The sequence below is a fragment of the Malus domestica genome, chromosome 14 (genome assembly GCF_042453785.1).
Source record: "Malus domestica chromosome 14, GDT2T_hap1".
Taxonomy (NCBI): Eukaryota; Viridiplantae; Streptophyta; class Magnoliopsida; order Rosales; family Rosaceae; genus Malus; species Malus domestica.
The window spans coordinates 6,986,929-7,059,017 of NC_091674.1; the positions used below are offsets into that span (position 1 = coordinate 6,986,929).

General features: G+C 38.6%; 5 protein-coding genes and 1 pseudogene across 6 annotated transcripts; 1 reads left to right on the forward strand and 5 right to left on the reverse strand.

The window, feature by feature from the left end:
- The first annotated feature begins 725 nt into the window (after window positions 1–725).
- Window positions 726–1,718, forward strand: LOC103454279 (polygalacturonase inhibitor). Its single transcript, NM_001329031.1, is given in 1 exon segment — window positions 726–1,718. A coding segment is annotated over 1 exon segment (993 nt).
- A 55-nt stretch (window positions 1,719–1,773) lies between these two features.
- On the reverse strand, window positions 1,774–4,568 carry LOC103454278 (uncharacterized; annotated as a pseudogene).
- Window positions 4,569–6,398: 1,830 nt separating this feature from the next.
- LOC103454280 (cytochrome P450 93A3) lies at window positions 6,399–8,813 on the reverse strand. The gene is made up of 2 exons (XM_008393879.4): window positions 7,750–8,813; window positions 6,399–7,301 (listed from the first exon to the last, which is right to left on the reverse strand). The coding sequence occupies exons 1-2, from the start codon at window positions 8,662–8,664 to the stop codon at window positions 6,675–6,677; spliced, it is 1,542 nt and encodes a 513-aa protein (XP_008392101.3). The 5' UTR covers window positions 8,665–8,813; the 3' UTR covers window positions 6,399–6,674.
- A 24,697-nt stretch (window positions 8,814–33,510) lies between these two features.
- LOC103454281 (protein POLYCHOME-like) lies at window positions 33,511–36,041 on the reverse strand. Of its 2 annotated transcripts, XM_017337303.3 has the most exons (4): window positions 35,911–36,036; window positions 35,519–35,710; window positions 35,052–35,442; window positions 33,511–34,435 (listed from the first exon to the last, which is right to left on the reverse strand). In XM_017337303.3, the coding sequence occupies exons 3-4, from the start codon at window positions 35,427–35,429 to the stop codon at window positions 34,052–34,054; spliced, it is 762 nt and encodes a 253-aa protein (XP_017192792.3). In that variant the 5' UTR covers window positions 35,430–35,442; window positions 35,519–35,710; window positions 35,911–36,036; the 3' UTR covers window positions 33,511–34,051. The 2 variants fall into 2 exon arrangements, with proteins under 2 accessions (XP_017192792.3, XP_008392102.3); XM_008393880.4 differs by lacking the exon at window positions 35,519–35,710 and having other exon boundaries at window positions 35,911–36,041.
- Window positions 36,042–38,635: 2,594 nt separating this feature from the next.
- On the reverse strand, window positions 38,636–40,605 carry LOC103454282 (ras-related protein RABA4d-like). The gene is made up of 2 exons (XM_008393883.3): window positions 40,073–40,605; window positions 38,636–39,362 (listed from the first exon to the last, which is right to left on the reverse strand). Exons 1-2 carry the CDS (start codon window positions 40,405–40,407, stop codon window positions 38,918–38,920), a joined length of 780 nt encoding a protein of 259 aa, XP_008392105.3. The 5' UTR covers window positions 40,408–40,605; the 3' UTR covers window positions 38,636–38,917.
- A 975-nt stretch (window positions 40,606–41,580) lies between these two features.
- Window positions 41,581–44,611, reverse strand: LOC103454283 (transcription factor bHLH130-like). Its single transcript, XM_008393884.4, has 6 exons — window positions 43,601–44,611; window positions 42,731–42,834; window positions 42,480–42,647; window positions 42,298–42,363; window positions 42,137–42,205; window positions 41,581–42,053 (listed from the first exon to the last, which is right to left on the reverse strand). The coding sequence occupies exons 1-6, from the start codon at window positions 44,070–44,072 to the stop codon at window positions 41,982–41,984; spliced, it is 951 nt and encodes a 316-aa protein (XP_008392106.1). The 5' UTR covers window positions 44,073–44,611; the 3' UTR covers window positions 41,581–41,981.
- Window positions 44,612–72,089: the final 27,478 nt, after the last annotated feature.

The window sequence follows — 72,089 nt, forward strand, 5'->3', positions numbered from 1 at the left end:
TGAATAAAGTTGGATCTTTTAAGAGTGGCCAACAACTGTCCGTAAAAAATAAAATAACTTGCTACATAGCTAGTCGGCTATTTCTTTGTTTATGAGGTTATGTTTGGATGAGGAATTTGTGAATACCAATGAATTTTAATTAGTTAGAAATGCATTATAAGACAAAGTAACGGATGAATATGAAAATGACTGCTTGACATGAGTGATATGGAATTGTTTGTGTATTATTAATAATCATGTAGGGCATTTCAATGCCTCTATCACATCTTTGTCAATTATTTCTAATTATTTTATCCTAAATCTAGTAGTACTTGCAAATCGCTCCTCCAAACATAGCTTATTTCAGTCAAAAGAAGCCGAGTAATCTTGAGAAACTCTTAGGTCCTCATCTCTATCAATCCAGCTTTGGCTGACCATGGTTCCCAAACCATGCTCCATTTGTTCTCTTTAATTTTGTTTATTCCTACGCTTTTACTTTCCCAAACAACTCAGATAATCATGATTTTTGTATTTTTAATTAAAAATCTGACCGTTCAAAGATTAGGAATATCTCAAACTTTAGGAGATGTAAAAATTTCACAAAAGACACTACATGTTTGAATGAAATAAGGAGCAAAGCATGTTACTTTTTGATGTCGATTAAATGCGCACCAGATCTATGACCTGTCCACACTTCCTTCAACCACAAATTCACTATCTCAGGCTCCCAACCAAAACCCAAAACAATGGAGCTCAAGTTCTCCACCTTCCTCTCCCTAACCCTACTCTTCTCCTCCGTCCTAAACCCCGCTCTCTCCGATCTCTGCAACCCCGACGACAAAAAAGTCCTCCTGCAAATCAAGAAAGCCTTCGGCGACCCCTACGTCTTGACCTCATGGAAATCAGACACTGACTGTTGTGATTGGTACTGCGTCACCTGTGACTCCACCACAAACCGCATCAACTCCCTCACCATCTTCGCCGGCCAGGTATCCGGCCAAATCCCCGCCTTAGTCGGAGACTTGCCGTACCTTGAAACCCTTGAATTCCACAAGCAACCCAATCTCACTGGCCCAATCCAACCCGCCATTGCCAAGCTCAAAGGACTCAAGAGTCTCAGGCTCAGCTGGACCAACCTCTCAGGCTCTGTCCCTGACTTCCTCAGCCAACTCAAGAACCTCACATTCCTCGACCTCTCCTTCAACAACCTCACCGGCGCCATCCCCAGCTCGCTTTCTCAGCTCCCAAACCTCAACGCTCTTCATCTAGACCGCAATAAGCTCACAGGTCATATTCCGATATCGCTTGGGCAGTTCATTGGCAACGTTCCAGACCTGTATCTCTCCCACAACCAGCTCTCTGGCAACATTCCAACCTCATTCGCCCAGATGGACTTCGGCAGCATAGACTTATCACGGAACAAGCTCGAAGGTGACGCATCCGTGATATTTGGGCTGAACAAGACAACGCAGATTGTGGATCTGTCCAGGAACTTGCTGGAATTTAATCTGTCAAAGGTGGAGTTTCCGACAAGCTTGACCTCGCTGGATATCAACCACAATAAGATCTACGGGAGTATCCCAGTGGAGTTTACCCAACTGAATTTCCAGTTCCTGAACGTGAGCTACAACAGGCTGTGTGGTCAGATTCCGGTGGGTGGAAAGTTGCAGAGCTTCGACGAGTATTCTTATTTCCATAACCGATGCTTGTGCGGTGCTCCACTCCCAAGCTGCAAGTAATGGCCACAACTGCACATTTGGCCAGCAATTTTCGAATAGTTGCTGTTTAAACGGGTGTTTGGTCATACAAATAAGGAAATAATATTTCATGACTCGTTTTCCCATTATTTATGCTGGTGTTTCAGATATCAACTATATCCAGTTTTTTACAAGTTTGGCGTAAATTAGAGGCGAAGGTTACCACATCAGAATAAGTGTAGGGTCTTCTTCACTTGTGTTGCCAATGTTACAATGGAGACTCCTTCCATGGCAATCTGTCAAGTCCGTCAACAATCGCCCTGCGGAACTCACTGTCGTGGAGAAGGAACGATGAGACATGCCCACCAGTGACCCGTCTTACTTCTGAACCCGGCCAAGCTTTTTGAAGCTCCAGCACAGAGTGTTTCGGGATGTACCCATCATCCTGAAACTTAAGTGTAATTAAAGGAAAAAACTTGTAAAGCTAGCAAGTCACAAAAACCAAAAATCAAGACTTTACATTCCACAATGACTTATTCGGAGTAGCATGCAATGGTCAAGTTGTTATTAAGAGCAGGAAATGGGAAAACGTTGATAGAATCTTAAAGATGGGTTAATAACAAATAAGTAGAAAGGTAACCTCATAAAAGTTGAAAATCAGAGTACAACGGATTATAAAACTACGAATATTATAGAAAACGAAGAAGCACTACAAGATTGGCCAAGAACGCTACAACTCAGAGGACTACATTGTGACTGACTTGTCCATAATAAAATAATAAAATACAAGCACTCCTATACATGGTGAAGTAAACCTAGTCCTAATAGGCAAGAAATCCTAAATGGTCAAGGAATCCTAATCCTTATCCTCCAAGTAAACTAATAAAAACAGTAATAGACTAATTTTCCAACAATAAATACTTACAGTGGCAGAAACAAATATCACGGCATTGGGATTTTTTGGAATCGGAAAGCGTGTGACATCCGTGAGGGACAGGACATTGCGCATCCGCTCTCTCACCTCCTTGAGAGTCATTGCAGCCTTCTGCACGCAAGATCCTCTCTCAGGGCCTCCCACGCAGTTGCATGCTTTAATATTCCCTCACAGAATGCCACAACACCAGAGTGTGGAGAGAGAAAAGGTAGGGTTGCGATGGGTGTAGGGTGCAGTGATCTAACCATTGCAGCATGTACTCCTCCTAGGTTCCACAGAAGCATTATATTTTCGGCCAAAAGAAATGTGATTAAATGAAGGGTGCCAGTGTTCCACTTCTAGGAAAAGTTCATGATTTATTCCAAAGGTCAGAACTAATACTTTAGTTTTGACTTTCAACCATGTAGAAACAAAGTAAAACTAGTTCAAGTTTTAACCAAAAAAAAAGAAAAAAACTTCAAATTTTAAACCAAAGAAAGATGGCAACGACTTCTAATAACTTCAAACACTTAAAGCTATAGCAAGAGATGGATTTGGGTCTTTACCCATGCTAAGTCCACAGACACCCATCTTTCCAAACCCTGCCTCACAGTCTAGCCAATGCAAGAGACTGCAAGCTTCTTGAATGGTTGCCCTTCCTAATAAAAGTAAGTCACTGACACACAAGAGTTTTGCCCCACGCTGCATCACCGGACGTCTTTGTCCATAGAAAGGGCTGCATAACATATCCACCTCAATCAAAAAGCTGGAAGGTACGAATAGTAACCATTTAGAACTCTGATTTCAGTTACAAAAGGTGTCTGGCTGCGCAGAATAATTTACCTCTCAAGCACCATAGTAGCAATGTTTTCCTTCAGCAAGGGTCCACCAAGACGTAACGTTCATTCAAATGTATGGTCCCCAGTTCCTGCAAAATGGAAAATCAGCAAAGAAATTCCTCCCAGTGTTCCTCAACAAAGCCAACCAAAGAAGAACAAATTACTTCGCACACAATCATATACTTTGCAGCAATAATATAGTTGAGAGAACCAAACCAAGTACATTCGACGGCCATGTTCCTCAATCTTCCAAGGGAACAAGAACAGTTCCAAGTATAGTTTCCCAAAACTGGTTAACACTTTAAACTCAATATTAGACTCTTTGAGAGAAGTATACAAGTCGAAGACAAAGACCCAATTGAATTGTAAACATTTTAAAATAAATAAACAAAACGTATTTCTAGCATTTGATTTCTAATTCTAAAATTTCAATGCTCAACACAATGCATGGTGTACCAAGTTACCGCTATTTGCCAACCTTTGCTACTGTAATCAAAAGGCAGAAAACAGGTTGAAATTATATTTCAGAACATTTCATCAATAAGCAAGGCTCAAAGTTCATATTGCTAGAGATAAATCGAAGCGGTAAATGTAAATCCAACCTCCCAATAGTTTACTAATGATTTGCCATACTACATTGGTGTAAATAACCAAAACAAACACGAATAAAATAAGAAAACATTAATCCCAAAACTCCAATCCTAATTTATCACACGGTGAATAAATATGAACCGTAATTATACCTGCAAGATGAACGACACAGGCCATCCTCTGAGGAGGAACCGATTTTGGAACAAGAAACGCAACTCTTGCACTGTGACTCTCAGGAGGCAATGCACTGAGAAGCTGCTCATCACAAGGCGTCCGGAAAACCCCTTCTCTGAGAGAAGCCGTCTTGCTCTCCCAAACAGTTTTCCAAGTTGGTTGGATCACAGCAGGAGGCCAATTCTGGCCAGCTGCTTCTGGGAAAAGCTGATTTATCATCCTCTCAAGCAGCTCAAGCTTTGTGCCGCCCCACCCTCTCGAAAAAAATTGAGGGCTAATCTTTGTTCTGTGCATGAACGCACCGTACACATGGTCCAGAACATAATGAAGCATTCCCAGATTCACAGTCACCATTTTTGAGAGAAAAGCAGAAATTCAAACACCAAAATTTTCACAAAAGTTCGGTTTTTTTTATCAATTTGAACAAAACCCAGATGAAATTATATGCACACTTTCAGAAACAGAGAAGAATCCAGAATGTTGGGGAATAAGTATTTGTGGATTTCATCATCTGAAAAACATGATTTGGGGATGAACAGATTAGGGATTACTTAACAATTGAAATAAATACTCAAGAACTATGGCGACTGTGAATCGAGAGGCACGGATGGTGAAAAATCAATGGGAAACTGGAAGGAATTGGTGAGACCAAAGGAGATGGGAGAAGAAGGGGGTGGTGAGAGAGTGGAGGGAATCCAAAATCCGAAAGCGAAAGGGGAGAGGGGGAAGCAAGAGAGGGAGGCCTATCAAACCAAAACCAAAAACAAAAACAAAAAATGTGGGCTGAGAGTAAACATGGGATTGAGACGGTGGGTTGGGGGCAGTGCTTTTTGTGATGGCAAGAGCTTCAAGGAGAAGGATTTACTGTTTTACATGCAACGCCAACGGCTTCATCACATTATTGTGTAAAAATTTACAAAACAAAATTAGACAAAATTAAGCTGGGAGTGTTTTTTGTCATGGGAGTATTCCTTGGTTCGGCATTAGTTTTTAGTTTTTTTTTTCTTTCTTTGCACAAACGTGCCTTAAAATGAGTTAGCAATAATATAATTCAAACTCGTCTTTGATGAGAATCGAATTTAAGATCTCTTACTTATAAATAAATGATTATCAATAATTTTCAGTTACCAAAAAATTAGGGAAATTCACATGCAATTTTTTTTCAATTTAATTTCAAGTTTTCTCATTTAAAGGTTACAACCACTTAGTTATACAGTATATTAGGATATCAGCTTGTAAATAAAAAAATTTACGCTCGAAAAACTAGTCATTTTTCTCGTGAGCTTACTAATTGATAAGATAGTTTCAGGTTAAAAATAGTCATTTGTCAAATAAACTAAAATAAGACGAACTCCATAAACACATGTCGAGTTCAAAATACAGTCAGTGGAGGGAAAACCCAACGAGCAAATTCTTATGGGTGAAGCACCAAGATAATTTATAGATAAGAAATTAAAGCAGTTTCCATCCAAATCCAAGCACGCGTTTATTTTCTTCTTTCGTAAAAGTTTAATTGCGTTTGGCAGTGGAAAACCCCCAAAATTTGTTAATGAATTCGACCTCCTCTCGCTGTCAACTTGTCATGATCAAGTATGAGGTTGTCAATTTCTTGTTGGGGTTTACATAATCTTAAATTTGGCCCACAGACTACCACAAATCTTAAATTCCACTTTTATAAGGCTAATGGAATGTGAAATAATACTTTTTGACTTTCATAATCTTTTTTTGTAATCCACCGATTATTCTTGCACCTGGAATATGGTTTCTATCTGTTGATATGTTTTGTTCAACTGTTATATTGACATTTTCATAAATTTATGTATTCGGGTGTGGTTACCACTTGACTTTAAACGCATCAAGATATTAATGTGTAGATAAAGATATAAAATCTGATCTTTCAAACTTGTTTTAAACACAAAAATACACAACGATTTGTAGACATTCGTGTAGTTTTTGTATTTTTTCATATCTATACTCATCTTGCATTTGATTATGCTATATATGTTAGTGAGTCTGCTACTATAAAGACCGCAACTGCATATCTGAGAGAAACATTTTAATAGGGTGTTTGAACACGTTATATGTAAGACGCATCTCCATAAAACATAGATGCTTATATTTTTGTCTCATCTGATTTTACGACAGTTCAATGTAAGAGTTGTCCTAGTAGCCACTACGGCTGCGGTACATAAGATTTTCTCCATGTGTAAACAAAGGATACAATGTGTTGCCTTTTACAGTTAGAAGAGGTAACTGTGGAAAAATTCTTCTTTTCAGAAGGAGATCGGAAGGTAACATGTATGAGGTGAATCCATTGACTTGATGATAGAGCAGATGAATGCAACTGAGAAGTCAAATTCTCAGAAGGGAAGGAAAGGTGCAAAAGGAAGAACCACAGTATTTGATAGAGTATTTAATAATACATTTGAATTCTTTCAGTGACAGCTTGTAAAACACACAAGGTTCTCTATGAATGATCATTCAGGAAGATGGAACGGGATTGAACCTAGCCACTGGAACACAAACCAAAGGATGAGCCCTCGGAAGTGTTAATCCAGCTGCCTCTTCCATGTCAACAGTTCCTTCAACTTTCCACTCAAAGCACTGAACCATAGCTGCAAGTGTTGTCTGCACAACCTGCATTGCAAGCGAGGTTCCGGGACATCCTCTTCGTCCACTCCCAAATGGCAACAGATGAAAATGCTGCCCCCTCACATCTAACTGGCTCTTCCCACTTCCCTCTTCGGTCACAAACCTCTCCGGCTCAAACTCCAATGGCTTCTCCCAGTGGTTAGGGTCTCTGTTGATAGCCCACACATTCACAAATAATCTTGTTTTCGCGGGAATGTCATAGCCGCCGATGGTGCAAAATTCGGAGGACTCTCTCACGATTAATGGGCCGGTTGGGTGAAGCCTTAGGGTTTCTTTCACTATGGCTTGTAGGTAGGGAAGGTTGGCAATGTCTGATTCTTGTACGAGCCTGTTTGTTCCAATTATGGTGTCAATTTCTTGTCTTGCTTTCTGCATCACATCTGGATGGTTGATTAGTTCTGCTAGTGCCCATTCTGTCGTGATTGCAGATGTGTCGGTTCCAGCAGAAAATATATCCTGCGAATATGTAACAAATATATATCAACAATCGCTTCATTAATTTACATATGCACATAGCATTTAGAAACTCATAGTGATTTTGGCTTATAACATCCAACCATACGGAAAAGAATATGTGCACATGAGTCCTTCTACCATACGACAAGGTAAAGTATATACACTGCCATTTAAGTGGCTCGATCCACTCATTAAATTCCGTCCCTTAGATTCGTGAACGTACATTCAACCGTTAAATTCAGCAAATGTATACTCAATATGGATGAATGTAAAAAAATTTCGATTGCATGACCTCATGTTTAGATCATTATAGTTGTCATTTAACAAATACATATTAGTTATTAATGAAATCCTTCACAATTAGAGGCATTATAGCTATCAGTGAATGAGCAATAAATTACTAATAGGCAGTGTAAGATTTGAGTCAAATTAATTCAGAACTATTTACCAGGATGAATGCCTTTATGTTTTCTCTTGTCAATCTAAACTCCGAGGTTTCATCTTCAGCTATGTCGAGTAAAATGTCAAGTAAATCCTTAACTGCATCACCGCCACCTTCGCCAACTTCCTTCTTCTTCCTTTCCTCTTGGTGCTCCTTGATAATCCTCTCCATCATAACGTCAAACCTGTCACGCACTTCCTTAAGCTGTTTCCCAAACCCTTGCAAATCCAAATTCTTACAAAACCATATGAAGTCCGACAAATTAAACTTCCCCGTCAACTCAGCAATAGCTTTCACCTGCTTTCTGATCTCAGCAGCCTCTTTTTCGTTCGAAGAGCAACTCTGCCCCATAATCATTCTCGATATGACGTTATTTGTCACCGTCATAAGCTCTGCGCCAACATCAACTGGCTCGGCTGCCTTGGCCTTGTTCAGAAGCAGTTGCACGAAACTCGCCAACTCTTCACGACGGACTGGAAGGAGCTGATCGAGTGTCCTTCCACCAAGAAGCTCGGACATGCATAGTTTCTTCATGAACTTCCAATAAGGTCCATAAGGAGCAAATGAAAAATCAGCTGATCCGTACGTGAGGTAATCAACAGCAGAAATATAGGGCCTGTTGGAGAAAGAACCCTCATGAGTTTTGAGGAACTCTTTCGCCATCTCTGGCGTGGAAGCAACTACGCAGGGGACGGAACCAAGAAAGAGGTGAATCAGAGACCCATATCGGTTGGATAGCTTGTGAAGAGCTTGGTGAGGTATTGGAGCAAGGAGGTGGAGGTGTCCGAGGATCGGCAAGGCCATCGGACTTGGTGGAAGGCGAGGCTTGGTCCGAAATTTGGTGAGCATGATTCGGACCAAAACTGTGGAGACTAGCCACACGAGGAAAAGTATGATGTATCCTTGGAAATCTACTTCCATGGTTGATTGATCTTTGTATTATTCTCGTCAAAAAGATGTTGTTCTGATGGTTTCTTATTTAAGGAGCTCAAACCCTAATTCATTTTCCTAGGAATTTTATAGTCCTCAGACAAGGAATTCAATATCCCTTCATTTGAGAGTTTGTCTATTCTGCTGATACATGTTAAAAAACTAATATCTATTTGTTTTACATTTTTATTTGGCTGAGTATTTGTTTATATTTGAAGTGGTTGGTTTCTTGTTTAACTTTAAAGCGACTCCTATTTCTTATGCACACAGAGATTGTTGAAGACTGATTCCTTTTTACATTCACTCATTGTTCCACAGGTACTTCTTGGTTACATGTGTTGGGTTATATAATGGTACAGTTTCGATTTGTGGTGATAGTTATGATTCAGCATTGTGGTCTAATTAATTGTTTTGGGGTGCATGAGCTTGGATACATGTTATACTAAATTTTGTATCTGTGTATTTTTAGTTATTTGTGTGCGAATTTTGTCAGCTTTAGTATAATGCCTTCGAGTTGTTTTAGAATTCCAATTGAGATTCATGTCTTAATACAAGTCTTTATTGTATCGTTAATAGTTAAATTTATCTAATGAATATCTTTGTACTAAAAAACAGCACTGAAATCATTAGAAAGTCTGATGTAGTGTTTTTAGGGTGGAGGGTAGAGACTGGGTCAGCATGCAGCCGTCTTTGGTGCAAAACTTGAGTTTAAAAAACCACAAGTGTGTATTACTCTATGTATAAATGACCGGCATCTTATTCTCAACGCTATATTCTTTGTCCTAACTTGTTTGTTTCACATTTTCAATTGGTTAGAGCCGGCGACATCCTTACATTATCTTCCAAGTTTTGAAAGCAAGCATTTGGTCGTTCTTGCTAGTTGCTATCTGCAGCTGATTGGGTCAAAGAACTGCACTAGTTGATTTGGTCATTCTTGCTATGCTAGCTAGTTGCCATCTGCAGCTTAGAGATAATCATCAGTAGGACTACGACACAAAAACATGTGATAGCTACTCTAAGTCTCTAACAACAGCCACGATTGCTCCATAGCTATTGGCAATTTTTCTTGTAGTAGTGTAAGACAACAAACTCCGCCTATGTCTTACATGGCCGGTCCCAAGCCCGGATAAAGGAGGAGGGGGAGGGCGTCAGGTAGTCGACAGCCGGCACTCCATGATCACGTCGAATCCTTATGAAAATGAATCCAGAACAAAATCGCGCTAAAGCTAGGGCGTCACCCGTAAGTGGCGCGCTGTGTGGCCCGAGCACAATGATAAGTGAGCAAGGGTCGCTGTATCTCCATCGGCACCCGGATGCAGTGTTAAATGAGCAAGGGGGCCATAGAAACTTCTTTTCGAACGACTCCACTCAAAGTTGTTTGGGAGCATATGCTCCTATCAACTTTACCCGGGACACACAAAAGAAGTACTTTGATCCTATTAGACGGGGGAGGGTGAAGAAGCTAGGACAGAAGGGTAGAGTTCAAGAGAGCAAAATGCGTTTAGGAACGTGGAATATAGGAACCTTAACGGGAAAATCTATGGAAGTAGTGGAAGTTATGGTGAGGAGAAGGATAAATATTATGTGCCTACAAGAAACTAAGTGGGTTGGTAGTAAGGCAAAGGATCTAGAAAACTCAGGGTTTAAACTTTGGTATTCGGGCACAAATAGAACGAGAAACGGTGTTGGCATCATCGTGGACAAGACCTTGGTACAAGATGTTGTAGATGTCAAGAGGGTAGGAGATAGAATCATGGCAATCAAGATTGTAATAGGACAAGAACTTATCAATGTGATTAGTGCGTACGCACCTCAAGTAGGGTTGGATACGAGTTCGAAGGAGAAATTTTGGGAAGATCTTGGAGACTTGGTGCAAGGAATTGCTCAGACGGAGAAGTTATTTATAGGAGGAGATTTAAATGGACACGTGGGCAGGAAGACAGGCAACTATGGAGGTTTTCATGGTGGCCATGGTTTTGGGGAGAGAAACGAGGATGGGGAAGCTATCTTGGATTTTGCAATGGCATATGATCTCTTCTTAGCCAACACCTTCTTTAAGAAGAGAGAAGAACATGTGATCACCTACAAGAGTGGGTCGTCAAAAACACAAATAGATTTTCTTCTAATGAGGAAAGGGGATCGTATAACTTGTAAGGATTGCAAAGTTATACCAGGAGAGAGCGTGGCTAATCAATATCGCTTGTTGGTGATGGATGTACATATCAAAAGAGTAAGACAAAAGAACAAGACTTGGAAGTGCCCAAGGACTAGATGGTGGAATCTAAAAGAAGAAAAACAAGCTATTTTCAAAGAGAAGGTAATCACCCAATGTGTGTGAGATAGAGAGGGGGAAGCTAGCCAAATGTGGGATTCCATGGCTAGTTGTATCCGAAAAGTAGCAAAAGAGGTATTAGGAGAGTCCAAGGGCTTTGCCCCACACCAAAAGGAATCTTGGTGGTGGAATGAGGAGGTACAAACAAAGGTGAAGGCTAAGAAGGAATGTTGTAAAGCCTTATACAAGGAGAGGACCGATGAAAATGGTGAAAGGTATAGAAAAGCGAAGCAAGAGGCGAAGAAAGCTGTCAGAGAAGCTAAGTTAGCGGCTTACGACGATATGTATAAACGACTAGATACCAAAGAAGGAGAGTTGGATATCTATAAACTATCTAGAGCAAGGGAAAAGAAGACAAGGGACCTAAACCAAGTGAGGTGCATCAAGGATGAGGATGGAAAGGTTCTTGCTACAGAGAACGCGGTTAAAGACAGATGGAGAGGTTATTTTCATAATCTCTTCAATGAAGGACATGAAATGAGTGCTTCTTTAGGGGAGTTGAGTAACTCAGAAGAGTGTAGAAACTACTCTTTTTATCGTCGAATCCGGAAGGAAGAAGTGGTTGTAGCTTTGAAGAAGATGAAGCATAAAAAAGCAATAGGCCCAGACGATATACCAATCGAAGTGTGGAAACTTTTGGGAGAGACAGGTATAACATGGCTCACTGACCTTTTCAATAGGATTTTGAAAACGAAGAAGATGCCAAATGAGTGGCGAACGAGCACTTTGGTGCCTATCTACAAGAATAAGGGCGACGTACAAAATTGCATGAACTATAGGGGTATTAAGCTAATGAGTCATACAATGAAGCTCTGGGAGAGAGTCATTGAGCATAGATTGAGGCAAGAGACACGGGTTTCGGACAACCAATTCGGGTTCATGCCAGGGCGCTCAACCATGGAGGCAATCTATCTCTTACGAAGATTGATGGAAAGATATAGAGATGAGAAAAAGGATTTACACATGGTCTTTATAGATTTGGAAAAAGCGTATGATAGGGTCCCAAGAGACATTCTTTGGAGGATTTTAGAGAAGAAAGGAGTACGAGTAGCATATATCCAAGCTATAAAGGATATGTATGAAGGAGCAAAGACTGCCGTAAGAACTCATGAAGGACAAACCGAAAGCTTTCCCATAACTGTAGGATTACATCAAGGCTCATCCTTAAGTCCTTACCTTTTTGCGTTGGTAATGGATGAGTTAACAGGACATATTCAAGATGATATTCCTTGGTGTATGCTGTTCGCAGACGATATAGTGTTGATAGATGAAACTCAGGAAGGGGTAAATGCAAAGCTTAACCTTTGGAGAGAAGTGTTGGAATCTAAAGGTCTTCGCCTAAGCCGATCAAAGACAGAATATATGGAGTGCAAGTTCAGTGCAAATGGAGGCCAAAACGAGTTAGGGGTGAGGATCGGAGATCAAGAAATACCAAAGAGCGACCGTTTTCGTTACCTAGGATCTATCTTGCAAAAGAACGGAGAATTAGATGGAGATCTCAACCATAGAATACAAGCTGGATGGATGAAGTGGAAGAGTGCATCCGGCGTGTTATGTGACCGCCGTATGCCACTGAAGCTCAAGGGAAAATTTTATAGGACGGCAATAAGGCCGGCGATGCTGTATGGCACAGAATGTTGGGCGGTGAAACATCAACACGTACACAAAATGGGTGTAGCGGAGATGAGGATGCTTCGTTGGATGTGTGGGCACACGAGAAAGGATAAGATTAGGAATGAGGATATCCGGGGGAAAGTAGGAGTAGCCGAAATTGAAGGAAAGATGAGAGAAAATCGGTTACGGTAGTTTGGACATGTGCAAAGAAGGCCTACTGACGCTCCGATTAGAAGATGCGACTATGGGACAGAGGTTCAGGGCCGAAGGGGTAGAGGAAGACCTAGGAAAACTTTGGAAGAGACTCTAAGAAAAGACTTAGAGTACTTGGATCTAACGAAGGACATGACACAGGATCGAGCACAATGGCGTTCTAAGATTCATATAGCCGATCCCACTCAGTGACTTGGATTTTCCAAGTCTCCAACCGAGAAGTTTTCCTCACTCGGAAAATTAAGGGAACACTACCCCAACCTACATGCTCCACTCAGAAAGCTTCAACATACAAGCTTCAACAAAAGAAAATTCAAAGAACTTAGCGAAGAAGGCTTTGGTGTATTTAACACAATACGTTGAAATGAAGGAAAGCTTATTTATTGATATCCCCGATAAGCTACAAATATGTACATATACATGAGTCAAAATAAACACACAAGAGGGAGCCTTCACAAAGGTTGCTTAGGAGAAGTCTCAGCAGTCGGTAGAGCCCCAGAAAGAGAAGGCACCGGAGGGGGATCATTTGGAGCCTCAGTACTGGACAGAACCCTAGAAGGAGGAGTTATCAGAGGTTGATCATTTGGAGCTTCATTACGCGGTACAGCCCCAGAAGACGAAGGCAATAAATGCCTTTGGAACAAACCCACAAATCTCTGATGATCAAGTAAAACCTGACCATCAGTTTCCTTCATCTGGTCAAACTTCCTCTTCATGTTTGTAGCATAGTCATGTGCGAGCCGGTGCAACTGTTTATTCTCATGCTTGAGCCCTCTAATCTCCTGTTTGAGACTCATCACTTCAGCCGCCAATGATTCAACTTGGCGGGTTCGAGCAAATAGGCGTTGGGCCATATTAGACACAGAACCTGCACATTGAACACTGAGAGCCAGCGAATCCTTAACAGCTAACTCATCAGACCGTTTGGAAAGTAGTCTGTTATCTTTGGGAGTGAGAAGGTTCCTGGCCACCACCGCAGCGGTCATATCATTCTTCATCACGGAATCCCCAACGGTAAGAGGACCAGTAGGGGAGACGAAGGATGGGCGCCATATGTTGTCTGGAGAAGGCGGGGCTGCCTCTTCAACAAGGTTCAAGTCAAAACGACGGTCGGAGGGGCCAGACATTTTCAAAGGTGTTGAAGAGAGAAGAGGTTGGACAAATCAAGATCTTAGAAGTGCAAGAATGAAGCTTCTACTGGTGGAGATTCAAGTGTGCTTTGGAACTTAATGCCAGCCCCTATAAAAATCTGCACTCGACGGAGTTTCAGAAATCGAAGAGGCGCCTGCTCAGAAATCGAAGAGGCGTTTGCTTTCTCAAAAGCTGGGCTGCTTAGAGATCACGAGGGTTGATCTCAGAAATCGAAGAGGCGTTTGCTTTCTCAAAAGTTGGGCTGCTCAAAGACCTCGAAGGCTGATCTCAGAAATCGAAGAGGCGCTCGCTTTCTCAAAAGCTGGGCTCCCCAGAGACCACGAGGGCCAATCTCAGAAATCGAAGAGGCACGTACTTTTCCAGCCTTGTCAGCACCTGTCACACGCACACTCAGCTTTGCGGAAATTATGGGCATTCTGTCGAAGACTTCTGGGGAAGTAGAAAACACATGAATCTTACTGTTCAATCACCCACTTCCCACACGCAACAATAGCTCATGGGTACCACAGATAACTTTGCCAAAGTTCTCTGCCAAAGTTGAGCACGTGAAGCTTGCAGCTTCCACTACATCGCTCTGACCAAGAAGGGTAAAAGAATAGCAAAGAAACAGCACTAACAAAGTTTAGACCCATAAATTTTGAAGGTCTAGCTACCATATTATTACCCACAAGGGTAAAGGAATAGTACCACTGCTGGATAATTGGAAAGTCCCTGTGTGTCAACCTATGTGCTTCGTGGCAAGGTAGACTAGCAAACATGCCCAACCTTTACTCACATTCGAGAAAACACTCCCAATAAGATTGCTTGCTCCAAAATCGAAGAGGCACCGTCCTCCGAATCTCGAGAGCCAGACTCCCAACATGACTTCTTTCTTAAAAATCGAAGAGAGGGTAAAGGAACAGTACCATTGCTGGATAATTGGAAAGTCCCTGTGTGTCAACCTCTGTGCTTCGTGGCAAGGTAGACTAGCAAACATGCCCAACCTTTACTCACATTCGAGAAAATACTCCCAACAAGATTGCTTGCTCCAAAATCGAAGAGGCACCGCCCTCCGAATCTCGAGAGCCAGACTCCCAACATGATTACTTTCTCAAAAATCGAAGAGACACTGCTCCCCGAATCTTCGAGAGCCAGACCCCCAGCATGATTGCTTTCTCAAAAATCGATGAGGCATCGTTCTCCGAATCAATCGAAGAGGCGCTCGCTTTTCTCAAAAGCTGGGCTGCTTAGAGACCACGAGGGCCGATCTCAGAAATAGAAGAGGCACCTACTTTTCTAGCCTTGTCAGCACCTGTCACACGCACACTCAGCTTTGCAGAAATTATGGGCATTCTGTCGAAGACTTCTGGTGAAGTAGAAAGCACATGAATCTTACTGTTCAATCACCCACTTCCCACACGCAACAATAGCTCATGGGTACCACAGATAACTTTGCCAAAGTTCTCTGCCAAAGTTGAGCACGTGAAGCTTGCAACTCCCACTACATCGCTCTGACCAAGAAAGGTAAAAGAATAGCAAAGAAACAGCACTAACAAAGTTTAGACACATAAATTTTGAAGGTCTAGCTACCATATTATTACCCACAAGGGTAAAGGAACAGTACCACTGCTGGATAATTGGAAAGTCCCTGTTTGTCAACCTATGTGCTTCGTGGCAAGGTAGACTAGCAAACATGCCCAACCTTTACTCACATTCGAGAAAACACTCCCAACAAGATTGCTTGCTCCAAAATCAAAGAGACACCGTCCTCCGAATCTCGAGAGCCAGACTCCCAACATGACTACTTTCTCAAAATCGAAGAGAGGGTAAAGGAACAGTACCATTGCTGGATAATTGGAAAGTCCCTGTGTGTCAACCTTTGTGCTTCGTGGCAAGGTAGACTAGCAAACATGCCCAACCTTTACTCACATTCGAGACAACACTCCCAACAGATTGCTTGCTCCAAAATCGAAGAGGCACCGCCCTCCGAATCTCGAGAGCCAAACTCCCAACATGATTACTTTCTCAAAAATCGAAGAGACACTGCTCTCCGAATCTCGAGAGCCAGACCCCCAGCATGATTGCTTTCTCAAAAATCGAAAAGGCATCGTTCTCCGAATCTCGAGAGCCAGATAGCACAGACCACTTTTTCAAAGTGCTCTGACAGAGTTAAAACATGTGAAACTGGCAGCTCCCACTACCGTGCTATGACCAAGCAGGGTAAAGGAATAGCATTACTACTTCTTAGGGAGACTCCTATATATGTCGACCTCCATCCCCAACAGACAGGCAGACCTGCAAAAATGCTCAACCCTTCATCATATCTGAGAGGGCACTCCCAACGAAGCCTTTCGAAATATTCAGCTTTCCTTCCCCCCGATAATACCTCTGCAAACAAGCTATACTAGAGCAAGAATATCTCATATCATCAGGGTTAAAAGCAAGAGTATCCCATATCATGCTTTTTCCCTGTCTTTTCCTTTGGCCTTGTTTTTACCTGCAAGACAAGGAGAAAGAGAGCAATCAGTCAGCACTTGGAATCAAGCTTCCAGCCAGGAACTGACTGCCTGGAACCCCTTACCTGATTACTTACCTGGCATTGCTCTCGAGTACTCATCTTCAACATCTTATATTTCCAGGGAAGATTCCGCATCTGCTTGAGGAACAGATAGGGCAAGTGCGAAGGATACAAGGAAACATGTGGAGACAAGCGTAACAGCACACGTGCCGATACATCCATTACTCTGTCAAAAGCAAAAGTATCCCATATCAGCAGGGTGGAACGTACTCTAGATTTGATGGACTTGTTTTGACCCTCAAATTCTTCAGTCGGCCTTATACTTTGGAGGAAACCAGAAAACCCTCCAGCTCAGTTCAAGAATAAGCCTGTGGAAAGTTACTTCTTCAAAAGCAAAAGTATCTCATATCATCTCTTCTCATTTTTCTTCTCTTTATCCTTCATGCTGCTGCAAGATGGGGAGAAGGTGAACAATCAGTCGGAGCTCTGATTGCTTACCTTGTCTGTCACCTCTTTCAGCAGACCCCCTAGCTCGGCGACTTGGGGGACTCCTACTACATGGTTTGTATCGCGCTTGACCAAGCCTGAAACTACAAGTAAGCTTCAAGTGAAATTGATACATTACCTTGTGCATCTCCACCAGTTAAAGATACCACCCCTGGATGGAGGAAGAGTACTTCCAGAGAAGATGCCACATCTACCTATGAGACAGATAAGGCAAGTCAAGACGACACCACACTCCGATACTTAGAAGTTTCGTGATTACGAGATCATTCTCCCACAATATTTCCTAATGTCATTTGTACTAAATCATTCACTTGTACTCACTAAAGGAGAGCTTGAACCTATGTACTTGTGTAAACCCTTCACAATTAATGAGAACTCTTCTATTCCGTGGACGTAGCCAATCTGGGTGAACCACGTACATCTTGTGTTTGATTTCCTATCTCTATCCATTTATATACTTATCCACGCTAATGACCGGAGCAATCTAGCGAAGATCACAAAAAGCGACCGTTTTCGCTACCTAGGATCTATCTTGCAAGAGAACGGAGAATTAGATGGAGATCTCAACCATAGAATACGAGCTGGATGGATGAAGTGTAAGAATGCATCCGGCGTGTTGTGTGACCGTCGTAGGCCACTGAAGCTCAAGGGAAAATTTTATAGGACGGCAATAAGGCCAGCGATGTTGTATGGCACAGAATGTTGGGCGGTGAAGCATCAACACGTACACAAAATGGGTGTAGCGGAGATGAGGATGCTTCGTGGGATGTGTGGGCACACGAGAAAGGATAAGATTGGGAATGAGGATATCCGAGGTAAAGTAGGAGTAGCCGAAATTGTAGGAAAGATGAGAGAAAATCGGCTCCGGTGATTTGGACATGTGCAAAGAAGGCCGAATGACGCTCCGGTTCGAAGATGTGACTACGGGACAGAGGTTCAGGGCCGAAGGGGTAGAGGAAGACCTAGGAAAACTTTGGAAGAGACTCTAAGAAAAGACTTAGAGTACTGGGATCTAACGGAGGACATGACACAAAACCGAGCGCAATGGCGTTCTAGGATTCATATAGCCGACCCCACTTAGTGGGAAAAGGCTTTGTTGTTGTTGTTGTTGTTGTTGTAGTGTAAGACAACATAGAAATTTGCGTTTTACATTATTTATTCGTATGAAATTTTTGTTAATTTTTCATCTCATTTTCTAATTTTATGTTGCACGGGCATCATGGTTCCAGATTCAAATTTCAAAATAGGAAAATAATAATAATAATTCCCTTTTTCTTCTTTTCATACAAGCAATATTCTACATTAATGTAAACTAAGGAGAAGAAAGAGTTTGAACTCAAAACATAATTGGTTAAAAGAGGGGTTGCAAGACGAGGAATTCAAAAGAAATATAAAAAAAGAAATATTCTATTTATACTAAAGAGAAGCATTTTAATATACACCCAGCCAAAATGCAACTTATTTTAATCCAATATAAAGAAAATCAAATACTCTATGAGAATTGAGCTAAAATCAACTTTTGTATAATTTGTAATTGTGCCTAACACTCATTAGTGGTCTTGTGAAAGGGAAAAGAAAAAGTACGCGCGGGCGAGTGTCCTTGGTTTCAAAATTACATAATTAGTAAATAAAGACCAACAATTTTCTAATAAGTATTACTCTTTTCCCTTTATAGGTGAAGTTGAACACAGTATAAACTAAAAGAATATTGACGAACTCAAAAGTTAATTTCTTTTCGAAATTCATTGCGAAGAATAACTATATTATTTTCCACAATTAGCAGGGTATATTGACCACCTGATTCAACTTTATATGGGAAATTATTAGGTAAAATATGTCCTTCAGTGGATGTGGATAATGCTAGTATTGTATGCCAACAGAAAGGGCAATCAACACCATGTTATGAATACAGACCCAGCACTATAATTCTTGTCATCCTTCATAGAAATCACAAACACATCTTTAGTTTTTCTTTTATCTCTAGGATTTTTCCTGCAATAGTGCTATCTTGCAAATTCTCTTTTCTCCACTTTTTCCCATTAATTTTAGACTACACGGGAATAAAAGTGAGTTAGAAAATAATTGAACAAACCCCTCCATTCTTAGGTTTTCTAGTCCAAGAACAAGTATTTGTCCAAAATCCATTGATATATTATCGAATAATAATTTACCATACAAAATCATTATGTGTACTTAATCTCTGCAATGTGTATTTTCTTTCTTTTTGAACAAAAGATATTATCTACATTAGGGAGGATGGGCTTAGTCTCACAATGGGCTAGCAATAATGTGGTTCAAGTTCGCCTTTAGAAAGAATTGAACCTAAGACCTTTCACTTACAAGTGAGGAATATCACTAGACTGTAGTACTAAGTGGCAATGTTTCTGTTAATGAGGTGTGCCTTTTTTTTTTTCTATTTAAACTCATATTTCATTCGCCACTTAGTACTGAAGTCTAGTGGTACTCTTTACTCGTAAGTGAGAAGTTTTAGGTTCGATTCTCGCCAAATGCAAATTTGAACCATATTATTGTTAGGCTAAACTCACCCCCTCCTTTAGTGTTGATAATATCATTTGTTCGAAAAAAAAAAAAAAAAAAAACTCATATTTCATTTGTAGATCTACACCCAGAGTACTCTCTTGAACATTGAATATTAATCGTTATGTTGGGAATGCAAACACACCCATTTGATGACCCGTACATCATTTTTATTCAATCATCCAACTAGGGTTTTGGCATTGGGGCTTTCCCTGTGCAGGGCACCAATTGCATCAAATGGAGACTCATTCCATCGAAGGAGAAGTATGAGGAGATTCACATTCTGGGAGAACCCTTGTACTGCGAATTGGCACACAAATGACAGAAATATGTTTTTGTGATTTTGTTTAGCTCAGCTTGAATATCTTCACAATCATAGCTAGTTGTTCAGTTGATAGTTAATTGATTTTGATTTTTCTAGTTTGTGTTTCAACATCCTGAGTATCTGGATGAGGGTGTTTTAGCCATGATAAAATGCACTCTTTTACCTAGCTTACTGTATTTGGGTTTTATTGTGAATATGATCTCCTACTTTAATTGTCATTAGTTTTCTGATCCTTCAATGTTTTATGTGTCACATGCAGAAGTTGACCAATAAATCATTTGAATGGAGAAGTTGTTATGCTCCCAACTGATAGCACGATTGGCGTCCATGTTTCGGCAAATCTAAATCCTGTTTCATTTGAATATTGGTACGGCGTCGGATTTGATAATGTGACTATTATGTACAAGATTGTTCGTATTTTTGGATATAAGATTGTTCCTTTTGATGGATTACCCGAGTACAAGTATTTGGTTTCTCATCTTCATGTGTTGGGAACAAGCTCATGGAAGGAGAGAGAATCAGTTCCTCCTTGTAAACCCATAAGAAGGTATCTGCATATGGAGACATGCATTGGTTAACTATTTACTCAACAAGAGTTCGAGAAAATATTATCTTCCATATAAGCATATGGACTTTGAGCTTCAAGAAAGAGAAGTTTTGTGGAACATTCCCATATCGAGTGCTTGTTCCCACAAAACTTCTTATTCTCGAAGTCGAAATTCAATATGCTTACATGGAAGATAAAAAATTTTCTCGAACTCTTCTAGACCGAATACCTAACCAATATGTGTCTCAATATACAAATACATTCATAGCGGTTACTTTACAAGAAGGAACTGATTTGATCTCCTTCCAAGAGCTTGTTCCCAACTTATGAAGATGAGAAACCAAATACTCGTATTCGGGTTATCCATCAAAATTAACAATCTTATATCCAAAAACATGAACAATCATGTACATATCGGTCATCACATTATCAAATTCCATTCCGTAACAATATTCAAATGAAACAGAATATTGATTTTTTGAAACATGCACGCTAATTGTGCTACCAATTGATAACATAACAACTACTCCCCTCAAAGGATCCATTGACCAACTAATGCATGTGACACATAAAACATAGAAACATAAGGAAATCAATGGCAATTAATGTAGAAGATCATATTCACAATAATACCAAATCCAGTTAACTAGGTAAAAGAGAAAAATAAAAAAGGGAATTTTATTGAAATTCATTATCTGTATCTCTGCAACTAACTCAAAACTTAAATATGAATTGTCTTTTCTATGCTAGTGTACCGTTAAGAACAAGATATAATAAAACTAAGACCAAAATTTATCAATCCACCCTACCTAGTAATCAAACCCTCCCCTCACGCGACCTCTTCTTTACGTTGTATCATGGCTAAAATCCCTTCATCCAGATATTAAGGATGTTGAAGCACATACCACAAAAATCAAAACTAGCATACCTAATTACTATCAACTAAAGAACTAGCTAGATTGTGTAGGAAACTGAAGAATGAAGGCTTTTTCCTCCATTATTTTCTAACTCACTGTAGTCCCCTATAGTATAAAATCCATGTAAAAAAAAAAAAATAGTGAATTGGATTTTTAGAAAATGAGAGAATTTGAAAGATGACACCATTGCAGGAGCAGGAGAATAACAAGAAAATCATGGAGGACAAGAAATAATAAAGAATGCGGCTATGGCGTCTATGAAGGATGACAAGAATTGGGTCCGTATTTATAACATGGTGTTGAGTGCCCTTTGTGTTGGCATACGGTACTACTAGCATTGTCCATATCCACTGAATGGAATATTTTACCTAACAATTTCCATAGAGTTGAATTAGGTGGTGAATACGCCATACTCAATTTGGAAAATTATTTCGTTATTTCTAACAATGAATTTCGAAAGGAGATATATATATATATTAACTTATGGGTGCGTCAATATTCTTTTAATTTATATCGTATTCAACTTCACTTATAAAGGAAAAATGAGAGTGCTAATAATTCAAAAAAAAAACCGTTAGTCGTTTTATTCAATATCGGTCAATAACGACTAACGGTTTTTGAAAGTACATAACTTGCGTCACTCTATGGGTGTACAACCTTTCTTGAAAAAATTGATACGCCTAAAGGCGTTTTACATAAAAGAAAATCATTCCTGTGGAAATGACATAATATTACCAATTACAATATATACTATTGTCGACATCTCGTAGTGGCAGACCTTGTGATGTTTTACTTTTTTTATTTTTTTTGTTGAGCATTTAGCCCTGTTATTAACGGAAGAAAATAAAAAGGGAGGTGTAACGACCCGTCCCCAATTATTATGATTTTTATAATGTTAAAAAGTGAATTTACGAAAATGCCCTTCAAGGCAAACGCTTTGACTTTTGTTGACTGCCGTGTCGTTTCACGTAAGACTCATTTTCTTGGTATGTCCTCGTAGTACTCGTCGCTACGGACGCGTAGGCATAAACGGAGCGCAATTTGGAGTTATAACGAAGGAGATATTAACGTTTAAAGTCGGGGGCATTTTAGTAAATTAATTAGTTTCAGGAAAACACCAAATTTTTTGAGACAAATCTGGAATGCCACGTGTGTGGCCTATTTTTAAAAAAAAGATGGTGATTGGCGGGGGAGATGGAGTATAAAGGAGGGAAAGGAAGGAGGAACCGGCGAATGAAAAAGAAAAGGAAGAGAGGGTGACCGATCAGAAACAGAAGAAAGGAGGGGAAAGGAAAGGGGCAAGAATAAGGGGAACCGTGACACACCCCAACCCGGAATGTCCACTAGGACTCCGAATCGAGCTACACTGGCCGACACCTGGAAGGTGACGAAGCCATAAAGTGTGATGATGTGGGAAAATATGAATAAATTTAAACCTAAGAGTGCCTAAATACCAGAATGTGCTGGTGAGCGAGAAGGAACCCACTTCACACGTGACGTTAGAGCATAAGTAAGTACAGTAGAGGATTAAGAATCGTACCCTCGAAAGAATCTCCAATACTACGAATCGCCACGAATCTTCGACGATAAGAAAGCTCAGCTAATAAAACCTGGAGGGTGAAAACAAAACAAGGGTAAGTGGACCTAGAGATAAAATTTTAATAGAAACCATATAAACCATTATAACCCCTTGCTACAACATTTGTATAATTTCCAGAAAAATCATAAATATGCCACAACACAGCATCTCGTCAGTAATATCAATTAATCATGTGATTAATAACTCATACTAGTACGCAAGTCGGAGTCACCTATGGTGACCTATACAACTTACCCATATGTCATCACATATACTAGTTCATCACATATTTCATCACATATGCTAGCTCATAACATTTTCATCACACATGCTAACTCATCACATATTTCATCATATATGCTAGCTTATCACATATTCATCACATATGCCAGCTCATAACATTTTCATCACCTATGCTAGCTAATCTCATTTTTCATCACATATGCTAGCTTATCACATATTCATCACATATGCTAGCTCATAACATTTTCATCACATATGCTAGCTCATAACATTTTCATCACGAGTAAACTGCCGATTTGCCCCCTGAACTATCACCCAACTTTCGATTTGCCCCCTGAACTTTTTAATTGGAAAATTAAGGACTTAAACTAATTTTTTTTGCCGATTTGCCCCCTGCTATTAATTTTTCATTCATTCCATCCAAATTTCTGTTAAATGGAAGCATATGCACAACATGTGTAGGTAGTTCGGTCGTTTCATTCTTTAAAATAATTAAAAACCTTAGATTTCTAAAATATAAACCTATGCAAATATGTGTGATTCTATAGCTTTTTTGTCTGAATGTCTAGTGAAATGACGCTTTTGTCCACAAATGAGAGTTACGTGGTTTGCACACGATAAGAGTTAACGTTAATTTGGATGAAATCTATGAAAAACTAATGGTAGGGGGGAAATCGGCCAAAAAAATTAGTTTAAGTCCTTAATTTTCCAATCAAAAAGTTCAGGGGGCAAATCGAAAGTTGGGTGATAGTTCAGGGGGCAAATCGGCAGTTTACTCTTTTCATCACATATGCTAGCTCATCACATTTTCATCACATATGCTAGCTCATCACATATTTTATCACATATGCTAGCTCATCACATATTTCATCACATATGTTAGCTTATCACATTTTCATCACATATGCTAGCTCATCATATATTTCATCACATATGCTAGCTCATCATATATTTTATCACATATGCTAGCTTATCACATATGCCAGCTCATAACATTTTCATCACCTATGCTAGCTCATCTCATTTTTCATCACATATGCTAGCTCATAACATTTTCATCACATATGCTAGCTCATCAGTCGGAGTCACCTATAGTGACCTGTACGACTTATACATAGTTCAATAAGTATACCTGCACACGAGTCGGAACCACCTAAAATGGTCTGTACGACAGGACTGGGTGTAAATAAATACGCTCAAGTGCTACGATCACGTGAAGATTGTGCAAATAATCGCGGGTCACCTACAAGTCGGAACCACCTATAGTGGTATGTACAACATAACTGTGCACCTACCTTGGATCCAAGGTGAGCGTAAGGTGCGGGAGGTGAACATCACGTGAAGGAATGTGCCCTGGCTACAGGCGGGAGCATTAACACCGGGGTGCTGGTTGATGAGCTGTCAATGTATCTCAACATAACATGTACGACTCATGGGCAACCCGTACGACAGTGTCGGAGTTGCTTAAAACATGCATGTAGTCATGTTATAACTTCATCATTTCAACTAATACCATAAACTTACCTTAACTTACCTGGGTATCATGCGTTCACCTTGCACTTCAAAGCGTTCATAATAATTGTGCTCAATAATATACTTATGGACATGCCTTGATGCAATTCAAAACTTAACCATATCGTAGTGTTGCCAAATATATATATATATATATATATATATATATATATATATATCTTTTTCTTTTTTTTTTCGAACAATGACCCTCACTTTGCACAATTTCCCAAACAAGGCTATTGTCTCAATTATTTGATCTCATTTATGTTATGGTTGCATTTAACGTTTCGTTAGACTACCTACGTACCCTAAATAGGGATCAAGCCATTTGTAGTTCGCAATAATTATTTCAAAATATTCACAGTAATCGTAAGCAATAATCAATTTATAAACTGTGAACACGAAATTTTCCTGAAACGAACGAGACAAGAACACGTGCACAAAATAATATTTTGTATTTGATGATTTTGGGTTACAATCTCTCTCAAATTTGATCATCTGATTCGATCTCCGTAAGGTGTTGATTTATGGATGTGCAATTGATCCAAAGGGTCATTGGGCTTGATCTAAGGATGAATGTTCTTCAAGGGTCGTGGGCTTGATCTTGAAGGTGGATTTGAACGGATCTTCAAGGAGCCGTTGGGGCTTGATCTTGAGGATGAGCGTTTCTTCAAGGGCCGTTGAGGCTTGATCTTGAATAACGGTGATGAACGGATCTTCAAGGGCTTTTGGGCTTGATCTTAAAGAATAATGATTGACGGATCTTCAAGGGCTTTTGGGCTTTAATCTTGAAGGACGGTTGGATGTGTGGATTTGTCGACGTTGTTGATCCAAAGGGGCCGTTGGGGCTTGATCTTAGGATGAACGGATGATGAACGATGAACACTTTCTTCAAGGGCCATTGGGGCTTGATCTTGAATTGGTGGAAGTTCTTCAAGGGGCCTTTGGGGCTTGATCTTGAATTGGTGGATGATTGTTGATCCAAGGGTCGTCGGGGCTTGATCTTGGAAGAACGATGAATGAAGAACGAAAAGGGCTTTCTTGATTCTTCGGGAACCTGGATGCTTGAGAGCTTCGGAGTTTCAGAGCTTCAGAGCTTCAAGGTTTTGGTGTCATATGAATTGGTTTTGAATTGGTTCTGAATTCCTCCAAAATGAATGAAATGGCTTCTATTTATAGAATTTTCCAATGCCTAATTTTGAATATATTATTCAGATGAAATAAATCGTTTTTACCAGGTGTTGACACGTGTCCTGTTTGATGACTTTTCTGATGATTCTCGATTTTTTGTTTAGACACACGCTACGTGTAAAATTTATGTAATACATGAGCGTTGAAACTTTGATTTATCGGTCAACATTTATTTACCGAAATTTCGATGTCTACATAAACGTTTATGGAATTATCAATCATATATATATATATATAATGTATATACGATAGAAAGGAAAAGACTCACTCACCTGGAGTTTACACTACAACTCCCTAGCACACACATTAAGGCATCACGAATGATCGGTGCCTAGAACAATTATCAAATCACATCTCAGAATTCTTATCGATAGAATACATAATTTACATAAAACACATCCCTAAGATTTGATCCGGAAGATGCACACCATGGATTCCCAATCTGTTACTTCCAAAGATTCACATTATGCTTCTAGAATAACATTCTAAAATTTCATTACGATCCAACGGTCGGATCTCGGTCAATTGCCAAAAATCAAGTGGCGGTCAACCTTTTATTTTATGAATTTACAAATCTAATTCAGGAAGATCCGTATATCAGATTCCCGATCCGTAAGTTTCTATGGTCCTCAAATATTATGCACAATAACATATTAAAGTTTGGTGACGATCCAACTGTCGGATTATCGATTCATGTCTTTACCAAGTAACGTATCCTAATGAGTTTAGGTCAAAACGATCAACCTACGATATAAAATTTCCAAAACTAAACTCAAGACATCTAATTTAGCCTAAGGATAACATCGATGGTCCCCTGGCCACGCGCCGCCGCGGGTGGCGGTCGGCCACCCCGACTCGCTCGAAAATCCAATTATTTCCAAAAATTATCAAAATTTACAGGAATGAAGATCTCAATGAGTATAGTAAACTTTATACCTGTGAACAAGGCCAATTTGGCCAGGAAAAGCCCCAGTTTCTCTCAAACCCGATGGAACCCTAGAAATTGGTGTTCCTTGATTCGTCCTCAAATCGATTCCAACGCCCCAACCAATGAGTGGGCATTGTTCCTGAGCTCAGGGGAGGTACTTTGATGGTGAGGATTGGTGGAAATCATTTCACAAATGGCGGATTCCACCACTATGCACCCATGAACCTGCCGGTGCTATTACATGAATTCGAGGTCAATTCATGTAAATTTTTGAATGAAAATGGAAAAGAAGATGATGCTAAGTTAGTTACAGGTAGTGGATGGTTGCAATTCACCAGAAAATCGCCTGAAAAGGCGTCGAAAATCATGGAGAAGTCGGGTCCATGTTGCGGGTCAAAGGGGAATCTAGGTTTTCCCCTCATTCTCTATTCTCTCCGGTCCCTCCTTTCTGCCTCTCCGATTGGCCATCCTCGCCTTCTCTCCTCTCCCAATTTGCTGCACCCTCCCTTTTTTTCTTTCCACCTGAAGCTTTCTTCCCCTCTCTCCCGTTGCCATCAGGCAATTTCCCTTTTTTTTTTCTTTTTTTTTCTTTTTTCCCACTTTAAAACAACTAAAAGAATTTAATATAAAGATTATTAATATATATATATATATAAATAGTAACCAATACAAAAGTACTTCTCGGGTTTACAGTTCCATAAAATTTTAACCATGACTCCGAATCCTCTTCTGCTTGCGCCTATGAGCTCGTATTGTCGAGTACTTCATAAATACGCTAAAGGAATATTTCATACATCTCACTAGATGTTGATCAACAAAAGTCAATACCCTCGCCTCTAAGGGCATTTTCGTAAAATCATGCTTTTCAAATTTATAAAATTGTAAAATTAGGGACGGGTTGTCACAAACCGGGACCCCCATTCCTTGACCCGACAACCCAGTTCTCCAACATGGTTCCTTCATAATTTTCGACTCTGATTCCGGCATGCTTCAACTCCTACCACCACCACCAAAACCCTTCTCTGGAGCCTAGGAACAAAGCCCAAACCACGTTCGAGGTGGCGGAACACCGATGACGGCGAATCGATGAACACCTAATCTTAGGGTTTATGGCGGGTTTTAGTGAAATTAGAGCTTTTTCTGGCCAAATTGGTCTTAGTCATATGTATGAAAGTTAATCTACTCATTGAGATCTTCATTCCTGTAAAATTTGGTAATTTTTAGAAATAGTTGGATTTTTCGGCGAGTTAGGACGGCCGACCGCCACTTGCGGCGGCGCGTGGGCCGAGACGTCCCCTAACCTTCTTAGGTTAAATTTGAATACCTTGATTCCATTGGTGAAGTCTGATTGACGAATTTTCGTCATTTGAACGTAGTTCCATTTAGGTCCATCGCTTGATTATTATAGCAATCGACGATCCGACCGTTGGATTGTCACCAAACTTTGATACGTTATAATACGTAATATTTGAGAATATTAGAAACTTACGGATTGGGAATCCAATGTGCAGATCTTCCCAAATAGGATATGTATGTTACATGTTCTATTAGTAAGAATTCTAAGACATGATTTGATAATTGTTTTAGGCGCCGATCATTCATGACACCTTGATGTTGGTGCTAGGGAGTTGTAATGCGGACTCCAAGTGAATGGGCTTTTGGTTTTCTATATATACGTATATATGTTTTCTATTTTCCCAGAAATTTTTTTAAATGGATTTACGTTTTTAAATGTCATGTCAATTGCATTACATTTTAGTATATGCATTAATATAGATATGCATATTATTGCTTGACGTTGCGGACGCCCGGGTAAGCTTCAGGTGAGTGCGTATTGATGACAGTGATTTCGGTGTGTATGGTTATGTTTAGATGCATTTAGTGCTTATTATTCTACACCCCAGTGTTAGTGCTCCCGCACATGGCTAAGGCACAGCCCTTCACGTGAAGTTCACCTCCCACACTGCACGCTCACCTTGGATCCAAGTTTGGTGCACAGCCCTGTTGTACAAACCACATTAGGTGGTTCCGACTCGTAGGTGACCCGCGATTATTTGCACAGCCTTCACGTGATCGTAGCACTTAAGCGTACTTATATACACCCAACCCTGTCGTACAAACCACATTAGGTGGTTCCGACTCGTGTGTAAGAATTGGTTAATGAGCTATAGGTTCAATCGTACAGGTCACGTTAGGTAATTGGCATATCATTTTACATTGATTTATTTCACATGGCTTGCTTATTTCATTGCTGAGATACTTGACATGGCATATACTCAGTTTTCACTACTCTCGAGCATGATTTCTATATACGTATGTATTATTATTTTCTGGGAAATTATACGGGTTTTACGGCGAAGGGTTATAATGTTTTCAAAAGGTTTTTATTAAAAACTTTATTTTTAAGGCCACTCACCCTTGTTTTGCGCCCCTCCAGGTTTTTGCTGCTAAAAGTTCGTATTGACGAGGATTCTTGGAAAATTTCAGTTTAGGTGGCTACCTCTGAGGGTATGATCCTTACTCACACTACTGTACTTTACTTATGCTCTGGCATTGCGTGTGAAATGGGCTCATTCCTGCTCACAACGCACTCTTGTCTTTAAGTACTTTTAAGTTTAAATTTATTCACATTTTCTACATCGCTATACTTTATGGCTTCGTCACCTTCCAGGTGTCGGCTAGCACAACTCGATTCGGAGTCCTAATGGACATTCCGGGTCGGGGTGTGTCAGAAGGTCATAGATGGTCATTAAATTTTTCTTTCCTAGAAAACAAAATTATCGTTATAGAAATAACTTAACTATTTTTCTGTCAATATTTCATGCAATGTGTGTACTTACCACTTGTATCCCATCCAAATCTAGCTTTATATGGGAAAACGTTAGGTAAATTTCTTGGTGAATAGGATGTGGAGAATGCTAAGATGGTATATGCCAACACATTCACACAAGGGTACCTTTCCAAACGTTATAAATTGGAACCTAGCTAATACTACAATATTGTTGCAAACTTCATAAAAACCCTAGCTATCCTGTAGTAGGTCGTCTTTTCTAGAGTGCCAAAGGAATATATCGTCCTGAATATAATTACCACCTTTTCAATTTCATACTGCAAGAGAATAAAAAGTGCATTATAAGATGGAAGAAATATCCCCATTACTTTTACATTTGTAACTAGAAAGAGAGTGAAAAAATATTCGTTGGTTCAAAACCTACTAAGAGTTTATCGGATCCATGATTTACCAGAACAAACTATGATGTCTCTCTCAGAAAGTACATTCTCTTTCTCTTCTCTCCGTCTGGTATTTTTTGTGCTTTCTAGTTTTCTTAATCTTAATGTTTATTGCTTTGTGCTTGAGGTGTGTAAACCTTTGGTTCCTTAATCGCTACGTACTCAATATCAATGGGCTTAATTAGATGGTCTTTTTTCTATCATATATATATATCCTCAAGGACGAGATATCAAAGCTCAGAGATCATCAATCGGAACGACGGAGTGCGTTCCAAAAATTCGAAAGCTCATCACCTCCCCTTCAACCCTAAGACTTGTGATGAGAACACAAAAATACTGCTGATCATGATGAGCATGTAAACAAGGTTCATACATCACCATGCACAAGTTCTTTTTCATTTCTTTATTTATTATTTTTCTCTAATATTCTTGTGTTGTTTGATAAATAAACCAGAACAACATATTACTATTTGGCAATTTTAATGATTTTATACCAGGTGACCTTCCAATGTTCCGAATCGTCTAGTCATAAGGGAAATGAGACGATGCAATCATGCAAACAAAAGAAATGAAGCAAGAGACTTGAATTTTGAATCAAGCATAGCTCGTGCTTTCTGTATTACTACATGTAGCTTAACATTACCTTTTTACTTTGTTCTAATCAATATGTAATTCTGTATATTAGTTGAATATATATACTGTCAAGTTTTGTATTTCCCAGCTGCTTTGCCTTTCAATGATATTGTGTGAGAAGTAACTAAAAATAACAAAAAGCAACATTATTATTACAGAGTACATAATTAAACTATATGTAATCTCTTTTTTTTTTTTAAAGAATATACGATATATTTCATTCATGGAACGGGCAGATACAAAATTTAATACAAGAACATGACCCCTATAGAAACAAAAATCTGAAAACATAACATGATAATCCCAGGTGTTTCAAGAAACTTAAAGATATGAAGGATCCATAAAAGCCAACAAATTAATCTAGTACAAGATCATATATACACACACACGCGCACGCGCGAAAGCTCTCAAAACTAAGTAATATTTTTGTTAAGGAAATAAACTGGTGACTGACGGTTGAAGAACCTTTGCTCCATGATTAATCTTTTCGAGCGTTGACGTGAATATATTAGGCGATGTTGTAAATCATATCGGAATTTGTTAAGTTTAAGGAGGAATAAAAGAAGGGAGGTAGGAGATATCAACTAGCATAGTTAGCAACAACTTCAACAAAGTCTTCTTTTACATTATTTGAGTAACGGTTAATAACGACCAACGGTTTTTTCAAAGTACAATTCTTGCATCACTCCATGGGTGTACGGCTTTTAAAAAAAATTTAATACACGTATCTTAAATGCTTTTTCCATAAATGAAAATCATTCTTATGGATCACATAATCATTTTTCTAGGGTTGGAAATGAAAATTTCCTCTATTTTATATATCTACCAATTAGAGGTGTGAATATTTTTTATGCACCCAATTAGCATGTAATTTAATTAATGCTAATAAGGAAATTGTTAGGTAAATTTGGGGCCAGAAGGATGTGGAAGCAATGCCAGAACGGTATGCCAAATGGTAGCATATTTGGTTTTAATGAATTTTGGTGAATATATAGAAGCCAAGTCGAATGAGAAGATAATGGGAAGAACCATAAAATGGTACTGCAAACAGCTAGCAGGTTAGGAGTACCGAGGATTACTCGTATACCTGTGTCCATGAAGCTGGATACGATGGGTTCGATAACAGCGTCTAATTAGTTTAACAATCATGACTTAGTTTTTTATCATTTAGCTAATTGTTTCCTTTTTAAATGTTTTTCTTTTTATATAACAACATATTTAGATTAAAGAGTAGTTTTAAACTCGTCATTTACAAGATTTCTTTTCGCAGGTTTTCACATGTGGTGTATGAAGTTTTTCTTTTGCACTTTCAGAGGTGGTATGAAGTTAACTTAGGGCTGGTTTGGTATTGCTGTGCTTTGAAAAAAAGCTGCTGTGAGAATAAGCGGCTGTGCTGTGAGAATAAGCGGCTGTGAAATAAATCAGCAGAGCGTTTGGTAAACTTTTTTGTAAAAGTGCTTTTGGAAAGAAAAGCAGTCTGATAGTGGGTCTTTTCATTAAAGGAGCACTGTAGCTCCGTGTGCTTTGAAAAAAAGCCAGTTTTCCAAAGCTGCAAATAGCAGCTTCAGCTTTTTCCTTTGATTTCAGCTTATTCTCACAGCAGCTTCCAAAATAAGCCCTTTTTTTCAGTTTACCAAACACCTAAAACCCTCACAGCTTTTTTTCATAGGTGCTTTTTTTTTAAGTACCTCACTCCCAAACTAAGTCTTAGTCCATCAGATTGGGGTTAAGGGACAAAACACGCGACATATTTTTTTATATTTGGGCTTGGTTTAAGTCTTTATCATGGAATTGAATATTCAATACTTGTCATTCTCTGAATCAATATTTCTTGTTCGGTATAAGGACAACACGATTAGATAATTATAATAAAACTGTCTAATTTATGGATATGAATTCGAATTCCAGCTTATGGTCTTATTTTCTCGTAAAAGTAATCTAGGAACTTAATATTTATTGGTCAATTATTGAAGACAAAATTGACGGTTTACTCTGAAATAAATTAAGGGATGTGATTTAAGTATTTTAATTCCTCACTCGAAGTTCCAGTCAAAAATAATTTTCAAATATTTATTGCAGAAGAAAGACTTATAAACATAAAATTCATATTCAAAGCCTATAAAATTTAAAAATTGTCATGAGACTAAGTCTTATTTTCTCATAAAATTCACTCTCTTGCTACTGCTGCTGCTGCTACTACTTTTAGTTCTTCCTTTGGTTTGGTTCTTACCTTTTCTTAATGGTGAATCTCCATACCACAACACTGTTCCATCTTGATTCTTGCTGTTTGGTTTCTGCAATCACTTGAATTGCAATTTGCAAACGGCAAACTTACACTCTCCTCGCATTAATTCCATTGCTAACACGCTGTTTGGATCGAACAATCCCAGCTCCAATGTTTCCCTTTTTCCACTCGGCTATGTTAATGGTGTAAGATGATGTCCAATTTAATTGGACCTTGTCTCGTCCTACATCATATACGACCTTCAAATTGCAAGACTAAAGATGCAGAGAAGGCGAAATGAGTTTTCTATCAAGCACAACTCAAGTAACAGCATTTGATGTCCAGGCATTTCTCCTCTGTTAGTTAATTTCATTTCTTACATTTACTTTGTGATCAACTTCTTGTTAATTGTTCTAAGTTCAACCCTGTCAATTTCTTGTATTTCTATACAACCGAAAAATATTGTGAATGTTTCACTAACCAGCAATTAGAGACAACTGCATAACAAATTCTGCGGTTATATATTAACAAGTTCAAGGGAATTAGCAATCAGAAGCGTCCGGTAAGACTGCTTCCAACAAGCAACAAGTCATCTGCATCATACTGTCATATGAACATCAGATTCCAGAAGCATTAGAGAATTAAACAGCAATATAAAGACCAAGGCTTTTCATATCAATCATCATCCATGAAAAGTGAAGGGTCGGTCACGAGAAATTATCCCATCAGATACAAAAAGGGTAGTGCTATGGCCTCTATATCCGTCAGCTCCTACAGTATATCTAAGGCTAAAACCATCAAAGAATGATGGCAACTAGACACACATTCTACTGTACTGTCTGAAAAAAGAGTTTTCAGAGTGATAACTAAACACTTTACTATGACCTTCAGCGAGACATGAAGCTTCAGACTAAAAAATGACGGTGCTCAGTCAGTGTAAAGTTACCACCAGAAGATGATTGAATGTTATGTGTCATCAGTAGATGATAAGCAATATCAACGGAAGATGATAGAGGTCACACTGAGGGTCAGATAGGTATCACTAGAAGGTGATATGTCTCGCGATCTAGGTATCACTAGAAGGTGATATGTCTCACGATGTTGGTATCACAAGAAGGCGATACACCTTCACCTGCTTGGGTCCTTGTCCAAACTCCTATGTGCTATGTTGGTAATGTTCCTTCATCAAAACAGATCAGCGCATTGACATCAGAGTTCGGACTTTTTGCTCCCTCTCAGCCTTCTTTGAGCTAGGCGTTCTCTTCAGCCTCTCAAGTTCTTTCCTGACCACTTTCTCCACCATGTCAATTGAGTTCATTAGTTTCTTCTGTGGTGTAAGAAATTCTCCTTCAGATGGCTGATTACTGACGTCCCTTAAAATTTGTTGAACTTTACCAACAGAAGGGGGCAGACAGTGCTTGGTCCGAACAGCTGAATACGGAGTCATAGGTACTCCATGATCAAATTGAGCACCTGACACAGGAAGAGACTGATCAAGGGCATTCTGGTCTTGTGGAACTTGACCCTCAGTGTTTTGGCCATCGCTCTCAATCAAGCGAGCTCTTCTACTTTCAATAGCCTAATCAAAAGTATACAAATTACACAAGTCAACCACCTATTAATTATATGCTAAAGATTCAAAAACAATTAAGAGACTATTCAAGAACATCAATGAATATCATTAACAATTCCACGACGGACTCAGAGGCAGAATCCTGAGCTAAATATTCCAGTTGATAACCGCCATTAAAATAATTTGAAGTTGCAAATAAAAACATGGGAAACAGAGGCAACAGTATGCAAAAGTTTGAAGATTATAATTGAGCACCATTCAAAGACCAAGAGACACGATATAAGTGACAATTCATATCAAGTGTAAACAAGGAAAGAGACACGATATGGGAAAAAACTATCAGGGTTGTCAAATGAGGTTTAAAATTTTGAACAGAAACAGTTGAAGTATGCAAGGAGATACCAATAGCGTTCATCAATTGCTATATGTTCAACTTCTTACTGCAACAAACAGATACTCATCAACTGCTATAGATTTAGAATCAAGCCCAGGCCAATAGACAATAAGATTTACTCAAACAATTGGAAGAAGTTAATCATAAACCATGAAGACCAAAACATAAAGATAAGTCAAATGAATTATATCCTCAATGCATAACAAAGGGTTAAGAAAGTGAGCATACCCTAACCACAGCAGTGATATCCTGGAGAGGGGATCTTGGGTACCAATAAGGCAACACGCTGTTACTAGCTCGGCCCCCTCTCTGGTGAGAACTCCCTCTGGGCGTATTCTCTCTGTCCACCGTTGACAACCTAAATGGGATCCGACCACGCCCAGTCACGGTTCTGGGAGTCCTCAAACTGCTCCTTGGGAGCCGTCCACCACCAACAATTCCGGTAGCCCCAATCCCCAAGCCTGTTGGTCGTCTCACCGGAGGAGAAAAGGGTAGAATAGTCTGCTCTGGCGGATCAATATAGACTCTCCGGTTGCTGGCCAGCCTCTGAGCATAGGCTGCGGCCGGGTCAACTGGTCTTGACAATCGATCTCTCGCTTCAGGCATTTTCACGATTCAACTGAAACGGCAAAGTAGAAACTTAGATCCAGAATTTTCACATGAAGTTCAAAAAGAAAGAAGAGGGGAACTCTCACTTTCCCAGAAAACGGAACATTCTCTCGGGAAAATAAAAGAAAAGTATCGCAAGAAAACGCATAATTCCCCGACCCAGGAAACACTTGTATCACAATCCATAAATTTTTATCACAGGTCTTCTTTTCCCAGAAAATCCATAATAAAACGTAACAAGTTCCTGAGGATATTTCCACCAGTAGTGTGTTTAAAATCTGCACAAAGAATATAAGAGCTCTCACTTTCCTAGAAAAATATTCCATTTTCTCGGAAAATCAAGGGCAATCGTCTCAAGAAAACGCGAAATTAACCTAACCCAGACGACATTCTTATCAGAAATGATAAATCTAATAGCAACCCAGATGTGCGATTACAGGGTAATAATCGATCAGAGAGAAGAAACCAGTGATTTTACCTGGATGTAAACTAGGGTTTCGGGAGGTTTGCGTTTGGGAGCGTAGAGTGGGAGGTCTCTGATCTGAAAGTTGAAGAAGAAGAAGAAGAAGATTTGGCCCTGTGAGAGAGAGCGAATGGCAAATTTCAAACTGGAAAAATGGGCGGTAATATAAACCTACAAACAAAATCCCCAAAATTTTCACACGAGTTTGAAAACTTTCGCACGTGTTAGAAAAAATTTCAGTTCTTTTTTTATATTTTGCCCCAAATTTCCAAATATGTTGAAATTTCAAATTGTGTGAAGACCATCTCTAACCCTTTAATAGAACTTTGGGCTTTATACCATGGGTTGGAACTGGCCTTTCACTGGCCTACCTTGACCCTTGTTATTTTGAGGTCATATCTAGTATTCAAAGTTTGCCTCAATTTGGTACCGCTCTCGTAACCTGCACCTAAATAGTGCTTTACCCTTAGATTCCAGTCAACTGTTGCGCCCTTTCTTCTGTTCTTGCTTGCTCACTGGGAATGAAATGTACAGCATGGAATGATAGGTTTCTTTGTTAAGCAAGATAATATATATATATATAGATAAACCTATAGATTCACACACGATATCTTTCTAACTAAACGGAACCTCTTCTTGTGATGTGGAGACTGAGCAACATGTTCCGCTTAGGAGTCACAACCAGAGATCAAACAATACCCGAAAGAAACTTCAACAACGGGGGGGCGTGTCACTTTCAATTAATGTGTGATTCCAATCTTTTATCATCATAACTTATTTTGTTGGAACTCAAATTTTCTCCCAATAACTAAAAAGTGTGTCATGCCTGAATCTAACAAGGGTTCGCAGTGGTGGAGGAACTGGATCGGAAAAAAGAGGACTTCTAGTTGTAAGATTGGCCACTGAGCAAGTCAAGGAAGTGGGCGATATGTAGAGGTTAGACCTTTTTGGGCTCGAGCTGCTATGCTTCACCAGGCAGCCATATATTAATTTGTTGAAAACAGCTCCTTTGCCTCGTATGGCAGCTTTCAATCCCATATTTAGTTTCGTGTGCGCATTTGCTTCAAAGAGTTTCAAAGTAACTGTTTTACGTCTTTAAGCACGAATCAAGATTGAGAAAATGAAGTTTTCCAATCATTGACTCAAACCCATTGGCATCGACTGAATTGGTACGAAAGTTGTAACATGAGAAAACCATAGAAAACAAAGAGGGTTAATGAGTATAAAGTGAGTGACAAGACTAGACTCAAAAGTGCTAAGTTGGCCGCTAGAGAGGAAGCCAAATCGGCCTTTTAAGCACAGCTAAGGTAGTATGCGTTGGAGAAAGCCAGGGCTCCGAAACCACAAGAATCCTTAGTTAGAATGGAATTCCAACTCAGCACTTTTCCTTTTGAGATTTTGTAGACCACCATTGTTTTCTTCCTTCATTTCATAGCTTTAGGAAGGAAGATTTACTTTTGGGTCGTTAATTTACTGGGTTAAAACTTATAATTTTTAACCCAAAAAATTTAGGTTTTAACTTAGGAACAGTTTTTCTCCTCCAACCCTTTTGGGTTAAATTTTTAGTCTGAGATTATTAAAGAATGAATTTAGGATTATTTTTTTCTTAAGGTAACTTAAAAAAAATGCATACTATCTTAATTTAATTTTATGAACATTTTAACTTAAAAATATTTAGATTCAAATAAATATTGAAAAATCATTAAACCAGCACCATGAAACTCATGGAACACTACGAAAGAATATGAAACTCATGAAACAATTTTTTTTTTAAATTTGGACCGTTACATTTTTTTTTTTTACCGTTAGATTTGATCAAATTACATTTTAGCTGTTGGATTCATTAAATTTATAAATATAAAACTAAAAAAAATACACATATATGGTGGGCTAGCCCTACTAACCCAGAGGGTAACCCGGGCTAAATTTGTCCCATAAATGAGTTTTAGGTTTTAACTCATATTTACCCCAAGGTTGGAACAAGTTGGGGTAAGTTTAGAATCTAACATTTGAGTTTTAATTCAAGGATTGGAGTAGGTCTAATGAGCAGCTTTTGTATTCTTGGTGCTTCCATGTCTCATTTTAAAATTTAGCACATTTTGAAAAATCTCTATTCACTATTCGTAATAATTCGTTATACATTGGAAAGTAATTAGAAAATTATTACAAACTCATTGCAACGTTAACTGCATTTCTAAGGCTCTGAAACCTCACTGTTGGTACGCATCGTTCTAATTGTTTTTGCTTTCAGGGCACAGAGGGGAGCCCTCGTTCTTGCCCAAATTCTGACTTTGGTACTCAAGGTCATCGTCCTTTGTCCGTATTTTGGTACTCATCTTTCTGATTGATTCTGTATTGGTTACGAGGAACACCTTTATCCGTAACTCTATAAATAGTTACATTGCGATCATGATTTTGTTCAGTATTTCACTCACAATTGACGTAGACGATTTTCATATGTATATGAACTCTCTACTGAGTTGTGGAAACCACCAAGACACACCAAGAATTCCGAATTGACGTAGGCCGATGATTTTGGTTGCGTTGCAAACTGTTAGTGCTGTTAATTACTCTTCTGTAGTGATAACAGTAGCTTCAAGTGCAAGGTATGTTTCAATGATGTCGTATCATGTACTATGCTTCAAGCACACAGTTAATTAAGAACTGCAGCATATGGAAATGCATGAAAACAGAAAATATAAAACGTAAATACTCGAATTCTGCCCTTGAAAGCGACCAAAATACAAATTAAACTTTAATTCTGAGAAATTTTGTACAAAAACTCCTATATTCTAAATAGAAGAAACAGCTTTCCAATTCCAGATACAATTGGAGGCTTTTTTTCCCGGTAAATTAGGCTTGTAGGTACCTCATCTGTTCAATACAATCAAACACTGCCATATATAAACTACAATCTCTTCTCCTACAAAGTATATGCTTTGATGAAATGGACGGAGGAGCCCGAATGAAGCAATATTTCCCCGAAAAATAAATTGCAAAGAGAAAGTGAAGTTCAATGAAATTAGGTGGAGGAGAAGCAGCAGCCACCCTTCCTAGCACCATCCCCATCCGGGCCGGGAACAATAATTGTTGTTCCTTTTAGAAGCCCTGAATCTCCACTGTTTAGGTCACCAGCAGCAAGCGGCTTCTTGCTCATTATCCGGTATATCTCCATTAAGATCATCAAAAATGCGGTTTCCACGTTGGTGGCCTCAAGAGCAGATGTTTCCATAAAAAATAGGTTTTCTCTTTGAGCAAACTCCTGTGCATCCTCAATTGGCACTGCTCGAAGACTACCCAAGTCACATTTGTTGCCGATGAGCATTATAACAATGTTCTTATCAGCATGCCCCCTCAATTCCTCCAACCACCGTGCCATGTGATCAAACGATTGACGCTTAGTCATATCATAAACCAACATTGCTCCTACTGCTCCCCGGTAGTATGCGCTCGTGACTGCTCTGTACCTGAAGAGAGACTAAAGCGGATGAGTTTAGGAGTATGACATTGCATGCAAAATGGAAATCGCAAGGAAATATATAAACACAAACTATGCTTTCCAATATTGGAAAGCAGCACAGTATCAAAGAAACCGAAAAACAAAAGCGTCTAAGTTTTATTTATTTTTCTTATCCCTTTCATTGCAAAAGCAGCTTCAGCTATCATGAATTCCATAACTTTCACTGAATCATAAGGTATGTTGATCTTCATTTGCAGTTGTCATTTATCTTCCTTCATAGGAGATAAAGCAATAAATATGTTTCTACATCGAAATCCAGTCACACCTGATCGTAACAACAAATTGATCCTAGATAAGCAAACAACGATATATCACTCAGTGAGATCATTCCTATTTTTCATACCAGGCATTAGATCAAATCTTTACAAATCTGTGACCATCGAACACCATATTTTCTTGGTCAATCGTAATTTTGTTTAAGAAAATTTAAGGTTACAATTGAACGGAAAATCCGAAAGCAAACACTATTGGATCCTTATTATATTCCTTTATTGTTACCATCCATTTAACAAGCATGCATACAGTATGATCTATAAACAACAATCACATTACAGTTTTTCCATCATCATCATCATCATCATCATCTATAGTAAAATAAAAAGTAAGATCTTGTGATTGTAACAAAAGAAATGATCGTTAAGGCAAGCAATGTCGCACCTTTCTTGGCCAGCCGTGTCCCAAATTTGCGCCTTGACGGTCTTGTGATCGAGAACAAGGGTTTTCGTCTGAAATTCGACACCGATAGTGGCTTTTGAGTCCACACTGAATTCATTCCTAGCAAACCGCGCGAGCAGCTGTGTTTTCCCCACCGCCGAGTCTCCAATCAACACCACTTTGAACACATAATCTATCTTCTGATTGTAATCTCCGTATAAATTCGACATCCTCGCCGCGACCGGACCCCAAACCGATTGATTCTGAACCCCACAATCTGGAACATAAAATACCAAAATTACATGAAATAATGATGGTAAACTTCTCAGATCAATCATGTGGGTACATTTTATTAGATCGACTAGAAGATGAAAAGCTTGTGCTGCCTGCAGCGGCCGGGGTTGGGGTGGGTTCGGAAAATTAGAGAAAGAGAGGGGGAGAGAATGGGAATTGTGGTAAAATTAGGGTTTGAGAGGAAGAGGAGTCTGTTGGAGAAAGAGAGGGAACGAGGAGTTAGAGGCGGGGAAACCTTCGGCTAGTGCGGGTCCCATTAACGGTTTTTCAAGTTCACTGCGAACACAGTTTTTTTGGTGTACTTTCTGGTACAATAGTTTTGGTACACATGGTGGGATCCCGATCCTTAGTTCGGGAGACTTTTGTCTGTCAACATAATTCTTGGAGTGGTTTTTTTGGTAGGACGGGAGACTATACAATTCGATCACTAAATGATTTTATATTTTATTAAATTTGTACATAAATGATCTTTACATAAAATATTATAATATGAACGGTTGCAATCATAAATACAAATATTTATGAGTCAAAAAGCCTTCCTATAACGGATATGGTCCGTGCTCTACAAATTACAAGTTTGGCAACCTATGTAGTATGTTCTACGAGTGAAACTTCTCAAAACTATGATCACCCTTGGTATCTATTGAATTGGATAACAAATCGATAATGTATATCAGCATTATAAATGATAGAACTTTAAAAAATTTTAAGTGATAATTTGTTGTGAAGTGATAAGTTTCTTTCGTAACCAATATTCAACATTCTACGTTCAGTTGGATAAAAATTCAAAAACCAATCTTCCTTGAACATAAGTTGAATATAACGAATTATATATACAATTCTAAGCATCAAACCAGCCCTAAAAATGGAGGGCATTGAACATAGGTTGAATATAACGAATTAAGTTGTGGCTGGATTATTAAAAAAAAGAAAAGAAAAGGGAAACCTAGCTACACAGAAACGTTACTGTTTGTCTTCCAAATAAGGACAAGCAAACTCTTCCAATCTGATAGTCCATTACAAAACAGGATAAGGCTCAGTGGCAAAAGACAAAACAAGTCTGTAACCAAAAGAGAGACAAACAATGCCATTAAAGCATTTCATATTATAATTGAGGTTGGCATCAATAATTTAGTCAATTACGTAATAGTTTCTAAGATTGTCATAACTCTTTACTTGATTTCTGTCAATAAAAATTAATAAAATCGATTTCTAAGTTTATCCACCATAAATCATTTTGATAATTTCATAAAGAATCTGTCAATGTCCTTACATAAAATGACATGCAAACAAAAAAAATGAAATTAAGGGAGTACATTATTAGAACATCTCCTGTACGTTTTTTTTATGTTTATTTCATATATTGTGTACTGGGAACTCAAGCTGCTTGTTTAGGACACAAGACCTGGTCCCCTCCACGTTTGTGGTGGAAAATCTAGCAACCTTCTACATCACACCCCATCAAAAACTACATTACCTAATAGCTCCCTCTACTTGTTTTTTCCCTCTTTTGTTGCTGTAGTTTATACTTGTTCTTCACTGCATACAGGAAAATATTTTATGTGGTTTCAACCCACTTCCCCCATCACTTTCCTGATTTCCTGTACAGAAAAGAACGTCAAACGGTCCGATTCGAAACCTGCTTCTGCATGTTTAAACACTTGCAGTTTGCTCGAACATCGCTAAGTGTCTGCAAAACAATAAACTTTTGTGAGTAACAACTGATGATGCTTGTCCCCAGTGCAATGTTTGTTGATTTAATTTGTTTGATACCTTGAACTGTTTCTGAAGATCCTTAATATAATCAACCGCCAAATCTAGCATGTCTGCCGTGTTGGTTTGCTGCCAAGAATTTAAAGAATATAAAGAGTTTCCGAACACAATTATGTGACAATAAATCTGAGGCTAATTAAAATGCTTATGTGAAATTCTACCTTGTCCATGTTCGGGACAAGTTCTTGTAGTTTCCTCATTCGTTCACTGATCCGTGTTCTTCTCACCTGTAAATAAACTACGCCTTAGCGTCATCTATGTTCGAGCAAAAGACTAAAAGGAAAAAACAACAATGAAGTTGCATGGTGGATGTACTAATTATAGGATATAGAAAAATATTTACTCTTTCGGCAATGCTTCGAGGATGAGTGGCACAACCTCGCTTTGCTCTAACTTTGCAAGGTACAGAATCTTGAAGTTGCAAGAACTTTTCCATGGCCATTTCTGCTGAAGTTTTTGGTAAACTCAGGTGATGGGATAATACATGAATCCGGTTTTCAAGCTCTCCGCTCTAACCATGAAGTTTATTCAGAATGGGTTAAATATGCAACAAAAATTTGAGGCAATTCAACCACATACACCATAAGGACGTACCTGATCAACAGAAAATAATTTCCCATCATGATCTTGGTCACTTTTCATGCCACCTAAATTCTCTGGAAAATTTGATGAGTCGTTCCAATTTCCGATTGGGAAACCTGTAACATAAAACCGAGTATATCAACACTGCAATCTCCATTAGTATGATGCAGTGTAACTTTTTAACGGTGGCATCTGCAATTTACTGAAAGATTCTAATCCTAATCTATCAGCAATTAATCCGGATTCCGGATCAATTTCCTAAGTAAGAAAACACAGTATCAATTCGTTCTTTCCGAAATATATTATACTTGTTGATAGTTGATGCTCTTGACAACTAAATGTACGAAGTTAGAAATCGAACATCTCACAGATTATCGTCTAAATTTTCTATACCAACCATATCCTACACAACCACAGAGGAAAACCAATGTATCCAGAACACATTTGTTTGACTGCCGAAACTCAAATCTCCCACCTTCCTCATTGAAAGTAGCCTATAAATAGTACAGGCTTAATGTAGAGGCTCGGGATCCTATTATACAACTATCTATAGAGAGAGACGAACTCATTCTCTTTTTGTTAACTCCTAACAAATTGCAAATGAGCTTCTCAAATCAACGTATCTCTTATCTACGACCAAAAAACGAAAGAAAAATCTTCAAGCTAACATACTCGAATATCGAATCTACGATGCAAACAACAGGAAACATATACAATGACATGGTGAAAAATAAATAAATAAATGATTACAGATATTAAAAAAAACTAAACAAATGATAATCTAAGTTCAAATCTCCGTCCTCGTAGTTATTAGATTAGATTAGAATATCGTTCCCGTTAGAAAAGCCATAAGCTAATGAAAGAGAGGAGAAAACACAATACCGTTTTGAACAGAGGTGTTGGAGAAAAGGCCGGCTGGGGAGCTACTTTGTCTGACAAGATTTGAAGTTGAATGAAGTGACTTGTTGGCCGCAGTGTGATGATGCTCCATTGCACCCGAACCCGCCAACCCATATCCGCCATTAAACGAGCTCTGCCTCGGATAATGAGGTGGCAGCATCCCTGAATACCCTCCCTGTGAACTCACCCGGCTCGCCGGCACAGCCGCCTTCGTCACCGTCACCACGGATTTATCGTCTAATTCTTGAAAACTCGACGGCCAAGAATCCGAGTCGTTGGTATGGCTGTAATTCGCGAATCTGGAGAACAATCTCTCGGACTCCAAAGAACCCTCAACTGGGTTTTTACTGTGAAGGCCCGAATCGCCGCCGTCGGCCAAATTGGCGAGGAGGGAGCTCGGGGCGGAGCGAAATCTGAGCATCCCAGAATTGGGTTGGTGGGTATTTGAATCCATGAATGGCGGTGCACTGCTTGCTACTGTAGGGTATTTGAATTAATGGGCTCGTGGTAGAATTTGATGCTGGCGGACCATTATACATACGCTGCAGCTCTCAGTGCTAACGTAGCTTTTCGGGAAAATTCTGGGAATTTCTTCTTTTTTTCTTTCACTTTCTCAGAGAAAATTTTAAGCTTGGTTTTTAAGCAGAGTGGGATAAGATCTTGTGGAAGAAGCAACCGGAAGTGAAAAAGCCAAGCTTGACCAAAGCGTAAGCCCAGAGAGACAGAGAAGAGCAAGCTTAGCTGGAAGTAGAAGATAAACAGGGACCCCGTAATTAAACGGACCCTTGAGGTCTGTGTGCAATGGAAGTAGAGAGAGAAAAATGCAGACTTGCAGAAGCTGTAGAGAGAGATTGACTGCGAGCCTCAGATTAGCTTCAAGGAAGATCTTGAGCTGATGAGAGAGAGAGAGAGATGTTGCTTGGTGCATGTGGTTTACGAGTTGGGGTGCGGCCAATGGAAAAGTACAGAGAGCTATCAATATCTGGTGTCCCCAAGTCTCACCGCCTAACTTTCTTCTTTTGTGCTTCTTTTGCTAAACTGCCCATTTACTACTTCCTTTTACGCCTGCGTATCTTCTAGGGTTGTTTTTTGTTTTTTGTTTTTGTTTGATTTATTTTTTTTATTTTTTTTAACAAACAATATTATCTTCATTAAAGATGTATAAGAGTGAATCAAACCTTACAATGCGCTAACAATAATATGGTTCAAATTCGTTGGTGAGAATCAATATAAAATCTCTCACTTACAAGTGAAGATAAATATCACAAACCGTAATACTAAGTAACCTTATAATTTTCATTTTGAATAAGCAATATAATTTTTTAACAATGATTTTTCTCGATGCACATTTTTATTTATGGTCTTTAGTTCATATCGAATCAAGTAAAAAATATTTATATATTAAAGACAAAAATAAATGGGATTATGCAAAATGAGAGAAAGAGTGCTCAATTAATTTATCTTCAAATAAACATACATAGGTTCACAATATTTATTTTTATAAGTTCGATACTTAATTATAGCTAGCACATGATGGTTTGTAGTTTTATTATAAGGCGAATAAACCAATTGAAAAAATATCTAAGAGAATATCCTTTCACTTACTTATTCATCTACAAAAAAAGACTTGTTTATATATCTGACTATGTACAGTTTCATCTTTTTAAAACTCAATTAATGATGTTATAATTTACAAGAGAAAAAAAAAATCATGTGTCACAAGATAGTTAAGCTTTTTCATATGCTTGATCGACCACATATTCTTCCATGAGAAATGCTAAAATCAGTCATGGGCATGCTTGGCTAATATAGCAATTAAGAAAAATAATTGGAGAATGGTAACAGTCTTCTTATGTGAACCTTCTCCTTCTCATCTCTTATTGTTGAACAATGATTGAAATTATCTATTTCCAAAGGAACACATTAAAGACATCTCTACCGAAAATTAACTAAATTCAAAATTAGTTAGTAATCTAATGGTCATCCATCAAATAAATGAACAATATTTTTCAATTAATCACTAAAACTATAACGACGTTAATTAAATGATTAATTTTTTTTTTAAGGACCAACTGGTGGCTTCGCTACGATAGTCCACCCTCTGGGGCTGGGATGACTTATGGAGCCATTTTAGCCTTCCCTAGCCACTATTTTGTGATTCACCAATGCTAAGAATCGAACACAGGACGTGTCATGTGGAATACAGACCTGTAATTCATCCCCAACAACTAGATCATCTTGTGATAGTTGATTAAATAATTTTTTTAACTCAATAAATTTATTGCAAGATAAATCTCTAAATGATTGCTTGAATATAAACAGTTGTGATCACTGAGCAACGTTGCAAGAACATAAAAAAGGGAGTGATAGGTTGTTAGTTTATTTTTTGTATTTTTTTGTCAATTTAGGTTGTTAGTTTGTGAGGTAAGGCCGGGACCAAGATCCTCTCCTGAGCTAAGGATGAGGATCCTTCTCATCAAGAGGTGTGGGTTGTTGGATGAAAATTCAACGGCTACAATTATTATAACTTTACAGAAATCCTTTGTTTATAGCTGTTAGATTTTCATCCAACGGTCTACACCCCTTGATGACGAGGATCCTCATCCTTAGCTCAGGAGAGGATCCTGGTCCGTAAGGCCGCCTGGGAGAGATGGGATTGGCATTTGGCACGGATAAAGGGGCATAACTGTGACGTCAACATTAGTCCCATCCCGTGAGCACCAAATTCCGCGCTGCATCTGATTCCTGTCGTCGTTTTCAGTTTTGGCTTTGGCTTTGGCTTGGCTTTTGCCTCTAAAATTGCAGGCGCCGCCTTTCCCCAGAAACCTCTGTTGTCTGGTAAATGCACGCTCTCTCTTTCTTTTGTATTTCTTCGTTTATATCTTCTTGTTTGCTTAAAATATAATATAATGATTCTAGATCTTGATGCTCATAATTTGGAATATTTTCAATTTGTCCATTATAATACATCTATTTTCTTAGTACATCACTTATTAACGATTTTTTTTAACATACGATATTATCTACACTAAGAGAAAGAGAGAGGGGTGAACTTAGCTCCAATATGGTTCAAATTCGTCTTTGGTGAGAATCGAACATAAGACCTCTCATTTACAAGTGAATAGAAATATCACTAAACCGTAGAACTAAGTGGCATTAACAATTAGATATACTATAATAACATCTAATTGCAATATATGATCGTCAATGAATGACTGTATTAAGTACATGAATGTTTTTTTTATTTTTTTGGGTAATATTAAGTACATGAATGTTGTGTAGTTGTTTTAAAATTAGATAGAGATTTCAAACTTGATCTACGTGAAATCAATGACTCATGTGAATACTAAAATGGTAACTAGTTGCGAGTTCAATACAGTAATGCCTAATTAAGAATAGCCAATTTGTGGTGGCTTAGCTTTGTTATATATGACTTAGCTCTTATGTTATAGATATCTTGTTTCTTGTTAAAAAAAAAAAAAGTCGGAATTTATTCTTGACGACATAAGCATAAACTACTCTTGGTATGAATTTGCTTATATTCTTTCTATTTTTGTGAATTTTTAGTTATTCCTAGATGACGACATAAGCATAAACTACTCTTAGTATGAATTTTACTTATATTCTTTCTATTTTTGTGAATTTTTAGTTATTCCTAGATTGTTAATTGCTAGATGACGAGATAAGCATAAACTAATCTTAGTATGTAAAACTATTGTGCTTGAAGTGACCTTCTCCAAAGTAGGATGTTATCAAGAGTTTACGTATGAAAGCACTTAAAACTTCACTTAAACTGCTATATAGGAAAAGCATATGCTCTGCTAAAAATCACTAGATAATGATAGAGAGAGGGAAAATCTTGGGGTTATGAGTTAGACCACACAATAAGTTAAGTTTAATTAAGGGATACTTTGGATGCAGTCCCTTATCCTTAACATTCTTTGACTAAAACCTTAATGATATTCAAAGTTTGATCAAAGTCCCTTGACTTTGTACACCTCATTATATTACAATTAATATTTATAGTTTTATAGTTTTGACATTAATTATTTGATATTTTATGAGATTTATAATCCCTAATTATAATACTATTAGAAACGTTTACAATAAAAAAATTCAAGCATTTTGATTGAATAAATGGATAAAAACTATGTAAAAATAAGAAATAATAAATGGCAAAAGAATGTATCCATAGTGTTAAAAAATTGGTACATTTCACATATAACAAAGTGGTACATTAATAAAGAAGAATGGGTAAATTATAAATAAATTAGGGTACAGATAAAAGATTAAAAAATTATGAGTACAAATGAATTTTTTAAAAATATAGGCGCTAAAAGAAATTAATATATGGGTACAAAATAAATCTAAAAAGAAAATACTACAAATTAAAAAAAAATGTTGCAAATTAAAAGTGGGTACAAACTAAAAATATAAATATATGATACAAAGTTTAGGCATAAAACATAAATATACCATATGTAATTTTTCTATCATTGATTAAATATACAATGTCACATAACAGTATACACAAACACAAATAAAACTTTAAAAAATATGGGCACAAAAAGAAACTAATATATGGGTACAAATTAAAAATAGGTACAAACTAAAAATAAAAATATATGATAAAAAATTTAGCCATAAATATAAATATACTAATTGTAACATTTTTAACACTAAAGGAATATATTTAAAAATAAAAATATTTTATTATTCAAATAATTAATGATGTTATTAATATCCAAGGACCTTGATCAAAAATTGATAATGAATATGATTTTAATCAATGGAGTAATAAAAATAAGAATGTGAACCTAATTTCTCCTTTAATTAATTGTAACGAATTCGTCGTCTATGAGTCAAATCAAGATATCTCACTTACAAATGAAAATAAATACCAATAAAATGTAGATTAGCACAAGAATATTATCATGTCATATGTATGGTATTTTAATTATTGATTAAGCAAGAATTATTGTAAAAATAAAAGGCAATCGAGATGGATACTATATGTAAAATCGAATATGTGCTTAGAAAAGTGACTAACCACCTAGAATTGCAAGCAACATTACATATATTATTCCACCAATGATGTAATGAATATATGAAAGTAACATTTTCAAATTTTAGGTAGTGCAGATATAAGTATCAAATTCTTTATAGTCATCAATTTTTAGGTAATTCGGATATAGGTATTGAATTCTGTATTTTTTTTAATAAAAGAGTAGTCTACTACAAATCTACTTGTTATTCTGTGTACTTCCTCTTTTGAAGAATTTTTAACTCTAAATATTATTCTTTCAATGATATTATTATGTGTTATGATAAGAATGAACGATGTAGCTATATTTTATAGACTTTGGGTGTGATGACATTCATATTATTCGCGTAATGTTACTACATCTTATGATTTGAATGAATGACATGGTTATATTCTATAGACGTAGAGTATAATGATTATCCTATCATTTAAATATTGCTACATCTTATGATTTGAATGAATGACATGGTTATATTCTATAGACCTAGAGTATAAATGTAACATCCCACATCGTCAGAGAGTGGATCCTGTAAGCCTTATATGTATATTCTCATTTCTACCTAGCACGAGGCATTTTGGGAACTCACTGGCTTCGGGTTCCATTGGAACTCCGAAGTTAAGCGAGTTCACGCAAAAGCAATCCCATGATGGATGATCCACCGGGAAGTTCTCGTGTGAGTTCCTAGAAACAAAACCGTGAGTGCATGGTCGGGGCCCAAAGTGGATAATATCGTGTTATGGTGAAGTTGAGCCCGGAATGTGGTGGAGACCCGGGTCGGGATGTGACAATAATGATTATCCTATCATTTACTACATGTAATGTTATACGTTTTGAAATCCTCTCTTTAAAGTTTAAACGGTATGTTATCGGTCAAATCTCATCAATCACTTGTTTTGATCTTATGTTTGATCATTCTGAACCAAAATCAAATTTTATGTTTGATCATTGTGAACTCAAATCAAATTTTTGAGTAGAATAGTCATGTAACTCTCTATAGTTATATACACGTTTATATATAATATATAAAAGATTATTTGTAGGTGGGGATGAACCAAATTCTTATTGATTTTAATATGAATGAACAATAGAGCTATATTTTATAGTCTTAGAAGTATAATATTAACAAGTAGATGCATATCTTATTACAAAACTGTATTTGGAACGCCACAGACCCATCATTATGAAAAATTACACAATTTTTTCTCGTAAATTTCCAATATACAAAGTAAGTTTCATGCTCCAGGCGACGTAATTATATGCTATAACGTGAATGAACTATATATAATTGATAAAAAAAATTAAAAAAAGTTGAGGTTCTACTATAAAATTAATTGGCAACATGAGAAGTAACCTAATTATAAACACATGCAAGGTCCCCCTTTTCCCTAATGTGGGATTCACTCTCAATGCCCCCCTCACATGTGACGAATTTTCAAGCTAGCACATAGACAACACAAATTGTGTAATGCACGTGTGCAGCTAGGGTTCACACATGAGACAATCTGGTCATATACTATGAAGAAAGTTGAGGCTCCAATATTAAACCAATTGTCAATATAGGAGTTGCTTAATTACCTAGAAACACATGTAAGGTCATCTCCAACCGAAGGTCTAGAGGGCCAGAAGACTAAAAATAGCTCGAAAACCGTCTCCAATCGAGGGCCAGGCCAAATGGCTCGTGGGCTTCACTAGACAAAAAATAGTCAAAGGGCCAACCGGTTAGCCCAAAGCAACCATCCAGAATTCAAATTGTAACGGCTAGCTAGCTGACGTCAGCTAGCCATTAATTTTTTTTTATACTTTTTTTTTTACAAAATTTTTAAATTTTTTTTCCTATAACTTCCTAAGCCATTAAAAAACGTTAAATTAAATTAAGTAACATGAAACAATATTAAATAACATTAAATTTAATTTGTAGTTTTTAAATTTAAGTTGTTGTAGTTTTTAAATTTAAATAATAAATTATGTTTGGCTCTATGACCATTTAGCCCTCGGTTGGAGACGGTTTTTTGTGATAGGGCTAAAACGAGTCATATAGCCCTTTGGCCCTCGGTTGGAAATAATAAGAAATATAGCACTGCACTGTTCATTAAAATATTAATTTCTTAGAGAGGCATAAGGCTAAAATGAACCATCTGCCCTCATTCGGTTAGAGATGGTCTAAGGTCCTCCTTTCCTCAATGAGAAGTCAACAATTAATACTTCATGGATTTAAGACTAATGAATAAATGTCTTACGGTAACTGATTCATAACACTACATGTTATAACATTAGTTCATTCATAAGATCATGCGGTAGTCACATCGAAAGTTGCTTCACTTTGTGCTGGTAAAATTCCAATGTACAGAGTAACTTTCTTATTTTTTTTTATTAAACAAATAAAATCTAAGGAAAATTAATGAAAATATCTTGAAAACTTTGAGTTTTAATCAAAATGATAAAAATGTGTTGTAAGTGAATAGTACCAAGAGTGAATTTTTAGAATAAAAATATCATTTTCGTTAAAAGTGAACAGTAACAAAAATGTTATGTTAAAACTCCCTAAAGCCTATCTAAAAAAGGAATTAAAACTAAGATAAGTAGAAGAATCTAGATCATATGCTATGAAGGACCACAATTTCATGGATGGAATCAAGATCATAGATTTACCAAACGTAACTTATTAAAGTTGAATTAAGCCATCAAACTTTTTGTGAATTTATTTGTGGTCCCCCTTCTCATTGTCTCGTGGTACCTGTGATATAAAATCATTATAAAAGTATAGAAAGTAAGCCTAGAAAATAAAAAGGTCAATTAAAAAATGATAAATGATAGTGAGAGGTGCAAGCCGTTGCCTCGAGGGAGCCAAAGGTTAAATGTTTGTGTGGTGGGCAACAAGGCCACGTGAGGCAGCATTTGCCTGCCTATTCCTTCGTAATTTTTTAGCACACAGCAAAAACACCCGGATCCAGGATTTAAACTCTTGAGAGTCGGTGTTAAATACAAGTTTTTTTAAGATAAAAATAGAACGCTAAACGTGAAAAAAAATCAGTTTATTTATTTGATGGGCTTGTTATGTACTTATCAATAAATATAGGTATTTCGAGGCAATCTGATGAGTGATATAAATAGAACTTACTGAGTGTTGCCAATGTAACATGTTGAAATATGTTTAACATGTATTACATCAAATATTTGGTACACAAAAGAAACACATACCAAATATTCAAAAGGTCCTCAAAGACTTTTACATGTATATTTTCCAAACTCGAGTGATTATGTAACCATGGTCCCTACTTCTATCCGTCCTTAGATACATCTTGTGTTATATACTTGCATGAAAACTTACTTGACTCTTTAATTTTCTATGCGTTCAATTTAAAATATTAGAAAATTTTTTGAAAAAATTCTTTAAAATCCGTAATTAAATATTCATAAATCACGAATCAAATCAATTAAGTGGCATCAGTTGATCCGGTTCTCTTTCTTACTTGATCTTATAATATATATTGTATTTGCTCAGTTTTTTGGATAGCTAAAAAAAATCTATAAAGAAACACCCCACCGCATAGAAACAGCCAATATCTTAGGGAGTAGGAATCTCTTTCCTTTTTTTTTTTTTTTTTCTTTTTTCCTCATCTTCTCTCCTCTCTTATTTGAAGGGTCACGATTAAACCACGTCAATATTTTATATTAATTTTTTTTTTATAAAAAGAAAAGGACAAAATAGAGAATGTGAAAAAAGAAGATAGAAATTGATGAAAAAAAGAGGTGACAAAATCATAAACTATATCTTAAAAAGGGCTTTTAATTTAGGCAGAGTTTGCATATGTGGTTGCTGGAAAATCACTTTTTTCTGTTTCTGCTTCTGGGAGGAGAGAATGGTGTGGTGGGGACCCAAAAGAGGCATGAACAGTAGAGATTAAAATCACTAAAAACCCCACTTTGATTCAGTGATTCCCAAATCTTGTTGAGGATACATACACATATAAAGCAACTTCTATTTAGGGAATCCAAAATATTTGGTGACATCCTCAGATTCTATGCTACCTCCACTTTTGGCAATCTTTAGCTATCATTGCCAATCATATAAATAAATTAAAATGTATAGTAGTATTCATTCACTTGTAAGTAAGAGTTATTAAGTTCGATTCTCGTCAAATGAGAATTTAAACTACATTATTGCTAGCTCATTATGAGGCTTAACCCACTCACCCTACCCTTTTAGTGTAGATAATATCGTTTGTTAAAAATAAAAATGTAAGTCTCAAGTTCAACCCACACAAATGTGAGGATAATATATATATTTACAGGGCGTTTGGTGTCAAGTTGTGGAACAATATATTTGTGAGTGAGTTAATGCCTTGTTGCACAAGAGAAATAATTTTCACACATTTCTTTCTCCTCATGCATGTTTTTGTTTTATTCCTATGCATTACTTTTCTTGGCAAGAAAAAAATGGATGTGTGTAAATTATTTTCTTGTGAGATTTGAATATTTTAGACTAAACATCTATCCTTTTAGATATTTGATTAAACACTTTTCCTCCAAAATTATAGGAGTTATCACTATCCTACCTGAATTCTTCACGTTCGAAACTAAAAATGCACATATATTCTTTTGGATTGAAATAAACTATCTGGAATCTAGCTCTTTTGATTTCCTTTCTAAAGATAATTTGCCTATATTTTTTTCAACTTGTTTTGACTAAACATTTGATCTTTTACAAAATTTGATTAAGATGGTTTAATCAATTGCTAACTCGGCATTTTTCTATTTATTTAATATATATCCACTTTAGCTAACTAACAACTAATTTTCTACTATCTAGGAGATTTAAATTGGTGACTTTATTAAAAATATTAATTTAACTAATTCTTAGAGTAACTTTGTAGTTTATGTTATTATATTTAATTAGTCTCTTTCTAAATTTTTTTTAAGAAGAATCTATAGTTTTATTGAAAGATCAAATAGAACAAAAGTCTTGGTTGAGCACATCCTAAATAGAATCTAGGGGTTCCTCAAACCAAACAATTGAGTCACTACGAGATAAACTTAGCTTGGTAAGGCGATTCGACACACCATTACAATTACAGAGAATATAAAAAATCATACACCCGGGAAACTTCACCAATAGTTCCTTAATATCAGCAACAATGAAGTCGAGAATGAAAAGATCCACCAAACCTCCAGCACACGCAGCCACATCTTCCAGTGAGTCCATTTCCACCTGCAGATGAAAACAGCCCACTTTGCTTGCGAGCTTCAACCCTTCACGGATTGCCAATAGCTCCACTTGCTTGATAGACATGCATCATTGAAACCTTCATGCACTAGCAACCTTAAATACTCCATCCCCGCCTCGAATCACACCACCAGCACCTCCAAACCCATCTGCCACCTTAGCGACACCATTAACAATTAACTTGAAACAACCATCACTCAGTGCCACCCACTTCTGTAGCTTCGGCAATTCACTCGGGCAGGTAGAAGATTGGAAGCCTGAAATTCATGCAACCATCTCAAAGTACTTTGGATAACTTCAATTGGATCAAAGAGCTTCCCTTCCTAGACCACGGTATTATGTGCCTTCCACAGAGCCCATAGCAGCATAAACACCATATCAAAATCCACCTCTCTCTCCTCCACTAAGCAAAGCAGCCATCCATTCATAGAATAATCAGAACTAAGCTGCCCCCCAGCCCAATTGGTGCAGTAAACCACACCGCAAGAGAAAAACCACAGTCCCGTAAAATATGATTAGCCGACTCAAAGGGACCATCACATCTGGGGCACGAAACATCAAGTCTTACCCCATTTTTAATGAGATTGGTCCTAGTTGGAAGGATGTTCGAGTAGATCCGCCACCCACATACCTTAACTTTCGGCGACACCCGAGCCCTCCATATAGCCTGCCAAAGTCGTCGATAGCTCATCCCACACTTGTCGACGATGTGGTTAATAGAGCAGAAGGTGCACAACATACCCTAGCCACCTTAGAAGCACTCTTCATAGAGAACAACCTTTCTTGTCATAATGCCACATTAGTCTGTCAGGAGGTCAACGTAAACTAAGAGGAATGGATCTTATAAAATGAACCTCGTCCTCATGAAAGCTGATTTAATAATTCAATTTGCCAAACCATAGCTTCATGCACAATCAAATATTTCACCATAAGATCTTGGATAGGTGGAGGAGCAGGAGTAGGAACTTTAAAGGTATTAGGCCTTGGCAGCCAATGGTCCTACCATACATTCATAGAATCCCATCACTAATACCCCACCGAGTGCCATGTTCTAGCACCAAACGAGATTTGAGAATACTTTTCCTACAATACGAAGCATTAGAAGTTTCCACTGCCTCTTAAAAGGTTTTATTCAAAAAATACTTCACCTTCAAGATGCGAGCAACCAAGGAATCGGGGTGTTTGGGCTAAATCTGTCCCTCACACAGCTCCATGGGGTATTGCCCATCAAGTAAAGTTTGTTGCTTGGTGTGCTGCAATTTGAGTTTGCTGTTAGTTTGAATGGTACCTTTGTGGAGCCTTTGTTAAGCCTTGAGGCTCACAATCAAAACTAACATGGATCTAAGTGTGCCACTGTTATCTTTGTATAACAAATTGTTCTTTTTTAGTTATGAACTGGGTTGATTATTTGTGCCACAAGTTACTGAGACTTCTTGATCTTATTGGATTGTTACATATAGGTTAAGTCTGTATAAAGTTTTTTTTCTTGCCTTGTAAATAAGGACTTTTACTCATGATATTACATGTCCAAATAAAGGGAGTTCAGGGCTTCCAACCATTTCTTTGATTACAGTTAACACTAAAGAAGCAAGGTTAATTAGTTTAGCCAGATTAATCATAACTTTGAACGAAAGGCAGTTGAAAATGGTTTAAAACACAATGGAAGATACACTAAACAACATATCTACTTTATGTAAGCACAAACAAAAGAGACTTGGGCAAGGTTCAACTTCTTGCGACCAATTCTCTTTGTGTTTTACAAGGGTCGATGATAGGAGCATATTTATACGACTTAGTTAGCTTGTTTTCTTGCTTTTAATTAGCTAAACTATGATAATTATAGTGTTTAAAGTTATTTTCGTGCAATTTCAGGTTTTAGTGTCAAAGTATGCAAAAAGAAGCAATTTTGAACATTCTAGAGCATTTTTGGGCCAAGATTGGATTGTGCAAGCATGGAGGCATGAGGATGGACGAATTTGAAGACAAAAGAGGCTATGAACATGCTAAAAATCTGGTGAAACAAATACAAGTTGCAAGAAGGGATAAATTTCTAGAAGGATTGACCAAAACTTCACTCAAAACCAAGAAATTCTTCAATGCCGTGGGCATTGATTCACTTTCACCAGAAATTTGAGTGATGATGCAATGCTTAAATCACCATGACATGTGAGTGGATGATGCAATACTTAAATCACCATGACATGTGAGTGGATGATGCAATGCTTAACTCACCATGACATGTGAATGGATGACTCAATACCTAACCCACCAACAATTCCCACTCTTTGCCTTGCTCACCTACTCAATTCCACCAGAATTTTGTGTTAAACAAGTCCATCCTTTTCCTATAAATACCATGGTAGCAACCTCATTCAAATGATCCAGAAATTAACCATTCTCCAAGCCTTCCCTTGCCTCTCCCTACATATCTAAACCTTCCCCATCCATTCCTCCATATAACCAACCATTCAACCACCATAACCACCTTGTGCCGCCACCATTGAAGGAGAGGAGGAGTAGTGCCGTGCTTATGCAATCTGCAACTATTAGAGTGTTTGGAATTCTTTCTTCTTTTAATTCTATGTTCATGTTTAATTTAACTTGCTGTTCAATTATGTTAAACATGTGAAACTAATTTCTTTTTAGTTAGAGGCAAATTTGAAGCCATGGACATATGTTGGTTATGATTTGTTTTACTCCAGTTATGAATTCATGAACTTTAGATGTGGTTTACTTTTCTGTTTTGATTAAGAACTTGTTTATGTAAGTGGGTTGAGGGTCGACACTTAATTTGCATGCCTAAACTTGATGCTAGGATATAAGGGAATTTCACCTAATCGTTATGAACTTATATTCATGAGTAGTAAAGATCGCTAGTCACGATTGTGTTTAAGTAAACCCTAGGCTGGATTAACATGCGTATTCCATAGTTATGAATGCCTAGTCAATGTTTATGATTTCCGTTGAACTTAATGATCTTTGTTGAATGTCTCTATCATGCGTATTCCATAGTTAGGGACTTTGATGAGGAATAATTTGGTTGTAATGCGTATTCCATTCAATCCAATGAATCTAGGGAAATCTAAGAGTTAATTTAAGCGGACCTAATTAACTTGGAACATTGTCATTCATCGTTTGTTGAAGTCATAACTGGGAATCAAATTATATGCATATGATCATGTGTGGATAAGGAACCCTCTAACTAGTTTCTCATCATTCTATTTCATCACAATCTGTTTTGTTTTAAGTTTATTTTCAAAGTTTAAAGTTTTAAAGTTCAATTTTCGTCAAAACAAAACCCCTTGCTTTTAAGTCTTGCTTTTAGAGTCAAAACTTGTTTCCTTTAAATCTTTTGAGTCTTTTAAAGTTATATTTTCGTCCAAATCACTTGTTAGGTCTAGAATTGAATCTTTTTTATTGTTATTTGCTGTTTTGAGTATTTTAAGTTAGTTTTGAGTTTATAGAGTCTAGTTTAGTGTTTTTGAGTCTTATATTTGTTGATTAGCATCCCTAGTTAATCCCCGGTCTAGAACGATCCCTACTTACATCATTACTACAATTGTCATCAATAGGGTTTAATTTGTGTGTCAAGTAATTTTCACATCAGTCGAGATCTTTGGAAGATGAAAGGTAAAACAAGTTTCCTAAAGGGATTCGATACTACAATATTGGGGAAAGGTAGCAGAGCTTCTAAAACTTTGACAAAAGATTGCTTTCTATTGTGAATCTACGACAAAAAGAACAAAGTATAGACAAACTAAAGCTTTCTGGTTTCTGCTTGTCTGAGAGCAAAGTGGGATGTCTTTTGATTGATTGGTTGAGTGTTGTTGATGCACAAAATCAGTGAGGACTTTGGTACAACAGAAAGTGTTAAGTTTGTGACCTTCACTAGATTGCTCCGGTAACTAGTGTGGATAAGTATGTAAATGGATAGAGACAGGGAATCAAACACAAGATGTACGTGGTTCACCCAGATTGGCTACGTCCACGCAGTAGAGGAGTTCTCATTAGTTGTGAAGGGTTTACACAAGTACATAGGTTCAAGCTCTCCTTTTGTGAGTACTAGTGAATGATTTAGTACAAATGACATTCGGAAATATTGTGAGAAAATGATCTCTATTTATAGAAGAGAGTTTCTAGTTTCATTATGACATTTGTGATTGGCTTCTGATGTTGACACGTGTCGCGCTATGATTGGCTTCTGATGTCGACACTGTCGCTCTATGATTGGCCTCCTGGTTGGAGGGAAACTTTTCTGGATCCTTGACGGTATAACGTTGATCGGTGCTCAGTAGTTTCAGGATTGTTCAAGTATGGTACAAACAGTGTTCCCCTAAGTTCCCGAGTGAGGGAAGCTCCTCAGTTAGGGACTTGCAACATCCAAGCCGCTGAGTAATCACGAAACTTCTAAGTACTGAAGTGTGGTATCGTTTTCACTTGCCTTATTTGTCTCATAGGTAGATGTGGCATTTTCTCTGGAAGTACTTTTCCTCCATCCAGTGGTGATATCTTTAACCGGTGGAGATGCACAAGGTAATGTATCAATTTGACTTGAAGCTTACTTGTAGTTTCAGGCTTGGTCAAGCGCGATACAAACCATGTAGTAGAAGTCTCCCAAGTCGCCGAGCTAGGAGATTTTTCGAATGAGGTAACAGACAAGGTAAGCAATCAGACTTCCAAGCAATCAACCTGGATCAGAGGTTCGACTTCGGCTTCCGATTGATTGTTTTCCTTTTCCTTGTGTCGTAAACAGCAACAAGGATAAGGAGAAGCAAATGGAGAAGAGATGATATGAGATACTTTTGCTTTTGAAGAAGTAACTTTCCACAGGCTTATTCTTGAACTGGGCTGGAAGGTTTTCTGGTTTCCTCTATAGTATAAGGCCGACTCAAGAATTTGAAGGTCAAAACAAGTCCATCAAATCTAGAGTACGTTCAACCCTAATGATATGAGATACTTTTTATGTTGACAAAGTAGTGGATGTATCGGCATGTGTTTTGTTACGCTTGTCTCCACATGCTTCCTTGTATCATTCTCACTTGCCCTATATGTTCCTCAGGCAGATGTGGTATCTTTTTTGGAAGCATAAAATGTTGAAGATGAGTACTCGAGAGCAATGTCAGGTAAGTAATCAGGCAAGGGGTTCTAGGTAGTCAGTTCCTGACTGGAAGCTTGATTCAAAGTGCTGACTAATTGCTCTATTTCTCCTTGTCTTGCAGGTAAGAACAAGGCCAAAGGAAAAGATAGGGAAAAAGCATGATATGGGATATTCTTGCTTTAACCCTGATGATATGAGATACTCTTGTTCTGGTGTGACTTGTTTGCATAGGTATTATCGGGGGGGGGGGGAAGCTGAGTATTTCGAAAGACTCTGCTGAGAGTGCCCTCTTCGATGTGAAGAAAAGTTGAGCATTTTTTTTATTTGCAGGTCTGCCTGGCTGTAGAGGATGGAGGTCGACATATATAGGAGTCTCCCTAACAACAAGTAGTAGTGCTATTCCTTTACCCTTTTTGGTCATAGCAATGTAGTGGGAGCTTCAAGTTTCACGTGTTTTAACTTTGTCAGAGCACTTTGAAAAAGTGGTATGTAGTAACTGGAAAGCTGATGTTACGTGTGAAGATTGTAGACAAGCTTTATCCAAGGAAATCTGGCTTTCGAAGTTCGGAGAGCGGTGCCTCTTCGATTTTCGAACAAGCAATCCTGTTAGGGATCTGGCTTTTGAGATTCAGAGAACGGTGTCTCTTCGATTTTTAAGAAAGCAATCCTGTTGGGAGTCTGACTCTTAAGATTCGGAGAGCAGTATCTCTTCAATTTTTAAGAAATTAATCCTATTGGGAGTCTAGCTCTCGAGATTCGGAGGGCGATGCCTCTTCGATTTTTGAGCACGTAATCCTGTTGAGAGTATGGCTCTCGAGATTCGGAGAGCGGTGCCCCTTCAATTTTTGAGCAAGCAATCTTGTTGGGAGTGTTTTCTAGAATGTGAGTAAAGGTTGGGCATTTTTGCCAGTCTGTCTTGCCACGTAGCACGGAGGTTGACACACATAGGGACTTTCTAGTTATCAAGCAGTGGTGATGTTCCTTTACCCTTGTGGGTAATAGTAGGGTAGCTGGACCTTCAAAATTTATGTTTCTAAACTTTGTCAGAGATATTTGGCAAAGTTATATGTGGTACCCGAGGAGTTGATGTCGCATGTGGAAAGTGGTGCCTCTTCGGAATCCGAAGAGTGGTGCCTCTTCGATTTTTGAACCAACGACCCTGTTGCCCTTTCTTTTATAAGGACACCAATTATGTGCAAAAAGTACATTCAGAGAGTTATTGCTTGTAGGAATTTTCCCCTTACTTCAGAGATTTACTGCACCTCACTTCTTTTTCATCATTTCTGAGAATATCTGGCCCATCCGACCGTCGTTTTGACTTGAACTTTGGTGAAAAGGCAGCCATGCCTTCTCAAGACAACATATGGTGGCCATCCTTCTTATCCCATACTGATCCTCTTACCGTTGGGGCTCTATGATGAAGAATGATATGACCGTTGCAGTGGTGGTCAGGAACCTTCTCACTCCCAAAGATAACAGACTACTTTCTAAACGGTCTGATGAGTTAGCTGTTAAGGATTCTCTGGCTCTCAGTGTTCAATGTGCAGGTTCTATGTCTAATATGGCCTAACACCTATTTGCTCAAACTTGTCACGTTGAATCATTTGCGGCTAAAGTGATAAGTCTCAAACAGGAGATCAGAGGGCTCAAGCATGAGAATAAACAGTTGCACAGGCTCGCACATGACTATACTACAAACATGAAGAGGAAGCTCGACCAGCTGCAGGAATCTGATGGTCAGATTTTACTTGATCATCAGAGGTTTGTGGGTTTGTTCCAAAGACATTTATTGCCTTTGTCTTCTGGGGCTGTATCTCATAATGAAGCTCCAAATGATCAACCTTCGGTGCCTCTTCCTTCTGGAGTTCTGCCTAGTACTGAGGCTCCGAATAATCACCTTCTGGTGCCTCCTCTTTCTGGGGCTCTGCCGACTGCTGAGACTTCTCCTGAGCAACCTTTGTGAAGGCTCCCTCTTGTTTGTTTATTTTGATTCATGTATATGTACATACTTGTAACTTATAGGAGATATCAATAAACAAGCTTTGCTTCATTTCAACGTATTGTGTTAAATACACCAAGGCCTTCTTCACTAAGTTCTTTGAATTTTTCCTTTTGTTGAAGCTTGTATGTTGAAGCTTTGTGAGTGAAGCATGTATGTTGAGGTAGTGCTCCCTTAATTTCCCGAGTGAGGAAAACTTCTCGATTGGAGACTTGAAAAAATCCAAGTCACTGAGTGGTTGTGAGACTTCCGAGTATCAAGGTGCAGTAGCATATGGTAGGAGTCCCCCAAGTCTCCGGTCGAGGGAGTTGACGAAGGAGGTGTCTTACTAGTAGCCAAGTTTCCAAAGTAACAAAATTTCACCATTTTCCTTTCTAAGTGGTAGCCCAAAGGTCTCCTTCATATATATTTGTTATGAAAGTTGTTAGGTCCAAAGAAGATGAGGCTTAGGCAATGTTTTTTTTTAATTTTTGATTTTTCTTTTAATTTTTGAATTTCCGAATTTCCGAATTTCTGAGTTTTCAAATTTCCGAATTTTTGAATTTTCGAATTTTCGAATATATATATTTAAAGCTTTATAAGTGAAGCTTTAAGGTTGAAGTTTTGTTAGGTACCATGAATTGATTTTGCTTCACATTATCTTGATCAAGATAGTGTGAAGCTTTTGTAGGTGAACTTTTGTGTTGAAGCTTTGTAGATGAAGCTTTTGTTGGTGAAGCTTTTATGAGTGAAGCTTTAGTGGGTGAAGCTTTTGTGGTGGGAGAAGCTTTTGTGGGTAAACCTTTTGTTGGTGAAGCTTTTATGGGTGAAGCTTTTGTAGGTGAAGCTTTTATGGTGGGTGAAGCTTTTGTGGTGGGTGAAGCTTTTGTGGGTGAAGTTTTTGTTGATGAAGTTTTTATGGGTGAAGCTTTTGTTGGTGAAGTTTTTATGGGTGAAGCTTTTGTAGGTGAAGCTATTGTGGGTGAGACTTTTGTAGGTGAAGCTTTGGAGTTGAAGCTTTTGTTGGGTACCATGAATTGATTTTGCTTCACACTATCTTGATCAAGATAGTGTGAAGCTTTTGAGAATTTGTAGTTGTCCTCCATTGATGAAGCTTTTATTGGTGAAGCTTTTGTGGTGAAGCTTTGTTGGGTACCACGAATTGATTTTGCTTCACACTATCTTGATCAAGATAGTATGAAGCTTTTGAGAATTTGTAGTTGTCCTCCATTGATGAAGCTTTGTTGAATTTCCTTTTTTTTTTTTTTTGGAAACTAGAAATTTGAAAATGTGGGAGAGACAACATATACAAATTTTGCTTCCACACTGTTGAGCAAGAGATTATGATGCAAGCCACATCTTGCAGTAGTCGAAGGTTTGGATGAATTTGCTTCGAAGGTTTGAGAATTGTAGTTACCTTTCATTGATGAAGCTTTTGTTGGCACCATAAATTGTTTTTTGCTTCACACTGTCTTGATCAAGAGTGTGTGAAGCTTTTGAGAATTGTGGTTGAACTCCTTTGATGAAGCTCTTGTTGGCACCATAAATTGGTTTTGCTTCACACTGTCTTGATCAAGAGTGTGTGAAGCTGTTGGTTGAACTCCTTTGATGAAGCTCTTATTGGCTGAATAGCTTGATCTTCTTATGCCATGCACTGAAGTTGTTGTTGGCTTGCAATAAGACTTTGTTGGTGACTATAACTCTTGTTGGGCATAAGTGCTTCCCTAGTTGAGTTGTCAAGCTTGAGGGTTTTTGATTATTTGTGAATGCTAGGAGTTCACATGTACAAGTTGTAGCACTCATCTTTTGGTAGGTAGAATGAATGGTGAGTTGCTTTCATCACTTGGTTGGTGGTACGAAGGTGAGTTCCTTCATCACCTTTCATCACATTTCATCACCTGGTTGGTGGCACGAGGATGAGTTCCTTCTTCACCTGGTTGGTGGCATGAATGGCAAGTTGCCAAATGATATTAGAGTACGAGTTATACATTTCATCACTTGGTTGGTGGCATGAAGATGAGTTCATTTTTCACCTAGTTGGTGGCATGAGTGGCAAGTTGCCAAATGATATTAGAGTACGGGTTGTACATTTCATCACATGGTTGGTGGCATGAAGAAGAGTACGGGTTGTACATTTCATCACCCGGTTGGTGGCATGAAGATGAGTTCCTTTTTCACATTTCATCACCTAGTTGGTGAGAATAAGGGCAAGGTGTCTAGGCACATTGTAGCAAGTGTCGAATGACACAAAGTATGTTGAACCCTTTCAAAGCATAGTTGGCTTATGTATGAATGTGTTGGAATGTATGATTGAACGAATATACTGTGAAGCTCTTCGTTTATTTGTATAGTCTTGTTGACATATACCTAGACTTTGTTTCATGTTGGAAGCATTCATGTTGAAGCTTTGAACCCGAGTGTTTTATTGCTAGGAATGTAAGAAGATTAGGACCGAGTTGTCTAAATCACCTATTTATTAAATTCATGCCAAATAGTCTTCGTTACATAGGATGCCGAACGGCTGAAGTTTAACACTTGTACAATATGAGTTTACTTGTAATAGTACTTTAAGTGATCAGCATTCTATGGATGGCCAAGGGTTTTGCCATCGAAGCTTCTAAGCTTGTAGGAGCCAGGGCGACTAATGCCAACAACTTCAAACGGTCCATCCCAGTTTGGACTAAGTATTCCTTCACTCGGGACTTTGTCGCAGAGTAATCTTTTCTTCAATACCCAGTCCCCCACTTTGAAAGAACGAGGTTTGACCCTTGAGTCATAGTAGTTGGAGATGCGCTGCTTGTAGGCGACATTCCTCAAGTAAGCCTGGTTTCTGTGTTCCTCGACTAGATCTAAGTTGAGGGTAAGTTGTTTGTCGTTTTCGCTTTGCACATAGTTCTGGACTAGAAACGTTACTTGCTCAAGCTCAATTGGGACAACTGCCTCTGTACCAAAGGCAAGTGAGAATGGGGTTTCTCCTGTTGATGTCCGATATGAAGTGTAGTATGACCAAAGAATTTGGGGTACAAATTCTGACCAACAACCTTTAACCTTGTCCAAGTTGGTTTTCAAAGTTCGCTTGATTATTTTGTTGATGGCTTCAACTTATCCATTAGACTCGGGATGAGCTGGGGAGGCAAAACATAAGTTGATGTTGAACTTAGAGCAGAACATCCTGAACTTATTGTTGTTGAATTGTCGCCCGTTATCAGTGACTATCGCATTGGGAATGCCGAATCTGCAAAGGATGTTATTCCATACGAAGTCTTCTATTTTTGCCTCAGTAATGGTTGCCAAGGGTTCTACTTCGGCCCACTTTGTGAAGTAGTCAACTGCAACGATTGCATAGCGAACCTTGCCCTTCCCTGCAGGCATTAGGCCGATCAAATCAAGTCCCCATTGGGCGAAGGGCCAAGGGCTGATCATAGGAGTGAGCAGCTCGGGAGGGGAGTGAGCAATAGTTGCGTAGCGTTGACACTTATCACATGAGTGGGATATTCTGATGGCATCTTGGTGGAATGTTGGCCAGTAATATCCTTGGCAAAAAGCCTTGTGTGCTAGGGATCGAGATCCAGCATGATCTCTGCAGACTCTTTCATGTATTTCCCGAATGACAGTTTCCGCCTCTGCGGGCGTAAAGCATCTTAGGTATGGTAGGTTAAAACCCCACTTGTAGGGTTGGTCATTAATGATCAAGTAACGGGTAGCCTTGTATCGAGTCTGCTTAGCTTGGACTTTGTCATTTGGAAGGGTGCCATGAGCAAGGAATCTATAAATTGGGGTAATCCAACTATCCCCCTATTGTAAGTTACACACTTCCGCAGCCATGGTGCTTGGTGCTGCCAACAATTCGACCTGAATTTTTCTCCTAATCTTGTCTTTCACCGCTGAGGCGAGGCGAGCCAAAGCATCTGCATGACTGTTTACCGCTTGATGAATTTGGGTGATCTGGTAGTGGAAGTGCTTGAGCAACAATTGTGTTTGTGTCAGATATGCTGCCATGGAGCTATCATTAGCGTCAAAGTTGTTGGTGACCTAGTTAACCACAAATTGGGAGTCACTGAAGATATCAATTTGTTTAACCCCAAGGTGTTTGGCCAAACGTAAGCTTGCTAAGAGGGCTTCATATTCGGCCTCATTGTTCGACGCCTTGAATTTAAAACGAAGAGCATACTCCATCGCCACTTTGTCAAGGGTCGTAAGGACTAGTCCTGCTCCACAACCCTATTGGTTGGACGAGCCATCAACATATAAACTCCATGCTGGGCCTATTGGTTCTATTTTCTGAGCTTCTGAGGGTAATGAAACCATTTCTTTAGGCGTAGAAACAATGTCAACAGGATATGTGAAGTCGGCGATGAAGTCTACCACTGCTTGGCCCTTCTCAGCTGGCTTTGGTTGGTAGGAGATGTCAAACTCACCCAATGCTATCGCCTATTTGATCATTCGCCCGGAAGTGTCAAGACTTTGGAGTATCTGTCGAAGATGATGATTGGTAAGCACGATGATGGAGTATGCTTGGAAGTAAGGGTGAAGTTTTTTAGCAGACATGACCAATGCTAGAGACAATATCTCAATGTTGGAGTATCATGTCTCTGCATCTTGTAAAGTCTTGCTAGCGTAGTAGACAGGCCATTCGACATTACCATCATTTCGAATAAGAACGGAACTTACTGTTGAAGCCGATACTGACAGATAGATAATGAGAGTGTCACCAACCTCAGGTTTGGAGAGCAGATGGGCTTTATTCATGTAATCTTTGAGGTTCTTGAATGCATCAGCATATTCATCAGTCAATGTAATGTACTTCTTACTTCCCTTAAGTGCTTTGAAGAAATGAGCATATCTGTCTGTGGCCTTAGAGATGAACCTAGTTAAGGCTGCCACCTTGCCAGTAAGGCTTTAGATGTCTTTTGAAGTTACCAGTTCCTTCATGTCGAGGATTACTTTAATCTTCTCAGGATTAGCCTCAATGCCTCGTTGGCTTATCATGAAGCCTAAGAATTTGCCAGAGCCTACGCCGAAGACACATTTGTTGGGGTTCAACCTCATTCAATACCTCTTCAGAATGGTGAAAGTTTCAGATAGGTTGGTGATGTGTTGGTTAGCATGTTTACTCTTAATTAGCATATCATCAACGTAAACTTCTATGCTCTTCCCAATCTGTTCGGCGAACATTGAATTGACCAATCTCTGATAAGTCGCTCCTGCATTCTTTAGGCCGAAGGGCATGACTTTATAACAATATAGTCCTCTGTTAATAGTGAAGGCTGTGTGTTCTTGGTTTAGAGGGTTCATGAGGATTTGGTTGTATCATAAGTAAGCATCCATGAAGCTCAGGAATTCACACCCTACCGTAGAGTCTATAAGTCTGTCTATGAGAGGAAGAGGAAAGTTATCCTTTATTTAGGTCGGTGTAATCGACATACATTCTCCACAAGACCTTTTGAAGCAGGAGACTTTCCTTGGTCGGATTATTCTTAACAACGACAACATTTGCTACCCACGTTGGATAATTGACTTCGTGGACAAAGCCTATGCCTTTGAGTTTTTCAACTTCTGCCTTCATTGCCTCGTACCGTTCAACATCATAGGATCTTCGCTTCTGTCTCATTGGCTTGGTCTTGGGGTTAATACTTAAGTGATGACAGATGATATCGAGAGATATGCCTGGCATGTCCTCGTATGACCAGGCGAAGACCTCAGTGTTCTCTTGCAAAAAAGAGATCAATGCCAACCGAATGGGTGGTGACAAGGTGGTGCCAATCTTCACCATGCAATCCGGATAATCTTTTGAGATAGAGATCTTCTCCAACTCTTCAGCAGCTTGTGTTTGCTGGGTGAAAGAGTCATCTCGAGGATCGTCGGGTTGACTGTTGCCACCATGAAGATCCAAGTTGGCTTCGTCTGGGCTGGTCTTTATGACTTGGTCATGTATGGAAAGAGTTTCCTTGTGCACAGGCAAGTGTTGTTGCTTGACCGAAGTGTTGTAACATGATCGTGCACTAAGTTAATCTCCTCTGATGTAACCATTGCGATAAGGGGTTGGAAATTTCATCAACAACATATGTGTGGATACCATGGCCTTGAGATCATTGATGTCTGTGCGTTCGAAGATAACATTGTATGTCGTTGGGCAATCAACCACCAGGAAGTTAGTGATAATGGTAGCTGTGTAAGGGCATGTACCAATGGTGAAAGGTAAATGTATACTCCCCATAGGTTGCATGATATCACCGGAGAAGCTTATCAAAGGGGAAATCGAGCGATCGAGCAAGTGTTCAGCTACATTAAGTGCCCTGAAAGCTTCAGCAAACATGATATTGACCGAAACCCCTGTGTCTACAAGGATTCGTTGTACTTCAAAGTTGGCTATGTGAACTTCCACGATCAGTAGGTCGTTGTGAGGGTAGATGATACCTCTTTCTTCCTCAGGGTAGAAACATATTGGATTCTAGTTAGGCTTTTGATACTTACCTTCCCTGAAGTCTTCCACGTGAAACACTTGGTGGCCAGACTTTAAAGCTCGTTCACTATTTTTCATGGCCCCATTGGAAGATTTAGATATGGGTGTGCCACCACTTATAGAATATATCACATTCACCTGACGTTGGTTACAGTTACCCTTTGAAGGGTGAATGAGGAATTAATTAATTTTTCCTTCACGTGCCAAAGCTTCAATATGATCACGAAGGGTGATACACTTCTCGCCGTCATGGCCATTATGCTCGTGGTAGCAGTAAAACGTGCTCGTGTTCTTCGTGGGCTTGTAATTTGGGTGCCTCGGCTTTGTCTTCGGTATCAAGTGTGCTATGCTGGGGTAAATGACCAAGCATATGGCGTTCAAAGGCGTGTATGTCTCATACCTCGAGGCAGGGCCTGTCCTCACACGTTCTTGGCCCACTGTGTTGACTGCCTGGGGGTGGGCATTATCGTGGCGATACCCTTGGTTATCGCGATAGTGTCCCTTACTCTTTTTACTAAAATGGGACTGGTGAGGATGGAAATATTTCCTTTTACCCTGAGATTGATATGTCTGTTGACTTGGCGAATTATTAAGTAAGGCAGGAGGAGGCACCGCTGCCGTCTGGAAGGTCGAGGTTTTCTCATTTGGTTGGATCTGGCTTCCACTCCCTACTTGCTGATAAGGGGTGGCTGTGAGGGGTTCCCCTGGGCCATCACCTCAGAGTAGTCTTCCAAGTGTTGGCATTGCTCATGTACTTAAAGAAACAGTCACGTAGGCATGCTGTAAGGGTTTTCAGGGCAGTCTTGTCGTCTGCCTCAACACAACGGGAATACACATGGCTGAAACGGCCAACATAAATACGTAATGACTCGTCTGGCTTCTGGTGAATAGTGTACAAGCCATCTTCAGAGTGCAAGCGATCAGTCTGGAAAATATGTTGAGAAACAAACAATTTCCTCAATTCTTCAAATGAGTCTACCGTCTCAGGTGGAAGACGGCAATACCAGTTTAGAGCTCCATCAGAGAGGGTAGAGGGGAAGAGAAGATATTGCTCTTCATCGGTGTGTATCCAGTAAGCCATGGTGGACTAAAAAAGGTTAAGGTGTTCAATCGGGTCCTCATTTCCAGTATAGAGTTGCAAGCCAAGCTTCTGCTTTGTCTTTGGTTGGAAGGGGTGTTGAGGATCCTCCTTGTAAGAGGGCCAGACCTAGGTTAGTTCCAATCAGGTATCTTAGCTTGTCGTTCGGCCTTCAACTTGTTTACTTCCTTAAGAAGTTGTAGGACAAGAGGGTCCTGAGTGGAGTCATGTACCACTGGAGCTTTCTTTCATAAATCTCATCTCTTCTTGGAAGTATGAAAGTTTAATCAAGAGCATGTGATTTTTCCCTGGACTCTCCGTACTGACTTCCAAGGTATGTCTGTTGGAACATCTCTGAGTCTCCTATACCTTCATGTTTCTCTAGGACTTGTTGCCATTTCCCTAAATTGGTAGTCGGCCTGGGACATGGGAGGGGACCGAGTCTTTCAGAGACCCTTGGGTCATTGATCTTTGAGCTTACATGGATGGGATTGTCTCGACGTTGCTTTAGGAAGTCTTGACAGTCGCAAAAGACGGTTTCGATCATTCCACTCCTTTTGTAAGAAGGTGTCTTCCTTCACTTCTTCTACTTCGGGTCGAAGCAGCTGGGTTGAGAGAAGTCTCATGTTGATCAATGTTTTGATGATTAGCAAGCTCGCGTGTTTGAGTACGCCTAGTTTCGTGGAGCGTTTCAAAGAGCTTCTCATACTGCTCATGGATGACCTCATTCTTCATTGCTATCTTGTTGTTCTGAGCTTCTAGCTCATTGACTTTAGCTTGAAGAGCAACCCTTTTTCCTTCCTTCTTTCGTTGCCTCACACCAAGTGCAAGAGGGGTGTCATTCTGCGTGCTGTGGCTTCCTTCGCTCTCCATGTTGGAAATGGATGCCTGGTTAAAAGAGAGTGTACGAATGGTGCAAACCATTTTGACAAAGCTGAAGAGAGTGGGAATAAGTGTCGTTCCCACAGACGGCGCCAAATGTTGATGCATAAAATCAGTGAGGACTTTGGTACAACAAAAAGTGTTAAGTTTGTGACCTTCGCTAGATTGCTTCGGTCACTAGTGTGGATAAGTATGTAAATGGATAGAGACAGGGAAGCAAACACAAGATGTACGTGGTTCACCCAGATTAGCTACATCCACGAAGTAGAGGAGTTCTCATTAATTGTGAAGGGTTTACACAAGTACATAGGTTCAAGCTCTCCTTTTGTGAGTACTAGTGAACGATTTAGTACAAATGACATTCGGAAATATTGTGAGAGAATGATCTCTATTTATAGAAGATAGTTTCTCGTTTCATTCTGACATTGACACGTGTCGTGTTGTGATTGGCTTTTAATGTTGACACGTGTCACACTATGATTCGCTTCTGATGTCGACACGTGTCGCACTGTGATTGGCCTCTTGGTTTGAGGGAAACTCTTCTGGGTCCTTGACAGTATAATGTTGACTAGTGCTCAGTAGTTTCGGGATTGGTCAAGTATGGTACAAACAAGTGTCATTGTCCCTTGTATCCCTTGCTGCTTTCATATACTTTTTGGCTCGACTGAAGCCTTGCCTTTTAGTGAGGGCTTCCTGAACATGGTGAGTCACCAACTTATTTACTTGCCTATGCCCTTGAAAAATGTTTTTTTGCTAGGAGTGAGCTGTTTTCACTTCTTCCATAGGCTTGTTGCCTATTCCTTGGAAAAATGGTTTTTAATTCTTCCTCGGTTACTGCCTTGTCCAAGTCCAAACTCCCATTTTCTTTTATATTATTAGGCCTCCACTTTCACCAAGCCCAACATTAAATATCCACTCAAATTGTGAAATCTCGTTCCCGAATTTCACTATTTAAGAAAGGAAAATAGAGAAATAAGGGGGAAAGGGCGGCCAATGAGAATGAAAGAGGGGAGTGAGGGAACCAATTAAAAGTGAGGAAATGAGGGAAAAAAGGAAGGGGAAAATGACGTGATCCACATGACCCGTTTTCCCTTATCGTGACCCGGATTGACCCGACAAGATTTCAACGTTTTCCGACGAATTTTCTTGAGCCATCACCTAGAAACGATCCATCGGCCATCCCTCTCCATATTACACCCAAGATTCGACGGAGTTTTAGCTCGTATCGTGGAGAACGATGGGAGGGGACCGAGAGAACCATGAACGGCAATCCACCGATCCCCCAACCATCATTGTCGACCACCGTCCTCATTCAACTTCTCTGGAGGTCAAGAATAAAGCCCAAACAAGTTTAGGGACAGTAGAGCTCCAAATTCAACGAATTGAAGCCTACCATTTCTAGGTTTTCCGATGGGTTTGAATGAGATTGAACCTTTCCCCGGTCAAATTGGCCTTGGTCACAGGTATGAAACTTGTTCTACTTTTTAAGATCTTCATTCTGGTAAAATTTGGTAATATTTGGAATTAGTTAGATTTTTCAGCAAGTAGGGGCGGCCAGCCGCAGCGTGCGGCCGTACGTGGGTCAAAACCTGACCTGCCCATCCTAGGCTAAATTTGATGCCTTGATTCCATATTTGACATTCGTTTAGTGAAATTTAAATGTTTAATGTAGTTTTGTAGTTGATCGCCTAGTTGGCCGCCGCAGGGTTATTATATGAATTGATGATCCAACCGTTGGATCATCACCAAACTTTAACATGTTATTATTCATAATATTTGATGACATTAAGAAGTGACAGATTGGGAATCTGACATACTGATCGTCCCGAATTAGATTTCTAATTTTGTAAAATCAAACGTTGACCACTACTTAATCTTAGCGATTAGCAGAGATCCGATCGTTGGATTGTAATGAAACCTTAGTATGTTGTTCTAGAAGACTAATGAGACACTTAGGAAGTTACAGATCAGAAATTTGATAAAAAAATCTTCCCGTTTAGATTTCTAGGGATATGGACCCTACTCTCGACCTTGATCGACAATTGGCTTTTTAGTCAACTAGCCCGAGTTCTTCTAGCGTGTCACTGAGCTTAGAGTGTTGTTGAGATTTCATAGAGTTTATTAGGCTTAGCATGATGACATGTCTTCCTCGATTGACGTGTACCTCGATTTACATACTGATGGCATCACATTGTGTTATGCTTGTTTATTTTATGTGATTTGACTTGTGTATTGAAATTGTTGTGGATTGTGGTTAATTTGTATGTTTGGCTTGATGTAATGAAATGTGAGGGCTAGTAGTGGACCATGAATCCATTGTCATGGGGTTATTTGCTTCGAGACTTATTTCACATATCGTATCACTATTTCATTTCTCTTTCATTGAGCAGTTCAAATTGTGTACCTTGTGCTTTGTTCCATTTCTTGTTTCGTTGAGCTTTTGTATTTTGAGTACTTGTTTCATGTCTTATTCTTCGAGCGTTGCTATATTTCTTGAACTTCCACTCGGTTCAGTTGAGTAATCCAGAACTGGGTTTTCGTTAGGGTTCTGTTAAGTGGTCCGGATTCTCTCGTGATCCATGATTTCGTTGAGTGGTCCGGAATTGTATCCAGCTTGGATTTCATTGAGTGGTTCGATATGCATTGTACTCCACAATTCCGTTGAATGGTTCAGAATCGTATCCACTCAGATTCCATTGAGAG

Bases quoted from the DNA above. Each gene is read 5' to 3' on its own strand.
- LOC103454282 (XM_008393883.3), bottom strand. From the start codon at position 40,407: ATGATTGATCTGAGAAGTTTACCATCATTATTTCATGTAATTTTGGTA. The intron at 39,363-40,072 runs GTGCGACATTGC...GTCTCTCTTCAG, and splicing joins GACACGGCTGGCCAAGAAAG to GTACAGAGCAGTCACGAGCG.
- LOC103454281 (XM_008393880.4), bottom strand. From the start codon at position 35,429: ATGCCTGAAGCGAGAGATCGATTGTCAAGACCAGTTGACCCGGCCGCA. The intron at 34,436-35,051 runs GTATGCTCACTT...ACTTTTGATTAG, and splicing joins ATATCACTGCTGTGGTTAGG to GCTATTGAAAGTAGAAGAGC.
- LOC103454280 (XM_008393879.4), bottom strand. From the start codon at position 8,664: ATGGAAGTAGATTTCCAAGGATACATCATACTTTTCCTCGTGTGGCTA. The intron at 7,302-7,749 runs GTAAATAGTTCT...ACATATTCGCAG, and splicing joins ACATAAAGGCATTCATCCTG to GATATATTTTCTGCTGGAAC.
- LOC103454283 (XM_008393884.4), bottom strand. From the start codon at position 44,072: ATGGATTCAAATACCCACCAACCCAATTCTGGGATGCTCAGATTTCGC. The intron at 42,835-43,600 runs GTATTGTGTTTT...TTTATGTTACAG, and splicing joins CAACACCTCTGTTCAAAACG to GTTTCCCAATCGGAAATTGG. The intron at 42,648-42,730 runs GTACGTCCTTAT...CTTCATGGTTAG, and splicing joins AATTATTTTCTGTTGATCAG to AGCGGAGAGCTTGAAAACCG.